At 40.0% G+C, this 72,089-nt stretch overlaps 4 protein-coding genes across 5 annotated transcripts; 2 read left to right on the plus strand and 2 right to left on the minus strand.

Moving 5' to 3' along the window:
• Window positions 1-290: 290 nt before the first annotated feature.
• On the plus strand, window positions 291-14,268 carry LOC134541793 (hydroxymethylglutaryl-CoA lyase, mitochondrial). 2 transcript variants are annotated; one of them, XM_063385473.1, is made up of 5 exons: window positions 291-584; window positions 1,763-2,047; window positions 3,644-3,856; window positions 7,734-7,922; window positions 9,621-10,301. In XM_063385473.1, exons 1-5 carry the CDS (start codon window positions 501-503, stop codon window positions 9,861-9,863), a joined length of 1,014 nt encoding a protein of 337 aa, XP_063241543.1. In that variant the 5' UTR covers window positions 291-500; the 3' UTR covers window positions 9,864-10,301. The 2 variants fall into 2 exon arrangements, with proteins under 2 accessions (XP_063241543.1, XP_063241544.1); XM_063385474.1 differs by having other exon boundaries at window positions 301-572; window positions 9,621-14,268.
• Window positions 14,162-18,672, minus strand: LOC134541792 (UPF0489 protein C5orf22 homolog). The gene is made up of 2 exons (XM_063385472.1): window positions 18,595-18,672; window positions 14,162-15,984 (listed from the first exon to the last, which is right to left on the minus strand). The coding sequence occupies exon 2, from the start codon at window positions 15,981-15,983 to the stop codon at window positions 14,808-14,810; it is 1,176 nt and encodes a 391-aa protein (XP_063241542.1). The 5' UTR covers window position 15,984; window positions 18,595-18,672; the 3' UTR covers window positions 14,162-14,807.
• A 207-nt stretch (window positions 18,673-18,879) lies between these two features.
• On the plus strand, window positions 18,880-30,337 carry LOC134542202 (SPRY domain-containing protein 7). Its single transcript, XM_063386267.1, has 5 exons — window positions 18,880-19,134; window positions 20,336-20,452; window positions 22,367-22,527; window positions 26,136-26,238; window positions 29,628-30,337. Exons 1-5 carry the CDS (start codon window positions 19,020-19,022, stop codon window positions 29,723-29,725), a joined length of 594 nt encoding a protein of 197 aa, XP_063242337.1. The 5' UTR covers window positions 18,880-19,019; the 3' UTR covers window positions 29,726-30,337.
• A 3,720-nt stretch (window positions 30,338-34,057) lies between these two features.
• LOC134542201 (ankyrin repeat and SOCS box protein 3-like) lies at window positions 34,058-49,207 on the minus strand. Its single transcript, XM_063386266.1, has one exon. The coding sequence runs from the start codon at window positions 49,136-49,138 to the stop codon at window positions 47,480-47,482; it is 1,659 nt and encodes a 552-aa protein (XP_063242336.1). The 5' UTR covers window positions 49,139-49,207; the 3' UTR covers window positions 34,058-47,479.
• Between the last annotated feature and the right edge of the window lie 22,882 nt (window positions 49,208-72,089).

The following is a 72,089-nucleotide window of genomic DNA, read 5'->3' on the forward strand; positions in this document are numbered from 1 at the left end:
AAATCCTCTTTTTTATCCCTATGAAATAATAAATACTTATTGTTTTTGTGAGGTTAATATTTAGTATATTTTTCAAGTTCGTTTATTTAAAACAAAATTATTTTCCGGTTAAACAATTTTTTGAACTTTTTTTTTACATATTTAAGTTATTTTTATTCATTTCTGATTTTTTTTAATTAAAAAAGTGTGTCTATTATCTTGGGTTGATGTTTTTAATTAGAGGTTTTTAGTGTAAAACCATCATGGAATCCTACAGTATGTATTGTGTTGGTGTTGGTCATATACATATGGAACTTGACCAAGGTCCAAAGATTATCCACCTACTATGCGAGATAAAACTTTGAATGTTTGTTTTAAATGATAAGGCAAACTTGTGTGCGTTTCACGCTTTTCATGAGAAGTTTGTTTAAAATATTTGGTTTCTGTTTTATATATAATTTGGGATAGTGGTCTTGGCTGAATTGTTAAATGATTTGGACATTTTCGTGTAAAATATAAACATGACTTCACTCGCGCGTTCGTGTTTTAAACTGCGCGGAAGAGTAATACCCTATTTATTTCGACACAGACTAGTGAGTAATATTGTAAGTATAGGGTAGTTGTGAGTGTAGGGACTTTACTAGAAAATAATTAATTTAATTAAATTTCAAATATTGTATATTTATGGCGTCTTTCCCAACTTAAACCGCATTTTATAATTCCAACTCTTCTCTCGTCACTTTTTAGTCGTAAGCCTGCACTTTTCTGCTTCACTGAACGTGTTCTCAATAAGTAAAGGGGGCAAGGGGCACAACCGTCTACTTGCAGAATTTTAACCTCAATTCAAAATTTTCACTAAACAACAGGAAAGAACAAATTTTCTGCACTGTGTCCGAATTCGTTGCCACGAATCATTTTTCACGTCGCTTTTAATTCTTCAATGATAATGACCCCATGTGCCCTTCAGTTTAAAATGTCATTCTTTAATTTGGACAACCTCATATCATGGTTGATTGGTTAGATCACTCGCCTCCCACCGAAGCTGTCCAGGTTCGTATTCCTGTGGAATCTTAACCCGGATTTTTTGCAAGTGGGAAACTTGGATGATGTTGCCTCAAACCAGGGTTTTTTCTCAGTGTATGACTGCTTTCATCACTTTTTTTCATTTTGTCCATGCTCCGTTCTTATCTCATCACGCCTCAGCATCTCAATGAACTCGAGATGTTAAGCCTAATCATTTCTTTAGTTTTTATTATTCAATTTGTAATTTAACAAATATATATTTCACACAAAAAAAGCAAGCATTTTTTTCTCACAGTAGTAACATCTAAAGATTCCTTTAAATTGAAATTGGTTACATAAATTAGTTTAGCTTTCACAAAACATTTTAATGAAACATTATTTTAGAGAAAATATATCAATAATAGACCATTCTGATAAGGTTTTAGAATGCTTGGAACTTTATATGGTAGGCCTACTGTGTACTTACAATTTAATATTATTTACAACTATTATATTTTCACGAACATTAAAAATTGTATGTACTTTCCAATATTCTAAAGCAATAAAGTTACTTTTCAATGCCGTGAAACTACACACTAAGAAATCAAGGACTGTAAGAACTCTGCTGCAAGGAATGGGGATGTCACACCCCCTATTTGCGAACAAACCGGGTTTGCACCATCAATTAATTGAACATTGATCACCTTGATGCGACCACTCGACCACAATGATACAATTAAAAATTGTCTCACTTGACTGAAATATTGATTTGTCTGTGCAGGTGAGAGGTTATGCCACGAAGTACCCCAGCGAGGTGCGCGTTGTCGAGGTGGGTCCACGGGACGGACTGCAGAACGAGTCCCAGTTTGTGCCGACTCCTGTGAAGGTTGAGCTGATAAACATGCTGTCAAGGAGCGGGCTCAGGCAAATCGAGTCCACGGCGTTCGTGTCTCCCAAATGGATACCCCAAATGGCAGACAACCAGCAAGTTATGCGTGGAATCACCAAAAGGCCTGGTGTCACGTATTCTGCTCTCGTGCCGAACTTGAAAGGATTACATTCAGCGGTAAGTATTTTGTTATGTTTGGACAGTGTTTAGCACATCAGCCTTGTATTCTGGGTTTCTTTAATATTACTTTTATTTTACTCCCTGCCTAGGATTTTTAAGATATAAACAAAAATGCCATCCTTCTTGACTATGCATTTTAAAGTATCATGATACTTTGTTTTACTACATTGTGAAATATGTCAGGGGGGCCTGCACATACCTATAGTCTCATTAAGTGATGCATAGTGTGGGCGCCACCATATATTTAAGAGCATACCAACCCAGGAGTGACTTACGTTACAAGGTTGTGATGTTCCCTGTGTGGGGAACGAGATTCGAAAATCCCTAGTTTAAGAGCTACCTCAATCCCTCAAAGACCCAACCTGTTTTGTGCTGTGGACATGCATATTGGTGTACTTACCTTGTGGGCTATTAAGACATCCCACACATCTTACAATCACAGGTCACACAGACTTGTGGTCAATAACTAACTCATAGTCACAGTGTAACACGTTTTATCATACGTTACACATTGATATTAAACTGTTAAAACACCCTACGGCACGGATCATATGTGAGGTTTGGTCATCCTTATAGCTGAACAGAAATCTACGTGTTACTTTCAAAGACCCTAAAAACTAGTTTAAAAAATTATTAACTTAAAACCAATTTGCCAGACTGGTACCGAGAATATTAAGAAAGACATTTTAAGACATTAATGTAGAATAACTAGACTGAAATAGTCAGTGATGATCTATGATGAAGTCCTCGGTTGGGGAAGGTGGCCTGCCTCTGGGAACAATGACTTCAGACTCGGCCGAATATCAGCACTGATAACCGTTATATTACACTGTACTTGTGCCGCATACGTAAAAAAACACACTTCACGTAATTAAAACTGTTTATTAAATTTGCTCAAACCCTTAACAATATAAAGAAGGAAAATTTGTTGCCACTCAGGGGTGCATTATAAATATCGACTTCTGCCTGGTGAGAATAGAATAATTTAAAGATATTTATTTACATGGTTGATGAGTGTAGATGGGACGAAAAAAACCCTTTGGGATAAAATAAACCAGTTGCAGTTATGTGTCAATTTACTTATTTTGGGAATGAGGCTTGGAATCTACATCGCTCTCGCACGTCCTCTGCCGGGAGTGAGTGGCGTGCTATTTGAATTAGCACTCACACCCGGCTTGCTGCACTCTGGGTTTGTTTGGACGTCAAAAAGAAGAGCTGGGGAAGGAAGGTGGAGTTGCATCGGGCTTAAGTGGACAGAGCCCTGAACAATGTCAAAGAAATGAAACTTCTGTACATGTCTGGATCCAAACTAATATTATTATAAGGAAAGAATTTGAGTTTATTTGTAAGTTAGTAAACTCCAACTTTACTGGACCAATTTCGAAAATCCTTGACTGTTACAAAGGTACTTTCCAAGTCTATATAGGCTGTGTTTAGGTTTAAAAAAAAAATGTTTCTGTAGGATATAGCAATATTTATAGCTAAAACAGGAGTAAAACGAGAGAATAAACTTTCAACTCTTCTTTAAATTTAGCAAGGAAAATTTGGGCAGTATTTTTTTTTTTCCCCCATCATTTGTTACAAATTTTTCAGATGGAAGTTGGTGTCCAAGAAGTGGCTATTTTTGGTGCGGCTTCAGAAACATTCAGTCAAAAGAACATCAACTGCTCTATCCAAGAAAGCTTGAAGAGGTTTGAAGAAGTAATGAAAGTTTCAAAGGAGAACAACATTAAAGTGCGTGGATACGTTTCGTGTGTGGTTGGCTGTCCGTACGAAGGTGACATCACACCAGGAGCAGTTTCTGAGGTGAGAAATGTTTCTAAATGACTTGCTGATTGCTGGTAGAATACGGTTGTATACTTACAGCCATGCCTTTAGTGTATGTATGAATGAGTATGAAGCAATTTTTCATTTAGTTGGAGTTTGTTTATAACAGTAACTTATAATGTAGTTTAAATTAACTACTGTGATGGACTGAATGCATAATTTATCTATTAATTGGAATTCTGAAAATGAATCATTAAACGTACTATTCTCTCAACCTAAATGATCAATTTTCTTCATCGGGTGAATTGCTTTATTATATTTAATGTTAATTATTAATAATACATATTTTTTTACAATATTTTATGTTAATAGTTTTTAGTTTTGTATTTTGATGCATTTATTCTACCCATAGCCCTGCCTACACTTATACTTCCTGATTTGACAGTTTGTTCTGTAATTTAAACACTTTTTTTCTGGTCTCATTCAAATGTGATTCAGCATAAATGTTCCTTGTTTAATTTTTTTTTAATTGCGGAAGGTGTATCATGAAGACTATAATAAAAAGCTCTACTTTATATGAATTTCTCACCATTGGCCATATTTTTTAGCTTAAAACTAAGTTTTGAGTTGAGATCATATTTTTTGACGTGACGTCTAATAAATCGATGAACGCCGGCTGCACGCACAAAAAAGTGTCCTGTTACGCACATTGTCCCATTACGCTGTGTCCCGTAACGCTCATTGTACACTTGTGCCGCATCTATCTCTCTTCCACTCGATTGGAACAACCATCGATTTGACTTTTTCGAGGCACATTAATCTTGAAACACTCCCATTCGTTTCCTACTTTTCCTATCATCGTCCTATCCTTAACAGTATAACACATATTGGAAGAAGTTAAATAGCAAACATGTACTTATAAAAGTTATAGTTAAAATAATCTCTTCGTTAAAGTAATAAACATATTTGAATTAATGAGTGCAAATAAATTAAATTGTAGATTTCATTTTACTCCTTCTTTGTATCTATACAAAATAGTGATAATTCAATAAAAATTATTCAATTTTATTCATAAAAGTATGCAATCATTTCATCAATGTTTTGTTATGACGTCACGTTAAACTATCGTCCGTAAACCGACTTTACAGACAACCAATTTTTTTTATTATTTCTTAGTTTGCTTTAATACCTAGATACAGATATTTTGAAACTATGAATGTAGTTGGAAGTTACTACGAATGTGATGAATGTGTGTGTTAGTGTCTCGGGGGTTCATGAAAAGTGTAGTGTATGTGTTAGGAACAAGATTAGGTGATGAATTGCAATAAAACCAAAAACACTGAAAAGGATGTCAATACACTATATAACACTAAAATGAAATTTAATACTTAAAACACTGAAATGCAACTAAAATTAATATGATCAAGATTCTTATCAAAACCTTACTCAAACCACAAAAATTATATTAATTGAATACAATATATTTAGCATAAAGTTTGTACTAAAGTGTATGTACTAAATACGTAGAGTGAACAATTTTCTACTTTTTTTTTTGTTTGTAACTATTAATTGTAACAAAATTTTTACATTATGATGTTGGTACAATTTCGAACACACATTTTCTTGCCAATTTATTACTTCCAAGCAGTGGCGAAGGGTGAATTTCAAAGTGGGGGAACCAAGTATGTTCACTGTCACCCCCTATTAAGGTGGGGGGTCCGGAGGTCCTCCCCCGGAAAAATTTGATTTTAAGGTGCAAATTGGTGCTATTAAGCGGTTTTAACGTATCTCTTTTGTAGGAAATTTTATGCTCTTTAATTTTGTATCAAAAAAAATTTTTTTTTTTTTTTGCTAAAACCCCTAGTTTGGAAAATACTTAAGCAAAAGCGATGAATTGTACCTTTAAACAACCCTCCCACCTTCCATTCACCACCGACCAATGGGTCTATTAGTATGTTTTTCATCTATTTTTCTTTTGTTGCCTCGACTAATAAGGCGACTTCCGCAGCAAAACAATTTTAAGTGTCGATGAAAGCTAGGCCTAAGAGTTTCTCTTCAAAATGTTAAGTCAACATTTCCTATATTATAATAAAATTAAAAAGCTGGTATGACTAAAACTTGAGCAATTGTCATTACACGAAGCAAGATATTTTAATCAGTGAAACAGTGAAAGATACGCTCGGAAACACATCACCAGCATACCTATATCAAAATTCACGAAATTATGATTTTGGTAGTCAATGCAATACATGTTAAAGTCACACATAATTTAATAATCTTAACTCTCACTTTCAAGCATCAGAATATATGGTCATTTTGTTAGGCTATTTCGCTTATTAGATTTGAAGTGTCTTTTGCACTGCACACCGCTTGATTTAGCATTTGTTACATGATATGTCTGGCATGGGTCTACCTTGCAAAATTAAAACTCGTTTTTGTTCGAAACTTGTTTGTTTATTAAGTAAAGTATAATTTGGAAATTCGTCGTCCAAGTTTTTTACTGTTTATTAATGGTATTGTGTGTGTAGACAAAGTTTGAGATTGGAACAGAAACAACGTAAGAAAGTATTTTTTTACAAATGAGAAATATGTATGTTTTTGTTTTTTAGTATCGCATATTTTCACGTTTTTTTTGTTCTTATCTTAAAATAATTATATAATAAAGCAGCTCTAATGAGATTTAATTGTTTCTTGGTTAACAAAAACTGTTAATTATCAAATATTGTTAATTGTAGTATATATTCTATTTATTATTATTATTTACGCAACGTCATACTGTACGCGTACGCAATACGACTCGATCCGTTGCTGCAACATAACATAGCATGTTATGCGGTATCAGAAGTAACGAGTAACGTAACGATTCGATAGTAACGAGTACTAATTGCTATAGTAACGAATACATACGGATACACTTTTTTTCATTACTTTTACACCTCTAAAATTTTCTACCACGCAGTCACAAGCGCGTCTGTTTCCTGCCGCTCCCTCCCCTACTGCGACAGCTTCGTCCCTCCGCACACCCCTTAAAATCCCCTCCATGGCCAGGGCCCGCAGAATAGACTGTTGGTTCCCTTGGCCAAGCCTACCGCAATGAGCGAGTTCAACAATGCTGTAGCTATGTGGCCACTTTTGAATTTGACGAAACTCTTCACCAAAAACTTGGGACGTAATTAAGTATTATAAAGTACGTATTCTTAATGTAGTAAATCTGCTTTCAGGCTGTCAGGCGAGTTATTTTACGCAACGCAAAGCACACAATTTCTCTAGAGAAAATGCCACGCGACACGCGATGGAACCAGCCCTCTGGCTTGGTTCCCCAGGTCGGAAGCCGAAGCCGAGTGCTCACGGAAACACCCGAAGGCGAAGGCGGAGAGATCCGATGAGTCAGCCACCAATGAAGGTGCAGAAAGCAATGGTTTCCCGGGGGGGGGGGGGGGGGGATGTTGGAGCGGGGAAGGCAGAGAGAGAAAGAGAGGCGTGAGAGAGATAAAGCGATAGCTGAAGAGGTTCAACGCGCAAACGCGCCTACACAAAGTGTTAGGGCGAGCTGTTCAAAAAATACGAGTTGAATTATTTACGACAGTAGACAAGTAGTAATATATTTATTTTGTTTATTTGTCAGCAGTAGGGAACCAATGGTTCCCTTGGTTCCATGGAATATTCGCCCCTGCTTCCAAGTAGTTAGGCATGTTTATCACAAGTTATTATGTAGTAAAATTGCATCATGCATCAGTCCCAATGACACTGTTTGGTGAAATAACTTTTATAGGTAAAACATTTAAGTGTTGTATTTATTGAATAATATGCTAACATTTATAGATAAAAAAAATCAATAAAAAAGAAAGAAAAAATAACACAGATTTAGTCAAAAAATAAAACCATTAAAATGTTGTCTGTTGTAATCTATGTGCAGGTGGCCAAGGCGTTGTGCGACATGGGCTGCTACGAAGTTTCCCTGGGGGACACCATCGGTGTCGGGAAGCGTCGCACGATGGTGGCAATGCTGGAGGAGGTGATGCGGCTCGTCCCGGTGGAACGACTGGCCATCCACTGCCACGACACGTACGGGCAGGCGCTCGTCAACACGGTGACGGCTATGGAGGTGAGTTCATTGACTGCGCGCAGGGATATCAGTTATTTTTATAAATTACTTCTATTTCCTTCTTTTTTTTTCTGTCGTAAGGGTGCCAGGTTGCCGTGACGCCTTACTTTTCCTTGCTGGCGACTAACTCCTGCAAAGATACCAAGATTTAACTACATACATATATACAGTGGTTTTGAAAACATCAGCCAACTTTGTTGTTACAAAATGTTTTTGTTCCCAAATTATTGGGTTCGATAAACCAGGATGGTATTTAAACTGTCTAATAAGTCAACTATAATTACTGATACTGTGCCGAGTTTATATGACTACCGTTTAGTACTTTGTTAAAATAAGATCTAAAAGTGTAATTGCTCACACAAGTATGTTATGTTTTTATCGCTTGCTCCTGTATTTTATGCCTGGCTCTTAAAATTTCAGAGATTTTGTAAATGCCTGGTTATAGTAATAGCAATAATAGATAATTGAGTGATGTCATAACTGACTTCAACAAAAGTCCAGAATTGGCCTAACCATGTGGATTGTTATTGATTAAAAACCAAAAAACAGTTCCTTTGATAAATTTCATCTACTTGTTTCTTTGTTCATTTCAGAACTTTACCTCCAGTATAACTAGTTACTAAAATATTATGTACATTCAAATAATATATATCCTATTGCTTGTTCATCTTTTGTCAGTTTATATTTTTCAGAAATTATTATTTTTTCATCTCAGCATAATATATTGTCCCAAACATTCTTCTGGCACTAATAACACACACAATGCTGATACTGAGGTAAATTTTTTGCTGTGTTACATTAAATCCTAGACATAGTGAGTAGGGGTGTGCTATTCACCCATATTTATTTCAGTTCGAGGGTCAAAATCCTGTCAACTTACCTGAAAATTCATTGTATAAATCTCTGACTTTTTTAATGGTAGTAAGAACAAAATATTAAGATCTTTACAAGTAACTATGTACATATAATCTTAATATTTGCTATAAAATTCGTACCTTTATCTAGGTGTATTTTATTATTTTTGAAAACAAATTATTTTTGGCTAACATTATTTAAAAAAATAAAATATGTACTTTCTTTACAATGAATGGGTTTCACTGTTAGAAAATTTTACCAATGCTAGCCTCAAAACATATTTAATTTCACTTGGCAGCTTACATCATTGATTTTTGATGCAAGTGTAAAAATAATAATTGAAAAAAAGTCACCTAAACTCATTCGTAAATCTACATAACTGAGTTGTCGAATGCTGTGTATTGCTTTCACACCTCATAGCATAAATAGTACACTTGATCTTCAACAGGTGTTGGACTACAGTATAGTTTACGTTTATTCTTTAGAATTTGTGTTGTGCATGTGATGTGAGCATCTATGAAGTTCGGTCACTGACGAGCCGACGAGCAGTTTTATTAATTTTTATTTGCATGAGTTTGAATAGTTCTGGATTCAAACCAAAATATATATATATATATGGTACTTTCACATCCCTTAAAATTATGTTTGCTGAAATGGTAATTGTGTTGTGCAGAGATTGGACTTGATGGAACGTAATTTTTTTGGTACTTAATACAGAAAATATAATAATAAAAAAATTTATATGATGTTTAATTGAAGTGACAATATCTGGTTTGTGCTGTGCCGAGCGTAATATGCCGCTACTGGTGTAGTGATGCAAGCGTGTGCTTCCGTCCGTTCCAGTTTGGAATCTCGGTCGTGGATGCGTCTGTGGGCGGCCTGGGGGGTTGTCCGTACGCGCTGAACGCAACTGGCAACCTGGCCACGGAGGACCTGGTCTTCATGTTGCACGGCATGGACGTCAACACAGGGGTGGATCTGAACCATCTGGTCGATGCAGGGGTGTACATCAACCAGTGTCTGGGCAGGAAGACCAAGTCCCGGGTGGGCGAGGCGCACATGTCCAGGCAGAGTTCCGGAGCGTGACGATGCTCCCCCACGGGTGTCACGCTGCGGCAGTCCGAGAAGGTGCTGCCTCGACTGCGTACGTGCCTTCAGTTGGCGAGTTCTGCTGTTTTACTGGTGGAGTTAGGAATCATCAGAAGACGGCATGCTGTGATGTAGTTGATGTCGCTTTTTAACCTCACCATTGCCATATTGTTCAGACTAAAAATTTCCAGAAATGGTGCTTGATAATGTCTGATGATCGTTAGGGACAAGATTACGTGGTGAATCGTGATAAAACCGTAATAACACCGAAAAGCATGTCAAAACACAGCGTAACACGGGAATGCAAGTTATGTCATGGAATTAAGTAGCATTTAATTCAAACTTGATTCAAATCATAAAAAAGTAATCTTTTAATGTTTAAAATTCAAGGAATGTCGTAATTTCCGGACAAAAAATTATACCAAAGTGAATGGATCAGAAAAATTAATCTAATTTTTTTTATTGTTCATCTCTTAGTGAATCACTTTTAAACCACAAATGTTTGCCAATTTATTTTTGTTGTTGTGAATATACCGTATTTAATCGCATAATGTCCGCCATCGCATAATGTCCCCACATTTCTTTTTAAATACTTGAAATGGAATTTTTTAAAATCCGCATAAAGTCCGCACCAGACAAAGCAACCTTGGCCACCCCTGAAAGGCACAGTAACGGGATGTAAAATTACTGACGCTGTCAACAATGCTTTGACCTTGAGTTGTTCATTTCTCTGGAGCGGTCGCTGAGAGGGTTTTGTAGCGTGGTGAAACCGTCCGGACTCAGAAACTCGCACTCCACTGCGCAGCTGCCTGCAACGTCACGCGAGTTGCAAGGGGATGGGCTATATATAGCACAAGCCAGTACACGTCAACTCACACTACGTCACAAATTAGGGGAGGTAGCGGAGAAGTGGTGGGGGTACATGCGCACGGTTTTTTTATACAGACAATGGCAAGGGACAGGGAGGGAGGCTCGCCGGCGCCGGCTAATGCAGACATTAGACATCTGCCCCATGCCGTCAGTGGCCATCTCAATGAAAGATTAAAAAAATATCTTTTCACGCAAAGTGTTTATTTTGTGTAGGCTGGCTGCGGCTTCTGAACGTAAGAGCGCACACGCGAGTGAGAGAAGAAAAAAAAATGAGTGGCGTCTTCCACTAATCGCCGGCACCCAATTATCTCGACACCTGTCACATTTCTCACGTCCGCTGCGTAGGGTCGCCAGTCACCAGCGCTCTGCTAGTATACTAATTATGAGAGAACAATTTTTTTACTCTACACAAAACGTAAAATTTTGAGGAAAAATTTTTTTTTTCAGACTTCACCTCATAATGTCTGCACCCCATTTTTTTTGTCAAAAATGTAGCCAAATTACTGCGGACATTATGCGAGTAAATACGGTATCTATTTTAGACCAATTCATTGAATAGTTATTTCATTGTAAAATGCAGCATATTTATTTTTACCACTATTTTGGTGGAGTGAATATTACAAAATATTTTATAAAAATTAAAAAACAATAACAATGAAATCCTCTATTTTAAAAATGAAATTGGACTAAAAATAAAACCATCAAATCTTGTCTCTAATGATAGTAAGTAAGATTTAGAATCTCCAACATTAAAACAGTCACTTTCATAAGAAAAGTCATGTAGAACTGTTTTTACACTGCAAACGCTGAATTTCAACCAATTTTTTGGGCATGTTACCAACATGTCACAACAATTAGCTGTAGAAAAAAATAGCTTCACACATTTACCATGTTATCATGCAGATGTAGCCACCCCCTGGTTTTATACATGCAGCGGGTATTGGATATTTAATATAGCATGTCTCATCCTTGGATTGCATTGTGCAGTTTTAGGATATTTACTGTTTCTTTTAGTGCACTATATCTGCTATTAACGCTGACCTTGTTTCAATGTGCTCTCTTACCAGATATATCCAAAGAGAACAAAAGTTTTAGACAAAACTTTATATTGGAATGAAAATCTTTTAAATTCTACTTAAAAATATTTAATACATAAATTTTAAATAATTTTGAAAATACAATTTCTTTTTGTATTTCATTAAGAGCATCATCTGGTAATATTCAATCCTTACTTCTAAGGAAATGTGCCATAAATAATGCCATCTTAGTCTTAAATATTTTTTATTCATACATTTTTAATTGGAAAAATTAAATATTTTGGTTCTTGTTGACTATAGGACATAATTAATGGAATGTCTTGTTATTTATAGGACCTACTGCTACAAATACCGTATTTACCGAATATACTGTGACTGAATATAATGTGACACCAAACTTTTGGATTGTGAGTCTAGGAAAAAGAATGTTTATAGAGGAGATCACAGTTAAAACTTACCTAGGCCAATATAAATTTGAGTTTGTCATTACATTAAACAATAGTATTTATATTAACAGCATTTGTTATGATGCTGGTAAGAATAATCATTCACTGTCAGTGTCTGCAATGCTGCTGCTGCTACTTCTGACACTGCCTTTATCTTCATCTTGCCAGCACAGATCGTCTTCAGTGAAATTCATGCCAACATTTTAAAGCGAAGAAACATGTTTGGGTGATCAGTAGGGAGGTGTGAATATCCAAAGTGTGTTTGTTCTGATGCTGGTAAGAATAATCATTCACTGTCAATGTCTGCAATGCTGCTGCTGCTACTTCTGACACTGCCTTTATCTTCATCTTGCCAGCACAGATTGTCTTCAGTGCAATTCATGCCAACATTTCAAAGCGAAGAAACATGTTTGGGTGATCTGTAGGGAGGTGTGAATATCCAAAGTGTGTTTGTTCTGGTCTTAAAAAATTTAAGCACTACATGACAGTTAAGTGCTTCAAAGATAATTCTGCTTAAATTACACATAGCTGCTACCAGTTTTCATTGCTTGTACAGAGTTATAATTAGTCAATTGAAGTGCCTTTTTATGTCTGAAATACTAAATTTACATGTTGATTACTATAATATTTAACTGTGCAGTTTAGTATTGTAATTTCTGCGGTTAGTAGTACCATTGAATATAATAATACTTATAAAAGTTGCCAAGTCATAAAAAAACATTTTTGCAGTTAAAATGTTAGTAGGACTGCCCAACACGAGATGGCATTGTAATCACCTCGTTAAGCTGGTGGTACCGTTGTGCGGTTGGCAGGGGGAGTAATCATCCATTCATAATTCCGTTTTCTTTTTGTCTCGGAAATAACTTTTTCTTGTTTCATGAATGGCTGTGGATAAAACAGGCAACGGAACAAGCTGCCTGCTTTTTACTTGGAATATATGAGGTCATGTATATATATATATAATATATTATATTATAATATATTATATATATATATATATATATATATATATATATATATATATATATATAATAATTTATTCATTCCATCTTGGGGGCTTCCCATCCGAAAATGCTCATGGCTTTACCGCTCAACCGAACATTACAGGCATTTTGGAGTGTGCATGGGGATGCAGAACTTTTAAAGCCCGTGCAGGAACATAAGTGCAGGCTGTTGTACACACATTTCCACTTGTAGCATCTGTATTTACAACTTTCACTTTACCATTCCCTTCTGTCAAGCAGATTTTTTGGGTTCATTTAATTTTTACAGTTTTAATAATTTTCTAGTCCTGATGTTAAATATCACTTTCTATTCCTCATACAATATTTCAGAAGACTACAGAGAAAGTATGGTTAAAATTGTAATTATTATTTTCTGTAATGTAGAAGGCACTATTTCATTTTATTTTACTACCCGCATTAGACAAATAAATAGCAATATTTTGAGGTGATTCACCTGCTCACTGCAAAACGTCACACCAGCTTATCAAGGGAATTACTATGCCATCTCGTGTCAGGCAGCCCTGCTAGCTATCAAAAGGGCAATGAAATTTTATGGCGGCTTGATGACTTCTCTAAGTATATTTATATTCAGTGGTAATACTGAATGATGTTTATTTTTATGAAAAACCCAGAATTATCAGTACTAATAAAATATGAATACAAATGTTTTAATTTTTAGCAAATTGTTCAGTTATGCTTCTAGATAACTTGTATGAAAGTTTTAATTTTTTTTTACTTAGTACAAAATTGAAATTAAACTAAGTTTAATGTAGTCAACAGGCATTCAACTTCAACCAAACTGAAAAAAAAAAACAAGGAACCCATTGTGATCTGTTGTGTAGCTGTATGAAAATGACTGAATGTTTTATAATATAATTAAATAAATGTATATGTAATTTTTATAAATACTATCTTAAACAATAATTGCCAGTGTTTTAAGTCATATATATGTAAAAACAATTTATTTTTGGGACCACTTTAACATGTGTACTGTATAATATTGTTATTGTGTATTTTTTGGTGTCATAAAGCTGTATATTTTTTTAAGTTTCTAGAGTATTTATTTTTACATTTTAAACAATAGAAGTCATTTATTCATGCACATTTATAATTTAATTAGGTGTCATTACGTATTCATTAAATTTTAACCATCAAAATTTGGTTGGGGACTTGATACACGACTACAATGTTGCTATACATATGACACCCAAACCCATTTACAGGATATACTTCAACAGAAAAAAAAAGTTTATCTATGAGTAAAAGTTAACAAATATTTAACTCACTATAAATATAACTCACACAAATATTTAACCTCACTTTTAAAAATTGGTCTCTTTAAAGAATAAATTTTCAGATCCTTTAACATTTTTACATATAGCAACTTTTAATATAAAGTACATTCATTTTTTATTAAGTTCTAGATCTATTGGTTTTTTTCAAGTAAGTTGTAATGAGCTTTCTTGTGTGTAACAAAAAACAATAAATACCCTAGGTCTCCTGATTTGCAGCAGCATTTAACACTTATTTATCAGAATATTTTAATGAACAAAATATGAAAGTTTATTACGTATTTCTTTGGTTTTAAGCCTTATTTATTACAGCTTCACCATACATGAGGTTTACTTTGACAGGAGAAAATCTGTTATCTAAAGCTTTAAGAACAGCTCCTTGGATGAAGTCAACATCTTGTGGGGGACAGTAGTCATCATCACTGGACCGCGACACAGTTATCACTGTGGGTTTCGATGGCAACAGTTCCAGTAAAGTGGTAAACGAGGACTGGACCATTTCAGAGATGTCCTCCCGAGACGACACGTGGTGTGGAAGTTCCGTGTCGTCGCAAGTGCACCCCGCCTCGTGAACCATCTCCCAGTCCACCTCCTCACCTTTGAGTAGCACTTCATTCACCAGTGCATCCACGCTCCTGAAACTACCCACCGTCTTGTCTTCATAGTCTTCTAGGCTGCCATGCTTGTGCAGGTGCTTGAAGAGAGCCTCAAGCTCCGACAATTGCAGTTTTCGTTTATTCACGCAGCATTCTACACACGCCAAACTTTTTTCATTTTCAGGCCTGTGGAATCTATAAAATTCTTTTAATTTGTCGTAGAACCAGAACATTTCTTTGAAAGGATTTTTGGTGCTGAAAAAATCTAAATCAACATCCAGAACATATGAAAAATTTTCATCCTTTAGAAATGTCTCTAAAAGTCCTGCAAGCACATGAAAGTTATCTGGGGCTGGTCTGTCCTCCGAGGTGTTCCGCAGAGTTACGACGGCGAGACTCACAGTCTTGGCCTCCTCCAAGTGCTCGACCGGACAGTACAAGCCCTCGCTCAGGAAGTAGGCCTCGGTGCTGGTGAGCCTGATCTCGCCGGAGCGCGAGCAGCGGCCGATCGCGAAGTGCCGAACGCCGTCGTCCATCTGCCGCGCCCAGGGCGGCTTCACCCACAGCAGGTTGCGGAAGTGGCCGGCGTACACGGCGGGCAGGATCCAGCTCTCGATGCTCAGGCGGCCGAAGAGCTCGTGCTTGTCCCAGACGGTGTCCGCGGGCATGCCCCGGGGCAGCATCATGTCGGGGTGGGAGTCCAGGTGTACCAGGGTGTTGCCTTGCAAAGGCAGGTGCTTCGACCCCATGCAGCGGTAAATGTGCGGCAACACGTCGTTGTGGTCCTCCACCACGTACACGGGAAGTTCCTTGAATGTTTTTATGGAACATCTGCTTGTATTTGCTGAATCCTTAGCAATACTCTTTGCCATACTGAAATTTAAAAACAATTACCTTAGGTATGAAACCAAATACAGTACTGACAAATTATGTCTACAAAAAAAAATAATAATAAAGGTTTACAGCATTTAAAATTTACATCCTTCTCCCTTCACAATTTTGTGAAGCCCAATTAAATCATAACCAATTACATTTTGAAATTAATTTGTTGATCACTTTGAAACTGTTAAAAATAAAAGGTATCAGAGTATAAATGTATTTTATGGTGAGGCAAAGTTTTTATAGATTTAGATATAGAAAAATGACAATGTTGAGAGGGGGAAAAAAGAGACACAGATAGGGAATGGTATTAACCAGCAATGTCACCTTTGCTTTTGAGTCAAAAGTTTTATGATCCAGTGTTAAAAGATCTCAAGAAATTATTTGCGTAAATATGTAGTTGGGCAATATTTGTTAAACAAAATTTTAAAATTCCAAAAATACTTTTATTCTATGCTTTTTAACTTCCTCTTTTCATAAAACCCGGCAGAGATAATAAATTACAAATACTTAGGAGATATCGCCATTCTTATTTTGCAATACAAGACCTGTGCAATCATTCGACCAACGCAATTTTTTATTTTGCCATGTGTTCGTGAATGCCTAATTAATTAAAATGGTCGATTAGGTCAAGTCAGTTACATTATAAATACTTTCAAACTAAGCAGACATTAAAAAGAATATGAATTAATTTTAATGGTTGTTTAGTTTTATGTAACTGACCTGACCTAACAAACCAGGACAAAGGATGAACAGTAGGAACTCACGTAGGTAATTTTTTTTTTACTTATTACTTGCACAAAAATAGCCAAATAACAAATTAAACATTAAAATTTGAAACGTTAAAAACTAAACTAAGTTAGAGGCGTGTAAACAATGGTGAATGCCGCAAGAAAAAAAAAATTCATACTCGTAAACAAGAAACAATGGTAGGCTACACGCTGCATGAATGAACAGGTATTGTGATGAAAATTAAAAATTCAATATCTCCTAAAGTATTTGGAATTTCTTATCTCCGCCAGGTTTAATGAAAAGAGGAAGTTAAAGAGCATAGAATAAAAGTATTTTCGGATTTCATATATATATATTTTAACACATATCACCCAACTACATATTTACCATTATTTGACTTAGCTAAAGCATTTTGTGTGATTTTGCAAAACTGAATACATAAACACCAACTAAACTGAACTCATCACATCCTTAGAACTGAAGGAAGTAGCTAGTAATTTAATAACTGATTACATGTAAAATAAATGTATACCTGAACACCTAGGGTTATGCTTAGGAGGAAATTAATCCCATCAACAAAATTGAAATAATTTGTACGTGAACAGCCAGCAAAGTGTTTCTTCCCCCTTCCTTTTTTTTTCACTAAATAAAGTTAATTATAATTCTGCATATGCTCGTGATGCATAACTTGTACAAAAATGGAACAAACTTTATAAATTTCATAAGCTCAAAAACATTTCTGGCATATCAGCATTTGAATTAAATTGATTGTTACCCTTGCAATTGGGCTTCATACCCCTTCCTTTTTTTTTTTTTTTTTTTTTTTTTTTTTTTTTAAGTTTTTTTAGTTTTCTCCTCAGATCCCTTGCATCTTTCACCCCTAAAATCTCTTCATCCAGCCCTCCCTGTCCTCCCAAGGAAAGTATTCCTACCCTTTTCTGTTCGCTTCCATTCCCTCTGGAGCTTCTACACGTGATCTCTCCGCCCTTTATACCTACCTCTGTGTACCCTAAGTCCCCAGCACAGTCCACATACTCCATCACTGGTCTGACCAATGTAGAGTATGCCTTCTCCCTTACCCTCCACCCTTCAGGGTCCTGCCAAGCAGCCCCAGACCCTCCTACCCTTACTCACCACCTGCTGAAAATGATTTGCCCATCCTAGGTTATTTTGCAAGGGCACCCCCATCATTGCCTGCACCTTCCACATGTACACTTCTCTCGTTACCTTCCTCTTCCTCGTGAATCTAACCACCTTCGTCTTTTCAACATTCATACATGCCCTTCTCCGTCCATCGTTCCAATATGCTCAAGTCACCTTGCAGCCGTACCCCTTCCCCCACCTCATACCGTACGCAATCATCCGCAAATACTCTCATCCTGGCTTCCATCCCCTTTCCGAGATCGTTCATGATTACCGTAAACAATAGGGGCCCCAACACACTCCCCTGCGTAACACCTGACGTTACTTCCCCCTCTTCAACCTTTCCAAACCCACCCTCTCGCCCTCTGCCGTATAACAATTGTTGCCTTCTATACCTCAGGTCTCCACACACACAGCTGGGAATCAGCCCGACCAGTACTAAAGTCGAGGGGGGGAGGAGCTATCCTTCCCATTCCCACCATCTAATGATGACCACCTGGGAAGACAAGAGCCCCTTGACGGGCTGTACCTCCCCCGCGCTGAGGGGCTGCGCCCCAATGATGAACAACCGACCTCAGGTCTCCTACCCAGCTGACCACTTTCTCATCTTCCACCATCTCTACTTTATCCATTTTTTGTTACCTAAATAAATCCTGTAAGAGAATTAAGTCAATGTATAATTATTGACAACTTTAAACCTTTATTTTTAAAATATTAAAACATTCTCACCTTACAAGCTAATTTTAATGTGACTATAGTACTTTGTTTATTTCATGAACATAGGAGATAACCAACTTTGAAGTAAACCACGAACCAGTATTAAGTACAGGTATGATTTGTATTACAAATATTTGCTGAATAATTTGTATTATAATTTTTTTGCGATAACCTTACAATAATTCGTCAAATATTTAATAGTTATATAGCTATTTAATTTTACTTTAACGAAATTCAACTTTTATTGTGGACATATATGTATAACTATTTGAAAGTGTGGTCATACTGTTACACCTGATTTTGTTCTTGTGGCATTATTGTAAAGTTGTAAACATATTTTTTTATTAGCGCAAACCAAACATCTTAAAATGCAATGTTTTTCATGTATTGTAGATTTTGTTGGGATTAGAGAAAATTAATATCATTGATATTCCTAAATGGCTTTAAACATGTTTTGTTGTCTAAAAAACTGCATTAACGGTGTAAGTTTTGCACAGACCCCGGCTCCAAGAAAAGAAATTGGTCAAATTATATTGGATTCAAATTACATGGGTACGTTCAACATTTTAAGTAATCCACTATACCTATCAAGAGAGTTATAACAATAGTGGAAAAGTAGTAAGTTTTTTTTACGATAATGTGTTAGTTATTGTTGGTTGCATTGTGCAAGTACTACCAAGTCAGTAGTTGATATTAAAGTGTAGCCAAGCATTAAGCAATAATAACGTAATTAGTGACAAATATAATGTACTCTTAAACCTCCATATGTTCACTTTGGCAGCTTCCTCCGTCTGTAGGCACTTCTCTGCTACCTATTTCCCAGCTTCCCCCAGCCTCTCACCTAACATACCCTTGCACTATCCCTCGTGTTACTTCCCCCACTTCCACTCTTTCACAGAAAGAGATGGGGGATGATCCCTTAAAATACTGATGGAATATGTGATAAAAGAGTTTAGGAGGCTGTGGGAGGAAGGCAGCTGGGCCTGATGGCATTGACAACTACTAAGTACCTTAAGCTGGCCGACAAGGAGGTATATGCAGGTACCTAAAGTACCTCCTACCTAGTTGATCACCCTGCCTTCCTTCACCATTAGCCACCTGTGTAACACTGTATTAGAGGCCTTCACTGAAGCTATAAGGATGGCCTCCACCTGCCTCTCCCCCCCATCCCCCCTCAATCCACCACTTCTGTCAGGTCCTTTAGTAGCTTAGCGATCTGTGTGTCACAAGAGAAACCCCTCCTAAAACCTTGCTGCCTTTCATCCATTCACCCTGATAAATTTAGTTTTCTCTATCACATATCTGCCTACTTTTACTTTTCCCATATTAGATGTTAGTCTGACTGGCCTGTAGCTTGCCGGGTTTGCCTTGCCTCCCCCTTTGATAATCTTTACTACCACCGCCTCCTTCCACTGCTTCATCACTTGCCCTTCAGCTTGAGGTAGTTATTCTTAAATGCCTTCAGGCCCAGCTACTGTCCTCCCATTCAGCCTCCTAAACTCATTTATCACATCTTCCATCTGTATTTCAAGGGCCCCTCCCCCATCACTTTCTGGTTTTGTTTCTTTCGCTCCGTACCATATTTCACCACCCACAAGATCAGACAGGTGTTTCTCCAGCAGCAATTTTGCCTTCTCCAGGTCACCTACACATTCCAGCCCCTCTCTCCCACTTAGTGCGGGTATCACCTCTCCATGAGTGTCTGCTCAGTCGTCTTGGTGAGTGAAGTGATGTTGGTTGTGACTCCCGCCAGGCCAAGAGGTGGTGATCGTGAAGAATGGTCAGCGCGTGTGCGGAAGTGGAGGCACGCTGGCCAGCGCACCACTTGTGCAGAGCAAAGCGTACTTTGAAGTCAAACTCCTGCAGTCAGGTATGCTACGAGGGAAGCCACGTCGGGACTTTGATTGAGTTTCGTATGTTGGAACCAGGGGCGTAGGAACCGGGGGGTACAGGGGGGGATGTGTCCCCCTGAACTTTTTGGGTGGAGGGGTCTGTCCCCCCCAACTTTCTAGACTGTGATATTTTTATTTTATAATATTATTCTGCCCAACTTTATTTGTAATTTCTTCACTCCCAAATTTTATCTTAAGGAAACAATAAAAATTTTAACATCGATGTATCCAATGGTTAGATACAAAAACTGCTTAAAAAGCGCTATTTTGCACTTATAAAATCAAAATTTTCCGGTGGAGAACCCCCGGACCCCCATCTTAGTAAGAGGGGAATGGGTTTACATGACATCAAAATCATTATTTGTCCCCCCCAACTTTATGAACACAGCTATGCCAATGGTTGGAACACTTGGGAGAGAAACTGTAGTGGGTCACAGGTAAGCCATTCTTGGTAGTAGAGTTCAACCTCTTCAGTGGGGAAGACCCACTGCCATACTGTAATAAACAATAACCAAAGAAAGAACATAATTTACTAAAATATATTTATATTATCAACAGTTTGTAAGGATTGGTTTTAAAATTCCTTAAATACATCTTGCTCCCGGTTTTTCCACTTCAGGGGAGCGGAGCAAGCTCCCCCTCCCCCTTCCTCCTCAATACACCCTTGCCACAACATAGGATCCTAGGCCCTGAAATTCTACGTAATTTCAATTTATTGGTCCTTAAACTCGTTCATTATTTAGATTATTGTTTGCCTTATGCTCACACATAGTAGCATGTTAGTTTCAGCTGGAGAAACATGTAACAGTGTTGTTGAGTACTTTAAATAGATAAGTTAATTTTTTAAAAAAACACTTGTCTCGAACTTTGAAGATGTTTTAGAAAATATTAAAGTTCTGTATGAACTGAAATTGAGATGCAGCCATGCATCTTATTGTCTCTTGCAGAAGGGATTGTGAAGAATGAATGTCAACTGTTGAATGATATATCAGTAGCAATGACTAAGGAGCTTTCTAAACGCTACTTTTACTATGTTAAAGTCTTGGTTTCAGGTGGGGAACTATACTGGCATTAGTTTAATGTTGGGCAATGACATTCTAAGGTACATAAATGTTCACTGACATTTGAAGGATGCCATGGAATGAGATCCTACTCTGGAGCAATGATGGAAGTGTGTAGGTCGGAGAAATGGGAATAAATAAAAAAACTCATTGACCACCAACAAAGTCTGCTGCTTTTCCCAAATGCAAAAAAAAAGTGTTTGTGCAAACCTGGTGTGAGTGTGATTCGAATCACAGTTTAGAGATGCAAAGTTTTCTGGCCACTGTCACGCTTTCTCTCCCTCCTCTCTCTCGCTCTCTCATGCACACACACACAGAGTTTGTGTGTTTGTAGGTTTAACGTCATCAGTAAGCACAGCAGCTTAAGACAGCATTCCTGCAGACGGGAAATCTGGAAAGCAGGGAAAGTTAGGAATTCAAAAAGGTGTCTTAAAAACCTGGAAAAAACAGTTAAATTGACGATATCTTACTTACAAAACAGCTGTCACTAATTTTTTTTTCATATCATGTATAATTTTGTATTAAAACAGGTTTGTTTTTTAATCATAAAACTGTGTAATGTTAATAGTACAATAAAACCCTCTTTTAAAAATTCTACGTTATAAAATTTCCCTGTTAATAAGTCTAAATTTCTAAGTGCCCTGAGTAAATAAGGATTCACTGTAGTTTGTATCTGATTTTTACTGGCTAATTTAATGCGTACATATATACACGGAAGGCGACTGACGTGACGTCCAAGGTTATAGTGGGCCCCGAACTGAGATGCTGGGGTGCCGGGATCAAACTGGTCGCATGGGAACCGTGCCTCCCGGACAGTCGGCGTGCTTGCAGGGGTGTGGGGCGTGGGGCTGGCCACGCGCTCCGCGGACCTGAACGGGGCCCCGGGCGGCCACGACGAGGAGTCCTGGGTGCTGTGCTGGGACGGGGTCGTCAGGCACAACAACAAGGAGCTGTGCCGGCTGCTGCAGGCCCCGCAGGAAGGGGATGTTCTGGTGCGTGTGCACTTGCCTCGTGCCTGTAGGATCTGGATCCGGGAGGTTTGGGATCATGGCAATGCCGGGCAGATCATCAAACGCCAGTATAATTTTAACAGGGATTGGTGCCAAATCACATAAAATGACGTAGTCCTTCAGGAGCTCCTTGCCGTCTGCAATATTTATTGCTCCGTTTTGCAGTAAACACTGTTTCTTTTCATTCTGTAATAGTCTGTAGGGTACGTTTGGGTGTCCGCTTAACATCAGACGTTGGCACAGTGAAAACGTAGAGCCAGCAAAAATGCTGTTCTCTATTTGTAGTATTACAGAAGTATTTGCTCATGTACGGGATCCAAACCATTTGCATTGTTCTGATACAAAATAAATTTGACTCATTTACATTATGAATAAATTCATTACAGTAGAACCCGTTTATAGTGAACCCGCCTATAATGAATTCCCGTTTATTGTGAATTTCCATCTCGGTCCCGGAAAAATGATGTGAGGTTATGTATTAATTTATTGGATATAGCGCACATTTTTTGTCAATGTTGATACGTTTTCCCGCGTACCACGAACAAATTTTGCCGACATAATGCACATTTATCTCAAATATTTTCATATAATTACAAGTGTTTTCATAAAACGTCTATTCTGGATCACATTGAAGTTTTTCTTTCTCCGCAATACGCTACTCGATTGTCCACTGTTCATTTCATAAACAAGTCGTATTCAAGTGGCCTTGGTAGGCTACGTGTAGCCAGAAATGGTGATCAGTTTGGTGAAAATAAAAAATAGTTTTCCCTGCATAGTTAAAGAATGTGCGAACGCTTGTACATTTAATATGTTATCAAAATTAAAAATAAATTACCGCCACACACATACATATGTACATTATAGCAGTAAATTCAATATTTTTACGTCTCATTTTTATCGTTCACGTTTCGGACATTTTGATCGAGTAAGGTTCGTAAGACTACCACTAGATAGAACTCTGTGGACTAAATTTTTCCATAGAAAGTGAGAAAATTTTGTTCCAGCTTTAGCAACTGCGATACTAAATGATACGTAGTGATCTTTGATGCGCCAGACACGTTATTTTTCGTTTATTTACTTTTGACGGTAAAAAGAATTTTGTTTTATTAAGCTGCAAATTTGCTTCAATAAGAAATACGTACATAAAAAAGGGTGAAAAACGCGGTAAAAAACGTAAGGCATTATCTGTGCGAGATAAACTGGACATTATTGAAAAGGTAGACTTAACCCAACTGTCCCGCACGTGTTAATAGCAAAGGAACTGGGAATTACAACATCCACATTAACTACAATATAAAACAAGCTAACAATCTTCTTTCTCAAGCTGCGAATACGTCACAGAGTACCTATTAAACGCCTGAAAAAAAGGAAAATACACCGATGTTGAAAAACCATTAAAAGAAAGTTTGTACATGTATAGTGCATTAAAAATATATCTGCATTTGCTCATAAAACTGTTGCTTTGAGTATTTTCATTCGTTCTTTTCTTGGCTTAGGCCTATGTGTAGTTAAGATTTTGCTTTTGAGTATGTATTGCCAATATAAAAGTTTTCCCAGATATAAAGTTTCCCCTCTATAGTGAACATATAAACTACTCCCTTCAGATTCATTATAACAGGGTTCTACTGTAGTTAGAAAATTTTCAATTTTTTATTAAGTAATTAGAATTTTATTGTTTGACTGACAGTAGCATTTTTCAAATAAAACCCAGAGTGAGAGGAAGATTCCACTGTGTTGGATAGACATTGTGGTCAGGCCTGGGCAGTATTGCATTACAAGTAACACGCTACATGTAACGTGTGACACGTTACTTGTAAAAATTACTTGTTACAGTAACCTTACATTTGAAAACCAGTAACATATAATTTTTGATATAGTAAATTTGGTTACAGTAACACATTATGATCTACATTCATTTGATCATTGATACCATTTACAAAAATTGTGTTTGACACTATGATTTTTGTAAAATGAAGCCTTTACCTATTATTGAACTGATAGGTTTTGAAGACCCAACTGTAACCCAGTATTGTTATTATGAAAATGTAATTTATGCATGTTAAGCATAAACAGAACGTATACAATATGGACTAAAAAAGTGTATGATATAATTACTATGTATGTACTTATATGTGGAGCAGGACTCAGGATGTTGATTTTGCCCCAGTACACTAGGTAAATTATAATAAATAAATGACACTAGTGTGCAGCTGTAATTCAATGTGTGTAATGAAATGTTAGTTAATAAAGTGGAACAGTGTAAAATAATGGTAGCCATTACTATCTATATATATATATATATATATATATATATATATATATATATATATATATATAACTCAAAGGTGACTGACTGACTGACATAGTGATCTATCAACGCACAGCCCAAACCACTGGACGGATCGGGATGAAATTTGGCATGCAGGTAGATGTTATGACGTAGGCATCCGCTAAGAAAGGATTTTGATTAATTCTACCCCCAAGGGGATAAAATACCACTTACTGAATCACTCATCACGAGATCTCTAAAACTATACACCCGATTGACTTGAAATTTAGCATAGTTACTCATTTTGTGATGTAGACGCTTACTAAGAACGGATTCTGCGGAAATCCGATCCCAAGGGGAGTTTTGGGGGCGTAATATATCAAAATTTCCAGTTTTTGGTAGGAAATCACCATGGCAACGGCTGTTGCTTTGTTGATGCTTCATTCGTCTCTATGGCAACGACTATTTCATTGTTAGTGCAGTCCTCACCACCGTTGAAATTTTGGCGGGTACTTTAAATATCAAAGATTGCCCTTTTTTTCAAGTATATATATTTTACAGACTTGAAACTTCATAGTAATGTACCTTATGTTACGCAGGATGACATTTTCCGAAAATTAGATCCCATGGGTGGTTAAAACCAGGCAACAGTGGGTACTTTGTCTGCATGAGAACAGGATTTTGCATTGTTCATGCCTTCTGCGTCTCCATGGCAACTGGCATCGCGCGGCAGTGGCGTACCCACAAGGAGGGGCATGTATACTGAGCGGCGCAAGAGTGATCTGCCTGTAGACTGCCGTAGCGAAGTACGGGTACATCAGTTGTACGTTGCATGCACGAGTCGGGAAACCATCAGTGTTATTCATTTTCTCTCCGGTACATTATACAGCATTGTAATAAATTTTACACTGAATTTTTTTTTTATTTACCATTACTGTAAATGGGAGATGTGGTTTAATTTTTTTCCATTAGTATAGCCATGCGAAGCCGGGTCGGGCAGCTAGTTTATTATATAATTTAGAGTATGTGTGCATGGGTACAGTGAAACCCAATTGTCACTAACTTACCTCTGCCAGTCCCTCAAAGGCTTTTAGCTTGTAAAGCAATTTCCAATATTTATACATGTTAACCTGCTAACCTCTTTATTTTTTAATTATAATTACCATTGCATGCTTATAAATTAAAGCTTTACTTTTTTTAAATTTAGTTTATGATGGAATGAAAGTAAAAGTAAAATTTACGCAATAGGTATATTTAACAAGTATAAGTTTTTTTTTCTTTTCAGCGAGAGAATTATTGCAAATGATTGTATTTGTTTCAGGGTGTAGCATATGATCATGTGGAGCTAAATTTCTTTATTAATGGAAAATCAACAGAAACTCCTGTAATTGGTGTGAGACATACAGTGTACCCTGCACTTTATGGTGAGTTATTGACAAAGTAAGGAATAATCAGAAACTTAGGTCTTATTGAGCAATGATTTCAATTTGTATAATTCAGTTAATAATTTTACTATTTAGCTGGGCTCATTTTTTGCATGTAACTCTGTTATCACTTAATTAAGAGAACTTTTCGATCTTCCTTTCTTAATTTTTTCCCTGTTGTCATTGAGAGTTTGAATAGTACTTTTATTGACTGCTTGCATTAAGTGGGTTGATGGGATGACCCAATGTGTACTGGAGGTGGTGTCCAAAGAACTCCTGCAGGTACCATTAACTCTTCTGGTTGGAGTTTTAAGGTGCTTTTCTAACTGTGCCCCCTTGTTTGCCAAGGAGTGTGTGTTTGTGTAATTTACACTCAGGATTTTTATTAAAAATAACACCAATGCTCCACACATCAAAGACACCTACCTTCAAATTTTTAAACTGACTATAACATTACCAGCTGATGAGAATTAACGTCCCACATGACAACCTGTTGCTGCTCCTGAGTCTAGAAGCCTGTGCCAGAACCGGCTATTTCCTACTACTCTAAATGTTTTCTGAAATTCACTGGAAGATAAACAGTTGTTCAAAAAAATAACTGGTGAATAAATAAAAACTTCTGTAGATTTGGCGATTAACATTTGCCCACAAATGTAATTAATAGGAACTCTGCTATCCTGACATGCTATAACACATTTTCTGGCTACATAATATACAGCGACCTATCAGACCGACCAGATGCATGCCCGCCTTCACCCCTCAACATAGTAAATGCACTGAAAATTTTTGTGAGATGACTCATGCAATAATCTTAATACACCTAACTGATAGAAAAAAGTTGCATCTTATCACAATGAGACAAAAAACCTTGGCTCCTTTTGCACAAGCATGCATGCATTAGAGAAGGAAAAAAAACATATTAAGCTTGCAGGGAGGGGGGGTTCCACCCAACGGCAGCGTGGCACCTCGGCGCTTGTGTACAAGAACCTGACCAAAACTCTAGCGTTCCAAGGTGATACAAGGAAAGTAGTTCTCCTTCAGATAGGAGATCTGCAGGGCTAGTGTGGTGACAAGCAAGCAAAAACAACGCGTACTCAATAATGTTTTATTAAGAACAAGAATCCAGAAGTAACAATCATGGGGAGAGAGGGCACGGCCTCAAACCCAACTAAGGCACAAATCCGAAAACAACATTCCATTAAAACGCCAATACTTAATATATTCATACGAATTAAAGCCTTAACCAGATTACTATAATTCATAGCCCATAATGCACATGAAAACAGATAAATCACAAGTATCATGCCGGTTATTCGATAAGGCAAAATTGCCCGGTTAATTTTAATGGCACAAGATACCAGGAGTCAAACAGGGCATTTCCAGACACATACCCCTGAAAGCATTTTTAATGTCATTAAATTCATACCCATTTACATCGACCTCGGTTATCACTCGCCACATGGCCGAGATCCATTAGGCTAAGGGTAAGGTGCGGCTGCCCCGAACACCGCCGAAAGTTCAGAGCGAGACGAGTCAAAACTATGGTAGGTTAAACTTGATTACACTCCTTATACATGAGCGAGTACATTCACGCAAATACAGAACTTGCGAAAACAAACCACATGACAATAGCTATAAAATACTGATCTGAAACCATCAAGAAACAAGCAAGATGAAAGTTCGCCCGCGCATGGGCATAAATAAGCTCACAAAAATAAATAGAACATCTCTACATTAGCCAAGTTAATTAGTACAAGTTAATTTAATTCTCTCTATTACACATTAAATGCTATACACAACTCTATACACATTAAACCTAACCAAGAAGCACGATAAATACGACACCTCGCTTCTCTTTCGGTCGTGAATCATTAACCTGACAAGAAACCCAGCTACAAAGAAAAATAATTATAGGTCAAAACGGGCGATCAAAAACGAAGGGAACAAGGCACTGGAAAAGCAGACACTGGCATGGTTGGCGGAAACAAGATTAAAATCATTAACCATTGAAATCGTAGAATGCCAAAATGAATTTTGAGGGGAAAGGCCGAGAGGGAAAATCATCACAAAGGCCAGCAAGAAACGCTACGATACAGACGTGTTCAACTGACACACCTCCTACACTCCATCGCAAACAGTTGTTATCATTTGCCAACCCTACCTTTGTCCTGCCTCCGAGCAAACACTCACGGCCAAACCAGACAGAGAAGTGCCGTCAACCCCGCCGAACAGCTACAGCACTCTTCTGGAGGGGAGGCAAGAAGGGGAAAGAGGGGAGGAGCAAGGAGGGGCGGAACAGAGGGGGGAAAGGAGGGGAGGGCCGTCCAGCACGAACAGCACTAGCTGTCCGCAGCAAGTATCTACTATTTGCCAACTCTTAAATCTAAAAAATTAAATCACTTAAATGATTTATGCTATAGGTACTTCGTGATATAGCCGACCTGCAATAGGAACAGATAGAAATGATTTTAACTGTTAAGATGTTTTGATGCTATTGCTCGTTAAACTGTGTGTCATGAGAAACCTTAGTATAGGACAAAAAAAAAATTAATATGCAGACACACAGAAACCAAGCCAAAATCAGCAGATAGCAAAAAAGTTAAAAACATAGACGCAGAAAATTCTGTGGTAGCAACTAGCCAGACAAATATTACAGCACAGACGGCCACAGTGTTTTAATTTCAACAAGAAAGATGCAACAAGAACAGTAAATAAAGACAAGGATCTTGGACAACGCAACAACAGATACAATATGTTTCAAATATAAGATATATAATTTAGCTGATTCATAACTGGGAACATTAGTTGCTAATTCTTAAACCATGCATTTGTAACAGTGGTTTGGTACACTAGTATAAAATATAATTATATTTTAAAAACTAAAAAAAACATGCTTGTATGAAGTAAATAAAAAGTAAAAAAATATTATTTAATTTTAAGTAATTTGTTCAAAAGTGAAAAAGAATAAACTACAGCTCTGTATAAAATATTTTTTTTTAATAAGCTTAAAATAAGAATCAAGTGTAATAAACAAAACACTTAACTTTAATGAAAAAAATTTGCTCTCTTCTTTCATTTTCATAGTGACTCTGTCATAAAGAGCAGCAGTTTGTGGTATAAAATTTAAGACATCTGATACAAAGCATGCATTGCTATCTTTTTTTTTTTTTTCATTTTCTTAATGACTTAGCCTAACAAATTGACGTTAGTGTTAAAAAAAATTCAAGACATTTGATATTGTGCACCCCATGGTTTTTTTTTATTGAGAGAGTGAGAAGGGGGGGGGGGAAGGGTTGACATATCAATGTCCCACTTTGTAATACTTCTCGAAATGCAGTACAAAATCAATTTTCAGAGTCCCGAAAATTGATTTCTCCCTCTGGTTTCAGTGCAAGACGGTGCTGTCCTGGACATAGTCCTGGACAACTTCAGCTACCCGCCGCCCCAGGGCTTCGACAAGATAATGATCGAGCAGTCCCTCCTCTAGCACCGCGGCGCCGTGCCGAGCACGCCCCAGGCGCCACTCGTGTTTGTATTTCTCATGACCGCGCGCACGGGTCGCCCGGCTCCTGCTCTCGTGTCCGAGAGAATCAGCGCTGGCATCCCGGGCGAAGGAAGTGTGCCGCATGCAGCTACTCCAGTGTTTTATGTCCATTTTTAAGCATGAAACAAACAGGTGGTAGTTGGATGTATTCATGTAAAAGAACTTCACAAACACGTTCACGTTTCACGTTCACAATGGTCGGCACTGCGTATAGCACAGTGATTACTAAAATAATTAGATAAGTATATCAGCAATTGTAAAAAATTTCTCCTTACAAATCAGTGCTCTCTTAATCTTGCATCCTTTGGTTCAGCTCATTCTACAATGGAGCACCAATCGTGCCACTCGTGTTTGGATTTTTTTTTTTGTTGGGGTGGATTCAGGCATTTTTTTGACCTTATCACTTTTTTTGCATCATTGTGCTGCCCGTGTTTTTAGATTACTGAGTTTTTTTTTTGTTACCATAGAGCTGATAAATATAACTTTTTTTAATATGGTTGTACATATGTATTAATTGTTCTTGGTTTTCCCATTAAAAATTATTTTGATGTTTGATAATCTGACAAAATCGCTAACCTGGCACAGCCATGGTCCTAAATGTGCCCGAATAAATAACATTACTCTCTATTGCTGGTTAGTTTGCAAAACAGAGGAATATAACTTTAAAAATTCAGGCTATTCTTTTAATTATTTATTTCCTCTGGTGTGGAACTGTGGGTGTGATACTTCCACCGCTTTTATGAATATTTTTTTGGCTAAAATCTGAGAAAACTTTGTCAGACTCTTAGAGACAATGACTGAGGTTAAATAAGGATTAAGGACTCCATTAAGAAGTGATGACAAGCGATGCCTCTAAGTCACAGACCAAAGACGCTTCAGCGTCTCAGGCAAAGTTGATAGTTCATTCCCTCAGTATTGCTGTATTTTTTTTTTTTTTTCCACTGTGTCTGACTTTTCAGGATATCGACAAAAGCAGCTATCTTTCTGGCGCCATTACTGAACAGGCTTCAACTTATCCCTTCCCGGATAAATACAAATGCAAGGTTATAATTATTGGCTGCGAAAACGTACTGCATTATATCACTTTGGCTGGCTATAAATCTCAACACCAGACTGTGTGACAGGAAAAACCATCTTAGGGTGCACGCAGGGGGAGATAGGGATGGATATATATGTGTGTGTGTGTGTGTGTGTGTGTGTGTATATATATATATATATATATATTTATTTATTTATTTATTTATTTATTTCCCCTTCCCTAATTTCTAAGCACCCCTTAAAAAAATCTATCATGCTCACCAATGAAAAGGAAGAATTTATTTTTAAGGAAACAGCAAGCAAAGAGGTTATATCCCCTTACCCTTTCCCAAAATGAAATTATGCATACGCTCCTGAACTATTTGGATTGCTGATCTTAGGACTGAATGCTTATCAATATTCTTTATTGATAATAAAATATAAAATTTTCAACTTTTATTTGGTTATTGTTAGTGTTCGCTCATAATTAGACAGTGCATGAAAGAAATAGGCTACTGCCGTTGGGTCAAAGTTGTAACTTGTGCATACCACAGAATTTACTCTTTCTTAAAAATTAAGGTTTTTCTCATGAAAGTTATTTTAAAATGTATTTTGGCTGCAGTTGTTGACCTAGCCTTGCACAGCGATGACCAAAGCTTGTTGACTATGTTACATGCTGTATTGATAATAGCAACAGCGATTCCCTCGAATATCAAGCCATCTGCATTTAGGTGATAAGGTCTGTTGTCACAGACTGTGTGCCCATTGCAATAATGCACAGCAGCCACTACCGCCTCTTCATTCCTTTTCAAAAATAAACCTATATTTTGGCATAAACAGGTGTGAGTGGTGACTTTGGTATCAGATAGCTGTTTTAAGCACCAAAATAATTTAGCAGATACAAGTTATAAAACAATTTTAAGTTTTAAGATGATTGAAGCATCCTGTATCTGAAAGTCAAGAATACCAAGTACAGAAAAAATGAAACCTAGGGTCCTTTAAACCTTACTACTAGAGCTACTAAAAATATCAGTTGCTATTAAATTATGAAGTATGGAAAAAATTTTGTTTCGATTACAAAGACTAATATTCTTTGTAAAATTTTCTTAAGGAAGCTTGGTACTGTCAAAACTATACATCAATTACAATTGTTTTATGGCTTTGTTAGCAAAATACATAATTTTCATTTCGTGTATGTGTTGGTATTTTCTTGTACATTTTCATTTTTCTATCATAAATCAAACATTAGATATTGTGATGAAAAGAACAAAAAAGGTTGAGGTTAGGTGGGATCAAAATCTTTTCAAGGCTAACCATATTCAAGTGTACAGTGTCTTTCTCATATGAACATTCATTGTTTCCCAATAATCAGAGATAATGTATTGGCTGGCTGTTATGTACAAGTTAGCAACTACTACTTTTTTATTAAAGCTTTCTTTTCTTATGTATTCTGCACGTGCACTTCACTTGCATTATAACTACAACACAAACAAAACCAAAAGTGTTTTCATGCAGTGAAAATTCCAAATAGCATAAGTTACTACTATTAGAAAAGCTTTATGAACCCATTTAATTAGGTGTTCGTAAAACTTTGGTTCGTGTGCTGTATTACAAAAGCTTCTTTTCAGGATGACTAAAGGCAGCATCCTCAGTTTTATGTCCTACCCCCTTTTACCGTGTCACATTCTATTGGTGAAGTTTCAGGGCAGTTGTGTGGTCAATATTGGTTGTAAGATAACTCCAAGAAGGTACTGGGTGCCTACTTCACGTGTGTAATATATTACGTGGTGGAATGACTCATTTGTCATAAAATAATTTATTCTTTGTGAAAGGAATGTTGATAATAAATAGCCACCTGAAGCAGTGCTTTTCAGTGTGTTTGCATCAATCGGTATAATAAATTTAACTTACGATGTTAGTAAAAATATGAACCTCCCAACCTATATATATATAATGAAAAACAGCTTTGTTATAATATAAGGCTGCTTGTGGATTTTGTGATGCATTTTATTTACATTAGACATGACAGTAATCTCTTCATATGCAGGTTACAACTAATACAATATGAAGAGTTGTTTCTGCATGCTTTTCTAAGCAGTAGAATCTGTTTGGCAATTGTCAGCAATGTCATTAATTATGTTCAATAATATGGATGCTTGCGATATGTAACTTTACACGTGACACTTAAGAATGAAAAAAAGTTGTGAATATATGTGTTACACAATCATTTTAATTTTGGTGTTGATTTGAATGAAAATGGTACAACAGAGTCTTAATTTAGTCCAACATATATTCATTTTATACATTCTAAGTGTTTTAATATTAATAATTTTGGAAAAAGTCATGTATTTGTGTAGTGTGGTGGTAATGTTAGTGTTTACAAAATTGCCCTTTTTTATACCTCATTTACTTATACTTTTTTTTTTACAATTCATTAATAAAAACGATTTTTGTTTGATCTAAAACAGTTGAAATTCATTTTGGGAAAAGTCAACAGAAATTTGAATGCAGCCATCCATGCAGGTTTATTTGGTGATGTTGGTTAAATTTGTTTCATTAAGCCATCCTGTAATAAATTCAAACATTTCATTCAGTAGTTTTCTGAATTTATTTTTTAAAAATACTGGTGCAGAAATACTACAACTAAATTATTTAAAAATTGTCTTATAAATATTTGAAAAAAATATAATTAATAAATTGTTGTATTAAATATAATAATATTTACCCACTCAGATAAGTTAACAGACATCAGAAAAATAAAATATAAACATCATGTTGCATAATTGTGTAGGCAAGTCTGTGCCTTCGTTAACAATGCTGATGTTTATCTTTAAGCTATAGCTAGGTCTTAGCATGGTTTCCTTTAGACTTGACATCAGAGAAATTTCAATCCTTAAAATTGTATGAAATCTCATTTATTTTCTTTGCTTCTTCATTAAGTACCTGTACCAATAACCTATAGTATTCCCAATAGCGTTAAACAATCGCAACATGAAGAATACAGTGTGTCAACCATACAGCAAATTAAAATAAAAGATGGGATTTAATGTTTCTTCCTTTACATTTGCACCTCTTACATGAAAGCCATCAAAGTTTACAAGTTGATGTTTTTTGTTTGAGAAAAATTTGTTTAATCCTTAATTTAATATTTATTATATTTGGAAAAATGATTCAAAAAATTACACAAACAAATTTAGTAAACAAAACCTCAAAAATATGCTAAATACAATTGTATTACCAATGCAGTAGTTTAATTATTATTCAGAAACATAATTCATGCTCGTTTCAGTAACATTGTATCCGTGTATTTTGTAACGCCAATTTTACAAATGTGTAAAATGTTTTACAAATATTTTATTTGCTTCGCATCAATCATTTCGTGCCTGTCAGGCTTTTATGATTCCAGCATTTTTTTTTTTTTTTTTGTGCTAATGGCCAACAAATAAACTAATTGAGTAGCCATGCACTAAACTCAAAAGTATAATTTAAAATGAGGATACGTCATTTTATAATTTAGAAACAATATAGAATCATAAAGTTGTGTAAATGTGCGAGTGTAATAGATCATGTAGTTGTCCTACGATCTTTTTTGAGTAAATCCACAGTGAACAAAGGAAAATAATTAGTCAGTAAACAACCACAATGAAAAAATTACTGAGCAAATCAATGAACTTGATTAGGTATTTTAATTGCTCCAATAGTGTTGAAGTTAAGTGGTAGGAAGTGCAAAAATAAGTTCTTAGTGTTAGTTGCATTGTTACTTTTTTTGATATAAACAATCACACTGACATACCATTACCCTACACAATTTTTAAGATGTGCCTGCATAGCTACTTAATGAAAGTGTGTATTAATATTAGTTTTATTTGTCAGTATTGATTTTGAAGTGTGTTATTTTGTGTACGATATACTAAAGAACTGGTACCCATCCACCCAAGACTTCTGTTTTTAAGTTTTAGGAAATGTTGATAGATAATGCCAGTTTATCCCATCATACTTAAATGTAGATTTTTTTTATTTATTTTTTTTTAACCTAAAATGTGGTTACATGTTGGGACATAATAAGCAAATGTCACCAGTTATGATTAACTTAGACAGTCTTCTTCTTCTTCTTCTATACAAGTGGGTGCCATTCAGTTATTTTAAAATAAGTATGATAATCAACTCTGGTAAACAGTAAATTTAACTTTTTTCCTTAAAAACTTTTTCTTCTTCTTTTTTCCCTAATATTTAAATTCTGATACCCGTATATTCTCAATTGCACAGTTGAACAATGTATGTTTTATGGTGGATTCATTTCGGTTATATTTTCCTTCACGTCTTACGCCAGACTTATAATGACCAGACAACACTGATTTAACTAGCCATATGTATTCCACTCTTAATTTTAATGCTAGAATAGCTCAAATAATAATATTATTGTATTGTCTGTGAGAAACATGTGTTAAGAATTGTGATTTTCATTATTTGTTTAGTACAGACAATATCTATTATAGATTAAATGTATGAAAATGCAGAAAATTTAAAATTTACTTAAATGGCTGACATGGCAGCTTTGTGGTGATGTTTAGGTTTGATGTTTCGAATTAATATAATACAGTCAAGATTTGTGTTACAAAATAAAATTATTTTCCTGTACCAATTTTTTTTGTACAGTGAAAAACTTGCAATATTGAATATCACCATTTTCATTCTTCAAAATTATTTATGTAATCTTGTTTACATGTCTGGGTGGAATGGGTTCAAGTTGTTTAAATTGTGGTTTGTGTTATATTTTACCTTTTATTTATGATATTTTTGACTTCAGAATAATGTATAGTTAACCCTTTTCTTGGCAAAACTATAAAATGCAATTTAAAATTTTTTTTTTTTCAATTTTTGTTTACAAATGGCCATTAATATGGGATTTTCATTAAAAACACAAATTAATTACACATTTGGTAAGAATTTAATAAGTTGTATCTTTTGAGATACATTGCCACATACCGCACAGTCACCTAAAACACTTCAAATGATAAAACTGTTAGTTATTTTATCAGTTATGTCACCCATGTCTGGTTCAAAAATATGACAATAACATGTAACATTTATAAGAAATAAGTATACAACAAGAAAATTTACATAAGCTGATTTTACCAAGCATAACCTAGTTACATAAAACATTTTTGATACACACAAAAACTAAATACCTAATTTTTTTATATGTAACACCCATACTTGTAAAATCTTACATCCCGTAGTCAAAAGTTACACTGACATGGGAGCACATCATTCTGTATGGTATGACAGAAAACAATTCCTCTTCTCAGTAAAATACAATCTGAGATTACACTTTGTACAGAAAACTGTAGACTGGCCTTTTGTACAGTATCTGCATCTACCCTTCAAATCATGTATAGGAAAGTGACCTACTCCATCATAACGTACTTCATCAATTGGTCTGGGAACTACAGGTCTATGAATCTGCTTGCTAAGTTTTACAAGTTCTTCTGAAGGACGGCCCCGTTTCTTTGTTTTGTGTTGAAGGCCTTGAATTATTGATAACCTAAATTCCTTCAGAGAGAGTGCCTTGGTTTTGTTTCCCCCATCTGTGAGAGCTAATTCCCTTCTGTACAAAAGCCACCCATTATTGACACATATATCTAATAGCTGAGAGAATATAGCCGTGTACCAGCGATGTGTTCTGAACCCTGTTCTATACAGAGCAACCAACATGTCAGAGAGATCAACACCACCCATGTGCATGTTGTAATCTTTTACAATTTTAGGGCAACTTACGTCTATTTTCCGACCCAGTTATTTACTATAACGTTTTACACTTCCCACTGGATGAGCATCAGTGTATGAACTGCCTAATATGACACTCCTATTATCACACCATTTCACAAGAACTAACCGGTGTTCATCATCCACTAGCTGTTGAAAACTCCCTTTACCATCTTTTTTCAAAGCTTTGTCATTCCTCATCACACACCCTCTTAGTCTGTTGGTACGCAGTGTCCCAAGACTAAGAATCCCAAACTCTTCACGAAGATATGTAATCAGTTCAAGGGATGAAAAAAAGTTGTCAAAGTATACAACTATGCATTGGGGATTTGGTATTGACTTGCAGAGTGCAATAACTACCTTGGCTCCAAAACCAAGACACTCTTCAATGTTTGTAAAGGAAATCCCCTGAAATGTGTCAAGACCAGCATAAATACAAAAATCATAAACAATACATGAAACACCAGATCTAACAAACATTTTCAATCCCCACATTTTGGTTTTTGATTTCATGTACTGGCACCTAGACCCTGCCCTAGTTCCCTTATACTGTACCATCATTTCATCAACAGAACATCTACGTTCTTGTTCAACAGATGAACAATTTTTTCTAATATTTTCTAACAGTGGTCTTATTTTGAAATACCTGTCTTCATTCATAGCATCCTTATTCACAAAATGTAGGTACCTTTTGAGAGTTTGATACTGCTTCAATGGCATGACACAAGCTACCTGTTCAATTCTCGTTGACTGTGCCCAGTAATCAGTATATGCAGGCAATTGAATTACACCCATCATCAACTCAATAGAAAGAAAATCACAAATTTCACTACAATTTGTGTTTACACTTTTACCTGACTGTTGCGTTGAATATAAGTTCGTATTCAAAACTATAAGGTCTACTGTTTCGTCATCAAAAAATGTCTTAAAATACTCCAGTGGGGATCGTAATGTTGCCGGATTTGAGAAATGGTCATCTTCCACTTCCACTTTGTATTAAAAAGTTTCATCCTTCCATCTGTAATATAATGGAAAAGTAATGAATGCAAATGAATACCAATACCTGTATAATTATTACTGAACACTCAAAACAAATAGCTCCTAAGCATTCTACAATAACAACTTATATTTGTTATACAACACACTCATTTTGTAGGTAAGAGTAATATCACAGTCTTACTTACGTAAAAGGAAATCTCAGCGTGGCTTGCCGAGTGTGACTGCAGACATTCCTACGTTGGTGTTCTTGACCTGCCAAAGTTATTGCAGAAGTAGTAGCCTGTCGATGTGTTCCACCAGGTGAATGTGGTAAGTTTTCTGTTGTATCATCCGATATAACTTGCACTTCATTTGAAGCAGAAGGAATACTTTGATCAATAAAACCAATATTTTGATCATTATCAGTGGAGCCATGAACAAAAGCTTCTAAAACGTCGACTTGGGGTAAAGTATCATCCATTACAAAATCAAAATTTCGGAGTGGAATTACATCTATATCTGCATGGTATTTACAACACAACCTTCAATGTGAAAAAATGTACTTCACTTTAATTGCTCTCTGGTAATATAAAAATTTCACCCTGCCTTGATGGCTAACATTTGGTAATATGTTCAACCAATAGGCAGCCAAACTATATATAACATCTTAATTCATAAAATATTTTTTTAGATAACAAAGTTTGAAAGAATAATGTTATTATCACTTGTGCAGTTCTCTGCAATGTGTATATTAGTGCACATCTAATTTATGACAAAACCATATTTACTGTTAACTTTTCATGGCAATGTATCTCCAGAGATACATAAAAAAATAAATCAAATAATTATTATAATACTTCAAGAACTGTTACTAACTATGCAGACATCAAGAACTTTTCTTTACAAAACATCCCTGTTAACAAAAACACTTATTATATGATAGGAATATATCCCTACACTGCATGATATTTTTTTTTTTAGTCAAAGTTCTTGTTCTGTGTAGAAAACAGCCTATAAAAACACAGAAAAGTGTTAAAAATATATATATTTGACAAATATTTTTTAAATAAAATTGATAAACACTATTTGTAACCTATATGATACATCATGCATTTACACACAAAGCAAAACATAAACATTGTGACTTTAAATCTACTTCACCACCATCTATATACATGTCCATTTGATTTATTTTCAATCATTATGGAATGAGAAGAAACAAATTTTGTCTATGTTAAAGCATAAGAACACACTACCTTTGGAACACTTCACAAATGTAAGTCCTTTGCATGTAGGGACTCTGCATCGATTCCGTGACTGATCCCATGTTGGCCAGTGACTTGTCTGGTCAGTCCTCACATCTTTGCTGGGAACATGTGTACCTCTATCAACTTTGCTTCTTAAACAGATTTTTTTCAAGATCTGATGGTCGACCTCTTTTTGGGGTTGTCGTTTTGCCCAATTGGCAAAGCGTCCTTGCTACATCTTCTCTAAATGCAGATATAGTGACAGATTTCTTGTCTGGGTTCTTTGCCTGGTTGACTCTGCGATATAATAGCCATGAATTTGTAAGAGCCAGATCTATCAAATGGTAGAACAGTCGAAGATACCATTTTTTGGTTCGCATGGATATTTTGTGTCACACCAGAATACTGTCTAGTAAATCGACACCACCCATGTGGTGGTTGTAATGTTTGATTATGTTTGGGCAGTCAATTTCAATTACCTTCTTATTCTTTTTGTTGAAGCGCTCCAGTTATGAAATTGGCTCTACTCCCACAAAAGTGGAGGCCAAATTCACCACTTTGTTGTCTAACCAAGCTGTTACCACTACATCATCAACAGTGGCTACTCTTCCAATACAATACCCCCTGTGTTTCATTTGTGTGTCCTCTGGGTAAGCTGGTTTGGGGATGCGGTTTTTTCTTACAGTTCCAAGGCTGTGTATTCCCCATTTTTCTAACTGCACAAGCAACAGCAATGTTGTGTAAAAGTTGTCAAAGTACACTTTGTGGTGTACATTGTGTGGCAAAACTCTGCACAGTCTAACTACCACATTTGCACATGCACCAAGATCTTGTTCAGATTGTGGCCGAACTGCTGTATTTTCTTGGCCTGTGTAGATTTCGATGTTGTAGGCAAACCCTGAAACACCAGACAAGACAAACAGTTTGTAGCCCCACTTGTGTGGCTTTATGGGTAAGTACTGTTTCAGGTAATGTCGGGCCTTGGTTGCACATAACTGCTCATCTACTGGCAGCGATTCCTCAGCTGGGATTTTTTGAAAGTTCTGTACAAACCTGTCAAACACAGGGCGAAGTTTGTGGAGTCTGTCATGTCCCAGATCCTCTTTCGGTAGCATTGTATCATTGTTGTTTATGTGCAATAACTGCCTAATTTTTTCAAAATGATTGACAGACATCGTTTCTTGGACCATTTTATTGCCCAGTTCATTGTTCCAATATGTTCTTGCATTTGGCAAATGAACAATGGACATCACTATGCATATCTTACCAATATATTTAATTATCTCATCCTCTATGATATTGAAAGGCTTGTTGGGGTTCACTTGTACACTATATCGGACTGTTTCTTCAACAATTTTGTCAACAATATTGTCTGTGAAGAAATATCAAAAAAACTGGTACGGTGTTTTGAGCTCCATGACATCTTCTGGCAAATGAGTCTGTCCTGTGAACATAATATCGGGTTTTGCAAAAGATTCCTCTTTCCAAGGGGTTGATGGCAAACTAGAACACTTAGATGCCGCAACTGGCTGCTTCTTGTTGCTGGCTTTGCTCTTTTGTTTATCTACCGGTACAGATGTGGAAGATGAAAGCTGTTGTTCTGGTTCACTGATAACATCTACAATTTCAGATGGTTCAGGAGCGTCACAGACATCATCATAAAAAAATTCCATGTGTGTAAAAGTGTCATTATGTTTCTACCATTCAAGAGTTCGTCATCTGAAGTTTCTTCGAGTTCATCCTCACTGCCAAATGGTATTCCAAGTGAAGAAATCACTTCGTTGCTATCCCTAATACTAGATTACATCAACACAAATACTTTAGAAGAAAAAGTAAACAAATCAAAAGGAATATTTTCACAAATGTACAAACATCACTTCACTGCATGGTGTATCATATATGATACAAAGGGAAATAACAAATTATAAAATAAATTGCTTTTACTACACTGATGAGACAGTTATAGGCATAAACTCCAAATTTACATTCAATGCAACAATGTTTTCTAATTACAACAGACCACTGCTGGATGCATAGATAAAAATATCAAATATGTACCAGTTGCCATAGAGATATAGAACCATTTAAATACCGAACAACAACCACCAATTTATAATCTTTTGTGCCATCTACTAATGTTCCAATGAACTGTAACACTTCCATATTGTATCTTATTTGATACACCATGCACATAACCACAACCTGTGACATGGAAAAAAAATTAGAACGGTTTTTACTAATTGTCTCAGATGTGATACAATATGCAGTGTAGGGATACATTAAATTTAAAAACACTAAAAACGCTTGCTCTGTTCATGTGGACAGACATTTTGTCCACTTGACTGTTTTGAAGAAGGTTCACGTAGTTGCAACATGACACTACAGATGGCAGCACCGTGTAGATTCAACTTCTAATGTGTATCCTGACACATACAACGCCAAGAGTTGCGTTACATAGATTATTTATATGAATAATAAAATAATAATACGTATCTTATAGTACATTTTGCCAAGAAAAGGGTTAATTACAATGATTTTATATATTAAATATTTTATTTTAATGGCATTATTTTATGTGTTATATATATATATTTAATTTTAATATAATTTATTTTATTTTTTTATTCTATTTTGAAAAACAAACTATGTTAGATACTTTTAAGGGATAGTCGACAGAATAGCCAACATCATCATTAGATATTTTTGTTTTACACTATGTAGTTTCTATTTGTATTTTATAAAATAAAACCTCTTCACCCTGAACATAAACTTCCAATTAGGTAAGTCACCTTTCTTGTGTTTGTATATGCATTTCAGAGATAATAGGGTGAAAATTCTATGTTGTAACAAAATTGTGAGGGAATATTGCAGAAGTTATATCCATCAAAGTATAAGTATTACAAATATAATTATTATTTTTTTTATTACTAACAAGAGATTCCACAAAACCACTCAGAATGTCTCAAAAGTGTATTGTTGAAATACAGTACAAACTCTCTTGGTAAATCCTACTCAGGGTTGGGGGAAAAAACCAAACAACCTGAGTTTTTTTTTTTTTTAAGCCAGGTTTTTTATTACATTAGTTATTTTGGTTCTCACCATGTTCAAATGAAAGCCATACAACATCCTGCTTTTTGCCACTCATGTTGAACCAGAAAAGTTGTAACATCAAAGAACTGAAGTCCAGCAAATCTGCACATCTGACTGGGACTTAACCACAGAAAGGGTATTTCCTCACAGGAGGATTCTCCATAGAATTTATGTCTCACAGAATGGGTATTTACAGTACATTTGGGGATTTCCCAAATAATAGAAATCAACTGTTTATAATTTTTAATTCTAGAGTAGTATTTAGCTGGGTATGATTTACAGCTTATTTAGATAATTTAAATTATGTCTTGATTAGTATATAATTTTTTGTTCCTGTAAATCACAAGAAATATTAATGAGCAAACTTTTATTAGAGATGAATTAGGCCTTTCATTTAAAAAATTAAGATATTCTATTTAAAAATACATTATTAAAAAAAGTTTGGTTTTTCATAAAAAAAACCACTTGGTTTAAACCAGCCAACTCTGATTTTACTTAAATTTCCTGCATAAGTTTTAAAAAAATTAGCACATGACCTATACATAAATACAATTTCCCTGTTAATAAGTGTTAATTTCCAAGTACCTGGAAAAACATCTTTACAGGGATTTACTTATTATATTATGCACTTAAAATACTGTGAATTGATTCATAATTGTATTGGTTCACAACATTTTTTTTTTTTTTTTTTTTTTTACAATTTTCTGCAGGAAAAAATAAAAATTTGACAAATAAAGTTTATTTCACCTTATTGTTTGATGGTTAAATGGATATATATTACAGCCTGGACCAAGGTAAAAGCCATTGGCTACTTTCGGGTTTACATAGAGTACCTGCTGTTGGCAGTCTCCAATTTGCACCTAATTTGTTATAGCAATCTGCAATATTTTACGTGTGAAGCAATACTTGATATGAAACTGGATGTCTTACATATTAATGCAAAAGAGCAGGTGAGCAGGCCTTAATGCGCATAAATCTGCAAAATAGTAGAATAAATATTAACTAACCAATTTTCAGTGGTGTTTTCAATGTTCAGTTCATTTTCTTTACATCAAACACAAAGGAAGAAACAAATAAGCTCTGTGAAGGCTAGAAAAAAAGCTGCTCTTTAAGTTTTTGAAGTCATACTTCTTTTTGGCATTGAAGCTTAAATTTTAGTAAGTAAAGGAAATGCAATTAAGTGGGAGAAGTCAGGGCAGCAACTAGAGTCTCTGGCACCCGGGGCATGAATGGATTCATGCGCCCCCCCCCCCCCCTCTTTTTTTGCACATACCACACCAATAAAGCGGGGGTCTGGGGGCCCTCCCACGGAAAAATGGTGCTATTTAAGCATTTTTGGTACCTACATGTAACAGTTTCTGTGCTACTGTAACTTCCATGCATGAACCCACTAGTAGGAATTACAATGCAAGCGATTTCGGCGCCCCCACAGCTTTGCGCCCGGGGCTTATGCCCCGCTTGCCCCCCCCCCCCCCCCCTAGTTGCGGCCCTGGGAGAAGTTGTCTAAATAGCTGACCAAGTTTGGCAGCATTAACCTACATATGTTCGCTTAAGTGAACATCGGGGGGGGACACAAAGCATATAGGTGTGAGAAATAAATCTATGTGGTAGCAAAACAATTCTTGAATAAATTTTATAAACTTTAAAAATTAATTACCACATATTTTCCAAACTTTGTTATTCTTTCCCGTTTCAGTGGTTGTGTGTCTTCGGACTCAAAATTTTCGGGATTGAATGCTGTCCGTAGAGAATAATTTTTGGTTTTACTTTTTGACGTGACGTCTAATAAATGGAACGCCGGCTGCACGCACGAAAAAATGTCCCACTACGGATGTCCCACTACGGATGTGCCCTGTTTGCTCATTGTACGCATGCATGGCATCTCTCTTCATGCTCATTGTACGCATGCGCGGCATCTCCCACTTGATTGTAACAACCATCGATTTGACTTTTCAATTATATTTTCGTCATTTGAATTATTAATATTATGTAATTTAACGATCGTCCACCGATTTTCAGCACAATTGGTACGGTTATTTAAAAGTAATGTTGAATATTCAAATACGTTTTGAACCAACAATGGAGTTTTACAGTTACACATAATAATTCAAATTACACCCGGGATCTTTTGCACAATGTTTTAAAAAATATTGTAACACATTATAAATAAGTTTGGTGTATTTGGGATGTGTATTTGTTATCAAATCGTGTTATAAAAACGAAATAATATTATTCCCCTACCATGAAAAAAAGTTTATAAATATATATATCATTTGAAACAATTAGATTTCATGTATAGCCCTGTGGTCTTGCGGTCAGCGTCACAAACTTTCAATCCAAAGGTTGTCGGTTCGGATCCTGGCAGATGTACAATTTTTTTTGTTCTAAAAATAAATAGGGGTGCACGCAACATTTCAATAGTAATAAATATATTCGAATTAATGAATGAATGCAACTAAAAGTAAATTTATTAATTAAATTGTACATTTCATTTCACTCCTTTGTATCCATACAAAATAGTGATAATTCAATAAATATGATTCAAATAAAAAAAAATAATCTTTCTCAAAGAATATAATATTTTTAATGCCTAAATGGTTTGGTTGCAGAAGCCTATTACGGCTCAGTCTCAGGCCGAATATGATATTTCCTTTTCTTCTGAATCAATCATTTCATCAATGGTTGGTTATGACGTCACGTTAAACTATCGTCCGTAAACCGACTTTACAGACAACCAATTTTTCTTATATAACGTATTTCATTTTAACACTATAGTTAAAGAAATTATATTATTACTTAATTGTTAAACTAATTGTGATAGTAACTTTAAATACATACCTCAGTTCATTGGTTTTGGTTATTTTACACCAGGTAGTAATACATCATTAATTTTTTTACTTATAATAAAAATAAATCATACTAACACCGTCAAAGTGATAGATTATGGATATTCGTGAATATATGTACATATATCCATACTCACAAAGAATAACTTGTTTGATTTTTTTTTTATACAATTCTAAAGTTTTATTTCAAACTTGGCACAATTGACATTAAAAATGAGAAGAATATTACAGGTTCCTGCTTTAGAAAAAAGAGGAAGATGATTATGAACATATTTTGCAAAAGCCACCCCATCCCTTTTTTTCGCCCCATACAGAACATTGGTACTTCTGGATAGAATTTTACCCAACTGAAAGATAAATTAAAATGAAAATTACTGTATACAGCTGTTTCGGAAAAAAAAGTAAGATCATTGTTCGCATAAGATTACTGAAAACCACCCCATCTACCTTTCCCACACCTTATAGCTGAAATTTGGTACTTGAAATTTTCTATGATTGACATTCAAAATAAGCGGTTAATTCTAATTGTTGTCTACATCTGATTTTGAAGGAAAAAAAGTACTACTCCCTCCATCTAACAGTAGTTTCAATTTTTGAAATAAAACATTACATTTTAAATTCAGATTACTTCCTTAAAAAAAAAAAATCTACTTAACATAAAGCCTAAGCAATACTGGATACTTCAACCCAAAGGTGTAGATATACATACCAGCTGAAGTACCCAGCATTGCCCGGGCTAAACACATAGTATAAGGAACATCACTACTGAGTCTGTCTGGAGGGTATACAGTTGATAAACAGGAAATATTGATTTTAAAGTTTGACCAATTGCATCAAGGAATGCCAATCTTTAGCTTCATTCTGAGGGAAGGCAGGTGACCCCTAGGCAAGATGTGACAGACACTGATGGACATGGACATGTGATCACTGATGATGGAAACAGAGCACCCTGTACATAACTTAAGGCCAGGTGGTGCAGATTAGTGTTTGGATTTCATCCTTTAAATTATGCATCACAAGAAACATTGTAAGTTGGAGTAGCCACATTCTCATTTGAAGCAAGGTCATCGCAAACATTTTTATTCTCAAATCATTTTCATTTGGGTTGTGGATGTTAAAGCTGTTATACTTTCCAAACAGATTTGAATTACTCAATATGTAAAAATTGTTGGAAAAACATAATAGGGCCTAGGACAATTTAAAGTATATATATAATTTTTTTTATTTAAACAATCACTAACTTATAAAAAAAAAGGGAGGATACTATAGGTCTAAATATTATTTAAACTGAATGACTCAGATTAAATTTATTAATTTATTTGTTTTAAAGTTTGTCCTCAAGAAGTGAAGGAAAAAAAAATTTAACATTAATGATCTTCAAATTCTTGAGAGTGAAATGCAACATGTGTAACCACCTAATTACATCCAGCACTCGAGATACATATGCGCTAGAAGACTGTCGAGTACCTGGCTATGGGGCAACATGCAGTAAAGGAAATAAAGATTGAGAAAAATGTATTATTTCCCACCTACATCTGTAAATGTGACATATTCCATTAACTTCAAAAATAATCTGAACTTACATGGTGAGTTCAACCAGAGGTGTTAAATTAGCAAGTAAAAAAATTAATGTTTGAGTGAGAGCACAGCATGATAATAAATAAGGACATCTCAAAAGCTGGCTCATTGCCTGACCTAAGGATGTAAGAGACTGTAAGCACTAGTACGGCATAGTTGTACCTTGCATTGTGCAAATGCCAGTTTGTGAATTTTGGCTCTTTAAATTAATTAAGAATCTGACTCTCACAGTTCTATGACTATTGTAAAGTCAGTGTCACATTACAATGTCACTTAAGAAACAACTGAAAATTAGTCTTTAGCTTTTCTGTTGAAACGTCACCATTTATTGTCTTTTCAGTTTTCACTACGTGAATTCCTCGAAAATCCAACAATGTGCTGCTATGGTCAGTTTTCTAACATTGGCTATCATTCAGTTCTAGCATTACACACAATGTTATTAGGTACACTCTCCTGAAAAATTTGCTTTTGGTCACATGGGGGAAGTTGTTTCTTAAGCAACGACAAGATCTTTTAGTTGTCTGGTTTCGAGAGTTTGTGGAGTTCTCACATTTCCTTTGTGATAAAAATCTTCCCATTACTCATTCTCCCTTAATATTGTCAGCTGATTCCAATTAATGTTTCCCTCACGTCTGCTTCAACATACTGTCGGGTAATTTATATAAAAATTGTCGGGAGACACAGTTCTGTTTGGTTAGCAAGCAGCTCTCCTACCAAGGTGATGCAGAAGATTCTTCTAGTAGCCAAATTTCACAAGTGAACTTTTTTAGGGTTTTATAGTTTCCCCCATTACCTGTTGTTGATAAACTCAAAGCATAATATGCTGCAAGTAGACAGGTTCCCACTAAAGGGGAGAAAATATTTAAAAAAAAAAAAAAAAAATCCTCTTGGAAACCCTTTAATTTTTTTTAAAGACCTAATGACCCACTGATTTAATTGAACTAGTAAAATTCTTGATTTTTTTTTAAATTCAGATGAATGTTTTGTTTCATGTTTTCACTCAAATTGCTGGTTAACTATAAAATAATAATTTGTATTACGACTGTATTATGTACTTCTGTTTTGTTGCTAGGTAGTCACTAAAAATTTTGCCTCTAAATATTTTACTTAGCACTGTACAAAAAATCCTAAGTATCCATTATCAACTTACAAATTAAAACATAAGAAACATCATATTACAACTTGGGGAATTCACAGTTCTCATATTTCAAATAAGAAACCAACAGTTTTGGAATGCGAAGCCTCTGGCAGATGTCTGTGATGTTACAGTTTCTGTATTTTCGGAAGAAGTACTTCCTGAGAGCCGTCCTGCACAAAGTCTGCAAGGAGCAGACCCTGGGCGTGAACAGCTGAAGGGCGTTACACGCCGGAGAGTCCACTGCTGAAACAGGCTCAAACACAGAAGGTGAGGCTCCTCCCAGGACCTCAACCAGTGGAATCACTTTATTAGCTCGGCAAGAGCCTCTTATAGCTAAACTAACAATATCGTCCAGTGTCGCGAAGCTGGACAGTTTAAGAATGTGCAAAATAACTTCAGCGTCGCTATGCTTAAGGGCACTTATAAGTATATCAGGACACGCACTGTCACTGGAGCAATAATCAACATTGACACCATGCCTAGCAAGAGTGCTAATGCAATACAAAGCTACTTCGCTACTTGGTAAGTGAACTGCCGCAAGTATAGGTGGGTAACACTTTTTATCCTCCACAGCTACGGGGCAACCACATTTGAGTATGTATTCCAACATTTCGCTAAAGGAATCTGATGTGTAAAATCTGCATACAAAATAGGCTAGAAAACTCACTGTGGTAAACTTTGCATTCATCACTACCTCACAGCACTCGAAATTGAACAATCCATCATCGTGAACACGAAGGTAGTCGGATATCCAAATTGGCTGAAATGTTACCTCTGGTTGTTGTTTACTGCCTAATAAAATGTTTAGGTACGACACTGTACTATTTTCAAGAGCAAGAAACTCGAGGGAATAGCCAGGAATTTTCTTGATGTTTGCAGAGATAGCATTTTTGTCAGTGACTTCAAGCAAACGTTTGACAGCAGGTTCATGGTCACTTACACCGAGAGCCAAGTGTATAGCCATCAGATTATCATTTGCTTCTATATTTGGGTCAGCCCCATATTCCAGTAATAAATCCAAGTGTTCCAGGATACCTCTCTGAGCAGCCATCATAAAAGGCGTAACTCCATCATACGCTGGTTTGTTAACATCAACGCCTGCCATCAGTAATGATTTAATGACAGTCACATCTGCATACTGAACAGCTAAAAATATAGGTGTTCTACCAAAAATGTCTTGCAGCGACGGATCTGCACCATGGGTAATCAAACAAGTCACGAAGTCAAAGTTGTTTTCCACAGCTGTATGAAGAGGTGTAAATTCATTCATATCTTTAGCATTAACATCTGCGTCTAATTCCACCAAGGCTTGTGCAACCGCCACGCGTGCCAGTCCGCAGGCAATATGCAGGGGTGTCACTCCCTCGTTATTTCCAATATCTACATTAGCTCCAGCCGTTACTAAGGCTCGTACCAAAGAAACACTGTTATGAAACTTACACGCTAGAAAGAGTGGTGTCTCGCCTTCGTAACTTCGACAATTCACGCTGCCTTTATTACCAAATTTCAAAAGTGTATTTACGAAATCCTCTCTGCCATATTCTGCAGCTTCGTGCAAAGGAATTCTTCCGCGATTATCCTTAACTTTTAGTCCCTTCCGTAATTTTACTAACCTATTAAATACATTTGCATCACCAGTAGCTATTGCTATGCTTAAACGTGGATACTCTTTTTTATATATTTCATTAAATTCCATTGTTTATTGCTATCAAAAAAACATTCAAAGAAAGTAGTTTTAAAATCCGAGGACCAAAAACCAAATATTGTATTAGAACCATGGATTTAATAAGTTAGAGAGTGGTTGTTCAATGAGTACAAGAATAAAGGAAAGTCGTCAAAAAAAAGGACACACATTATGCAGCGCAACCTATCAGCAGGGCCTGATTATACTCCATCAAGAAAAATGTGATACGGGTATTTTGGCCATTTAAAATATACGTTTTTTCCACGTTTTCTCCGATTGTGGTTATTTATTATGGCTGTAAAAGTTCCTGAAAATTTTGGTTGCAACAATTACAATGTTTTTAAATGGTCGAAGTCGTTTTTTAAGTTAAAATTACTTATGAGAGTTGGTGCCGAAGTAGTCTGTGTATTGTAGGATTAGCCTACATATAATCCTTTAAATGAACACCGGGGAACGTATTAAGCATATCGGTGTGAAAGCAAAAAGGTTCTGGAATAAATTTTATAAACTTTTAAGTCTCACACAAATAAATAGTCCCAACTTTAAAAATACAGTTTTAACATTAGCACTACATATTAGTTACACAAAATTTCTCCAAATTTCTGATTAGATGTATTTAGCGAAATATAATTATACGTGATTGAGGTACGAAAATACTGACGTCGTCCGACCGAAGGCCACCCTAAAGCCCGACCTGCAACCGCCAGTATCCGACCCCGCTAATGGAACGCGCCCCTAGCCATGGCCCACTCGAGTCAGATGAGCGCCGCGGGACTTAGGTATTATCAACGCCCTTAACGTAATCGGCAAGACAAACCGAGTCATGTACACAGTAAATTCACTAAACTTTAATGAACCCGCCACTTTGAATTAACAACACAAGTGCGACGTAGGAGTGCCCGGGCCACTCACTTGTAGTTTTTTTTACTAAAACAGCTGTGAGTGCACCCCTTGCGGCCTTCAGCCTGAATTGAATAGTGTAATATGTAGGGACCGGAAAAATTCGCGAATTCATTTAGTGATAGGCTAAAATACAAATAGTTATACCTCAGTCGTGCTTCTACTATTGGCTCACTACTCACCTGGATGACTCTGGCCAATGAGAAACACCAAAGCAAAGCTTTATCGAATCACAGGCTGCTACGTTGGGACGTCTCACAAGACAGCAGCCAATGAGTGGGTGACATTTGACCGAGTGTACGTAGAACTGTGGAGTTAATCCTGGAGGTCATTGAACCCGCGAAATTTTCCTGTCTCTAGTAATATGCGATGTAACTCAAACCGCCCCAAATTAGCATTTATCATTCGCCACTGGAGTAGTTATCAAGCAACAAACAGTCTGCAGTGTGACTCTAATAATTCAAACTTATTTTATACAAATTTATTAAATGTCATTTCTAAAACATATATATTAAGTTAATCATTAAGTTTTATTGTGTGAATTGAGAGCCACTTGCTTTTTGTTATTAATATAATTTTTTACGAATAACGGAACTATAATGACTCTGGCGCGACAGGGAGCTCACCCCTCCCCTCACACAGGGCCAGACGCCAGTACAGCGCGACTCGCGGACCGGGATGGACGCACGTCCCACGGAGAGCCATCATCTCTTTGTCTTCATTGAACTTCCATCTGGTAACTATAGTCAGACCCCGAAACCTTGTTTAACTACTTCCCGTGTGCGCCCGGTCCTTTTCCGGTGTAGGGCCTAACCCAGCCGCGTCAACTTAACACGCCCCACACAACACATTACGTGGGGCCGTGCAATATACGGTACGGGCAGACTCCCGCCACCACAGACTTTTAATTAATCGCCAAGTGCACAGGCACTGGCTACAGCTAATAGTAGATGTTTCTTAATTTAATAGCGAGCCGTGGTCCACACAGGTGGGCCCGCGCGTCGCCGTTCACCAATTACGGGATTAGCCGACTCTAATCAAACACTCTCCCTCAACTGCGACTGGCGTGAGGACGTAAGGTTAGTGACGGCGCGTCAGAGCGCCTAGTGTATAATTGACAGTGTACTTTATGTAGGGAAATCGTGTGAATGTAATTGCAAGTGTAATTTGCCAACGTAATTAAAAGTCCACTCTGCACACTCCGTGCGCGACGTGTGAATGACAGTGCAAAGCCATGTACGTTATTTCTGAACCTCACCAATCCAGTTAGGGATCAGCGTCCTATGCTGTGTAGGGCCAGTGGGGCAACAGGCATTAGGGATCCCTAACATCATCACCACCACCACCGTTCCTAGTGGGCCACGCAGGGGCTTTCGGACCTCACGACCCACCTCGTGGCTAACCACCACGTTAGCCTGGCGCCCTCCCGGACACGTTTCCCAGCAAGAGAACAGCCTTCCCGCTAGGAACACCGCCGAGTCTCGAACACGAGAACCCGGGTGACGGCAATACTTCGGGGCCAAACTCAATTGTTTAAACTAATGTATTTACAATTTCTAACATAACTCATTATTACAGTTTAAAACCATACCGTAGTTAAAGAAAATTACTTGTTATTGTTTAATTAAATGTAGTCCAGCTTTTTAACTTGAAATACGGTTCCATCCATTAGAAAGCTTGAAACTTGGCATGCATGTAGCTTATATATATGTTCTTTAATGTAGAAGTAGAAACACGTCGGGAACTGAATTCTTCCTCCCTTCCCCCCTTTATTGAGACAACAATCGTGATTTTTTTCAATATTTAATGAAAATGGTTAAAGCTACAATAAATTTTCCCAAAACCAATATGTTCTACATTAAATTATTTAAAGAAAAGTTCTTGGATGTATGTTGATAGGATTTATGATTTTCAAAATATGACTGCATTTGTTCCAATTTTTTTGCAACAATGCACACCATTGCCTTAATAAGACGAAAATATACGCAACTGTAAGTAAATGGCCGCGCATGCAAAGAATATAGTAGCTTATATATATGTTCTTTAATGTAGAAGTATTAATACGTCGAGAACTGATTCCCCCGCCCCAAAATCACACACTGTGTCCTCAAACAAGGGTTTTAAATATTAAATTAAAATGGTTAAAGCTACGATACAACTGTCAAAGATCAATATGTTCTGCTCTAAATTATCTACAGGGCAGTCTTTGGATGTATGTTAATAGGACGTATGGTTTTAAAAATACGATCAAATTGATCCAATCAATTTATTAAAACTCCCAGTCAAGTCCAAGAAAATATTAATTATTTTAATTCATACCGCAGGAATCTCCTCCGCACTTACAGAGGCCAGTGCAGGGAAGCCCTGACTTCTTGCATAGACATCGACCTGTAATGCAGCTGCTACAGGAACACTTCGTCAACACTTTCACAGATGATGTTTCTTTTTTCGTACTCCATAATGGAGTCCAAACACCGTCTTCTTTCCTCCATCTCCAATCCTCAAAGTTAGGATATTCAGGGTTTGCTATCAAGCTCTGACCCCAGATCAGTCCCGCTTGCAAACAAACTCGTTTTGTGTGCTGTAGAAGAGCACCAAATGTTGGTGACAGCCTATCCATAGCCCGTCCCCTGATAAATAAGAACTTTCTTGCTTGATCGATGTCTTCTGCGTCGCTTGTGTTATCACATGTAAGGATAACATATCTGGCCAAAAGATCCAACTGATGGGGTTCAATTGCATTTACAGGCTGTGACAATTCCTGAAATACTTTATAGACTTCAGGGAAGGAATTCCATGTTTTCCAGAACGACTTCTTTCCCTTTCCACTGAATCCCGATACAGTATCACAGCCTGTAAATGCATGGAAGAACAACATGCCACTGCATCTGTCTGGACCAAGTGTATTTACGAGTTGGTGGACAGCAATAACACGGGAAGCTTTTCCAACACCGAACGATGTCCAAAGTTCCTTTAACTTCGATTTTTGAAGCACACCGTATAGGGAAACTGCAATAATGACTACATCTGTATCCACAGTTCTGATTATAATGCTAGTGTGACCATGCTGCACAGCATGTAAGACATGGAGGAAGAGTCTGGAATCAGCTTCTTCTTGTATCGACTTCAGAAAAGACATATCTGTGGCACCATTACTTAAAACTTCCTCCCCTTTGGTAGCAACAATCATTTTCTCATGTTGCACCTGCTGGAGTCTGTCATCTAAGAAGTTGAATAGTTCAACTTTGTTCTCCGATGAACGAAGAAATTTTTGCCAGTTTTTTGGAAGTTTATCTGCTGATGTGACCCTTTGAGAAACTCCTGTTCCTCGCTTCTCTCGTGTAATATTCTTGAGACTGTCGTCAAGATAGGCATAAAAAAACTACATCTACTCGATTTCTCTTCTGGTTCGTAATGTACCTAATAAAAGATTTGCGGTAATCTTCAAATGTAATGTTTGTGCCCGGTCTTATCATTTGAACGACAGCAGACCCATCCAGAAATGATGCAGTGCATCTATGGGTTCTTGGCTATCTGTCTCGTTTATACAACTTTCATGTTCATCTTTTTCACCTTCATTTTTGTCTTCTAAACATTTTATAAGTTCAGATTTCGCCACAAGTCTTATATGTCCTGTCTCCGAGAGGGACGGAGGAAATGGTTGGTTTTCATGTTTAAAAAAATCATCCATATCCCCTTGCCTATGCTGACAGGTGATATATAGTTTGGAAAATATGGCAGCGTCACTTTTTGCCATTGCAAGTTTTGTGGTCTGTTTTGACTTACAAGAAGCTATACCGTCAAATATGTTGACATTGTTTTTCTTGATAGGATTGAAGATAGAAACATCCCTTAAAATGATTCGGTGCTCTACAAATTCAGTGTATTGGGTATTTCCAAGATTTGTTAATGATCGCACACGTTCTTCAGCAACTTCTGCAACAATTATGTGAGTATCTACAGATTGTAATTCATCATCCAACAGTGAGTTATGCATCTCCAAGTTTGTAGAGACAAGAGCTTTAACATTTTTCTGAAATCTTTTTTGGTGGCTCTCTGATTCTTTCGTGGTGGTCTTTTTCAATGTTCCCTTATTTTCAAGAGAATTTTCGTGTGATATCTCGTATTCTCGCAGTATGGAAGTTATCTCAGGCCCAGCAATCATCCAGCACCTCAACGCAGCTGCATCTTCTGTTAGTCCTACTGCTCCTCCTGTGCTATTCACTAATTTGTTCTCATGTTCATGGCCCTGGTCGAGTGCAATCGAGTAAAAACGCGCATTGGTTTTAGTGGCAGTGAATTTTCCAGAACAGAATGCAAAGTGCACTTCAGGAGCAACAGTTAATATCGCGAATGTGCACTGATATCCATCGGGCATGATTTGTATGATTAACAGCAAAAAACCACAGAGCCATCAACTTTAAGGCCTGAACGTATTGGTCAAAGTTTGACGTGCGGATAGAGCGCACAAACATAGCTCTCGTCACTTCTAAACTGAGAATCATATTCCAGTAGTAGAATGCGGCTGAAATTTCGGATAATTGTTGTTTCTATCCTTCGAAGTCAAGGTGTGTATATGGTTTTTTGGCTTTATATGTATCATACGCGTTCATTGATAGAATATGCAAGGCAGTTGCGAGAACTTCATGAATGTATCGGGCACGTCTTGGATGCGAGGCTTTCAAAAATGATTGAGCCTTTCCCTCGCCACACACTTCAGCATGTGCCAAAGCTGAAACTACTCCAGATTTCTCTAATAAATCCCCAATCAACATCATAAAAATCATCACTATGTGGAAAGCACCCATCATGAGAACAAGCTTGTTTTCTCCGAACTGATCATGAGTATTCCACTGGAAGATCTTTCCGAGAACATAAAGAGGTTGATCCACAGTGATGACTGTTGCTTGATTTGGATTAAAAGATTTAATGGTTTTTTGCACATTACAAATAATAAGCTTGACAACAGCTATTGAATGCGAAGGATCTGGAAGAAGAGGCAAAATAACTGACATTGAAACTCCATTCGCTTCGTTCGGCTGTTGACATGAGTGGTAGGCAGCTCATGAAATTGATGTAGGATTATCTTGTTCTGTTGTGTTTACAATATCTCGAACTCGCTCAAGCCATGCATCCTCGATCTTTTTCTCAGCCTGAAGATCTACTGTGAAATTAATCGAACCGTTCTCAGGAAAGGGGTGAATCCTAGGTTCATTTTCTTTCAGTCTATATGGAACAACAGTTGCGTAAAAAGAAGTAAACTTTTTACACGAAGTGATGAGGAAGGACTGGATTCTGATATTGGGAGCTTACGACGATGTATTCTTTTTTAGGCTTGATCAAAATGCTGAACAATACTGATTGATGTTCCACGAAGGGCACCTTCTGCTGTCACAGACGATAGATTGTAATCAATATTGTCAAATGCAGCTTTACAGAAAACATCTAACTGTAAAGCTGGTGGGGAAACAACCCCTTCATCTTCGTAAATTTGACATGCAGCATCAGAGACTTGTTTTGAACATTGTAAGACTCGATTGTATGATACTGAGAGACCATGATGAGCTAATATGTCAATTAATTTTCTCTGTCTAGTGTGTGTGTGAACAAGAAGTTCAACATACAGTGGCAATGTGGGCTCTCGTTTTGTGGTATGACGGTTTGGATGGGCACATATACGCGGATGTTTTGTCGCATTGATCATAATTAGCTGAGCTATTGAATCCACAGCAACTGGTCTTACTTCTTCACTTTGATCTATGATACTTGGTCCATGAAGAAGCATTCTGATAAGTGTTGACAGAGACAGTGGAATCTCTGGCACTTTTTGGGTAAGGCTTCCTCTAAATGCAGTGTTCTTCAAACTAAACATTTCTACTCGACAAGTATTAGCTACTTTTGCCATGTCAATGAAATGGTCGTGAGCTTCCTGGTATGCTGCAGCACGAACATTTCTACCAATATCTTTCTGAAAAGCAAGAATTGTTGGTTTAGGTGGATCTGATTGAGATTGAAGGCCAGGAAAGTATTTTAATAACTTATCTTGTAGGCGATGAGATGAAATGTTTATTACTTTCTCCCCCTGAAGTTGTTGTAGTCTATCTTTGATCATCTTTCTTAATTCCGACAACTTGAAAACTTCTTCAGAGGTTGATGCCATGTACATCACAAGCTCAGTGAATGCAAGGTTTACGAAATCTGGTTCACTTTCAGATTCTTTCGATTTCCTCTCACAGGATCTAACTTGGGTGTAAAAATTTGTTAGACAATTCTTGTGATATGATGCTTCCTGAGCCACCAAGTCTCCTGTTGCCATTTTGACTAACAAATCCTGTCATTCAAGAATGTCTGCTCCATATCGAATACGGTTTTCAATCTCTAGAGTTTCGACAGCATGCAGGGTTTCTTGATCAGTCGCAGGCTTAGTGCAGAAAAAACTTTAATGGTTGCAGAGCCTGTAGCCCTTGGTGGACGGCTTGCGCTACTTGACGTATCGCCCAATAATTTATTTCCCACTTTAGAACTGGTTCTCCTGATCCGGTCGATTATAGTTTTGTTATACTTAGAACGACATCTTTTGTGAAATTTTGCTTGTTTGGATTGCAGTGTTTCCAAAAATGATCCACCTTCCTTCAGTCTTTTCACAACATCATCAGGTATCTTCCCAAGCTAATTCAGCATGGAAGCATTTTCAGCCAGACTTACATAGCCAGCTCCTACTACTGTCCTTTTAGACAATGCAGGGCAACCAAGCAGATCACCTGTGTCTAGTTGACAGTACAAGTATTTGTTCCAGTCTGTTTGTTCCTCCGAACTTGCCATTGTGAGTTCTAATGGAGTATACTAACTTGCAAATGAAAAAATTAATTAATATATTATATTGGTACTTAAATTTTAGGCTCCGATCCCACATATATAGTTGTCCGTTCCTTCCATTCTCAGTTCTTTACATTTAATTACACACAAATACTATTCTGCATTCTCTTCGCTACCAGGAACGCATCACAAGGGTATTTTATTTCAATAATATAAAACAATATATGTCACTCGATAGTATATAGTGCATAATATAATATTATATAGTGTAGTATTATAGTTCATTTACACCACTTTCTCAAAAGAATAGAACTTAGAAAGAACGCATGTTCTCTTTGACCACCAGTTCTCTGTGCATTATGTTCAAAAACATACCATTGTTTCAATAGAACCGATCGGAGAACAGTCTCTGTGGGATTGGTGCCTTACACTTGAAATAAACTTATAGTTTAAAAAACTAAGAAAAAAAGTTTTTATCACTGAATGAACTAAAAATAAAAAAAAATAGTTTATGTTTTTTGTCAACAGTCATATAATGCCTCACAACTCCGTATAACTAAAAGCGTATGGTGCTCTGTTCTTTCGAACCCCCCCCCCCCCCTCAAACAATTGAGGGGCCAGTTGACTTTGGGCAAATTTACCACCATGCCCTAGACTCATGGATATACAAAAAGCATGGTTATAACCTATAGCAAAAAAAGTAGGGTTTTTGCCCTTATGCCCCTCTCCCCCCTTTTCCTTTTCGGATCCTAATCATAAAATTGTATTGTCATCAGGGATTCATATACTTGCAAAATTTCAAATCAATGCGACAATTAGAAGTATGTTAAAATCGACTTACAATGTCGTAGTCACGGATATCACCCCCTGTGATGATGGTTGCACCCTTTTCTCGGGTCGGGGTTCAAGCCTCTAGGCGGGGGGAAATTTTCACTATCCGTACTAAAATAACAGTTCGTCAGTTTGGATGCAAGTATTTAATTAGCGCCTCACACAGACTCTTTACATGGGCTGTCCGCGGCACAACACCCATCCCTCCGCGGAGTGAAGCTCGGCTGCACGTGTTTGGATGGGCAGGCGCCAAGTGCGGGCGGCCCCCCCCCCCTTCCAGTGGTCTCGTGGTACTTACGTTAAAGAACTTTCTATGGCCCCTTCTAAATGATAGCGGTGAAAAAAAGTAAGTTTGAATGCAGGTGCCTGAGACACAGAGCCCGTCTCTCTAAGGTAAGAACGTGCCCGCTGATACGTACAAGAGAAAAACCTTATATACAATTATAAACTATTTACAATGATGACTTGCGGCGTAACACACGTGGTCGCGAAATCTCCAATCCCCAGACTCGATCTCAACCGTCATTGCTCTGCGACACAGGTCTCCGCGTGCGTCTGCCTCGTCCGGCCACCAGGTGCCTACTGCCTCTCACCCGTCGTTGCCCTGCGACACTCGTCTCTGCACACGCCTGCCTCGTCCGGCCGCCAGACTCCTACTCTCCCTTCTCCTGCCACGCGTCGCGCCTCTCCGCCCGTCCTACCGCCACTCCGCGATACGTGCAGCACTCGGAGAGATTCCGGGTGTTGGCCTCGGCTTCGTCACCCGGTGAACAAAGTTACATTATTATATAACATGGTTTTTTAGAAAAACATATAATCATTACTAATACAAAATATTATGTAAAAAATATAAATCATTACACATTAAACATATCAGTATGTTCTTAATACTCAATTACACAGTATCACACTGCACGGGGCAGGGGTGGCATAACGGCCTGAAGCAGCTGGGGAGACACTTGGGTCGACGTCAACAAGATTTTATTACATATTTAGTTACAAGTGAAGCTAATAAAAGTGTTTTAAAAATGTACTTAGAAAGTAATTATGCCTGGTTTCACTTGCCAGTTTAGTAACACTGCTGCACTTGTAAAAATACTTCAATAATTGAAAATCACCACTTGGATATGCAACAAGCTGGAGTAAAACGTGCAGCAGAGGCGACGCGATGGCACGAACACGTGAGTCAAGCGCGGACGCAGAAAGACGACTAGTAGCGCTGGCGTAGGGCGAGGCGGGAGAGGGCGAGGGACTGATCGGTACATCACACACCATTCCTCCCCTCCTCCCCCTGTCACACATGATAACACTTCACAACCTCCACCCCCAATTCCTCCGCCACCATCGGATCCGCTGCTGTATCTCCGCGAAAGATAATGATATTCTTTGCATGCATGGCCATTTACTTACAGTTGCGTATATTTTGCTCTTATTAAGGAAATGGTGTGCATTGTTGCAAAACAATTGGAACAAAAGCAGTCATAGTAGTATATAATAGGGTATACTGGGACTGGCTTCTGGCTGTGGATTGTGTGGATTGAGATTGTTGGTCCGCCATATTGGATTGTGACATCATGGTGGCCATCTTGGACGAGTGTGAACTTGACCTTTGACCTTAACCTTGACCTTGGTGGCCATTTTGGATCCGCCATGTTGTTTTATGACATCATCGCCGCCATGTTGTTTTACGATCGTAGCCATTTTGTATTCTGGAACATTCCGCCATTTTTAAATTTAAGCGTTGCACGTTTTTGTTACGGTTGCCATATTTAAATCTTTTATTTATTATCCAATTTTAATGAAAAATTTTTTAAATTTATAGAACAATTAAATTAACATAATATTGATAAAAATTTATAAAAAAACAAACATTTACGACATGGAGCTCGGAGTCCTCGGTTCGAACCCGGTGAAGGCAAAAAAATTAAAATGGCGACTGATCCTACCCTCACTGTGACTACTGGCAGACTGATCCCTACCACTTTTTTTTATAGCATATAATTCATCAGGTAGTATGATGTCATGTCCGCCATCTTGAAAATCCGTAATTTTTATGTTAGAAAAACGGGAACATTTTTAAAATCATTTAAAAAAGAATCAATCAAATTTAATAATAAAAATCTAATAAAATATTACTTAAAAACCACTGTTGCACTTATTGTTACGGTCAAAATCTTGGATTATATAAATATTGCATGTTTCGATACGTCCCACCATCTTGGTTGAGTACGATACCATCATTACACTTTATGTTATGACCGATATATTGGATCCTATTAATGTTGCAATTATCGTTATGGTTGCCATCTTTAAAATCTTTATTTATTATCCTATTTTAATGAAAAGAGTTCAAAATTCACCAAAAAAATCACTTATTAGAAAATTGATTGATTAGATTGATTCCTGTCCTTGGTTCGAAACCGGTAAGAGCAAAAAATAAAAAACGACAGATCCATCCTCCACAGAAGCCACCTACAGACTGACCTACCACCACCAATACCAAGTTATATATCAGCTGGCATGATGCCATGTCCACCATCTTGTCTTCGTCTGCTGGAGACCACCATCTTGTTTTCGTCTGCTAGTGTGTGCTAATGGCATGTAAGTATAATTTTCTGTTCACCATACCTTTGAACTTTGACCTTGAACTTTGACCTTGACCTTTGACTTTGACCTTGACCTTAAAATTTGACCTTGACCTTGAAATTTGACCTTAGAATTCTAACTTGACCTTGAAATTTGACCTTGGCCTTGAAATTTGACCTTGACCTTGAATTTTCGATGTTGACCTTGAAATTTGACTTTGACCTTGACGACCATCATGGATCCGACATTTTGTGTTCAGTACATGCTACCAGGAGCTAGCACCTGCTAGAGGTCATTGCCACCATCTTGTTTTCGTCTGCTGGAGGACACCATCTTGTGTGTACTCGTCTTATAGGGTACATTACCGTCATACTTGTTTTATTCTAAACCACTAGAGTGCAGTAACCATTATTACTAAGGTGCCCGACATCTTGGAATTTGGGCACCATATTGAAATCATGTAATTATTTAGCTATAGATTCGGGAAAAAATCCAAAATTCATTAAATAAATCACTCATTAATTTACATATTGAATTGATGGATTTCTGTCCTCGGTTCGATTCTTGACCAGTGACAGGTGTAACTAAATATTAAATATATTTAATATTTTCTTTTCCATTTCCTTTCGTGGAATTTACTAAGCCGGCAGCTTGGTCCTCTGCATTGTGAGGGTGAGTCCCGTAGTGTGGTGTTCTACAGGGCTTGCAGGCTCGCTGGAAGTTGCATTCTGTCTCGCGTGCTTCCTGAATGTATTCTGCTACACCGCCAGTGTGGCAGCGATGCAGAAAAGGCTGCAGCTCATTCCTCACTAAGCCCGTGATGATGGGCAGTGCCCCGGACAGGGGGGTGCCGGCCTAGATGCGGTGGAACAATTGGAGTTTCGTGGCGATGAACGCCTCCACTGCCTTGCTGTCCTTCTGCCGAGCCCCATAGAAATGGGTGGAACACTCGACGAGGGGCGATCCTGTGTCGAACCGGTGTCGGAACGTGTTGGTCAGTGGCTAGGCGTGAGGTTTACATGAGGGGAAGCAACAACTCCGTTCACATCAAAACATGAGGGGGGGTGGAGGGGGTGGGGTCCGGGGGCCCTACCCCGGGAAAATATGGATTTCAAGGTACAAAATTGTGCTATTTAAGTAGTTTTCTTAACTGAACATTGACTATTCCACAGGTAGAAAAATTGACATTTTTTTAAAATAAATTATTTTTAAAAAATAATGTTTGACTTACATTATTCTGATAGTAAAATACCTACTCTACATAACTTATATACTAAGTGGGAGTATAGTATCATCGATATCTGGTACAAAATATATAAACAAACAACACATGTCAAAGTACTTAAAATAAAGAGAAGAACCAACCTCATAAAAATGCACTAGAATAGCAAAAATTAAATCTTGGTATTTTTCATACCAACACAAAAGAAATTATCTTCATACGTGATCATAAACTCTGTTAACTGGTATGTGTACCAAGAAACTGGCACGTCAATCATTCCTGAAACGAAACGATTTTTTTTACTAGCCTAAATTATTCTAAGTGTGTAAGGGTAGGGTCCAGGTTAGGGGAGGACCTATTCTACCATGCGGGTTTTTAACCATGCGGGACAAGGGCGCGTGCATTGTGTGCTATTGGGGTTTACAGGCCAGCCATGGCTGCGATTGGCGCCATGACTGACGCCCCATTGGTCGCCTAGCTTAAAAGCTAGCTAATGTGACCCAGATAAAACCTGCATAGACACAGGGAAAACCCTGGGCCAGGTAATGCGGGGATCAATTAACATGCATTAAGCAAGCAGGTAACTACTGGACAAGAGGGAAGAAGGGTCCAGGTAAGAAGAGTTGGAGGGGCTGAAAAATCAACCATGCTGGAGTTGGGTGATTGGGCCTTGCGGCCCACATTTAAAGGTTGGGAACTCCTGGGTTATTATTAACCAGGGGCGCATGCGCCCCCAGGGGCGGGCGACTTCACTCGTCAGCCCAGCCCAGCCCAGCTGCCCAGGCAGCCACAGTTAAACCAGATGTGGGCAGACGAGCCAGTAAACTGGCTCGAACTACGGGCGTACGGGGCGAAAGGCAGCCTGACATTGCGCCATCTTAATCTTCCTTCTTCCAGTCAACAGCCAACAACCTTTCAAGCCAGGGTGGGGGTAAGTAGTTCAGGCGAATTAAGTATCTTGCGAGTCGGACCCTCTTGTCCTCCAAAATCCCGGGACGGTTGAAGGTCGCGCCGCCCAGGCTACCACTGGCTCCAACAGGGCCCCAACTTAAAGGTGCCGCCATCTCTTCCTTCAGAGTTACGATGCTGTTCAGTTCCGTTGAGCGCGCGGCAGTTCACAGCTCCGCAATTTCCAGCCCGCAGTTCGTCTACACTTCACATCTAGGGCACATCGAGCTCCCCTGCGGTGCCTTTGCCGACGGAACTGCTTTCTGCCACGCGCCGAGCTGCATTCAGGCTACCTTTCACCCCGATAGCCGTAATAACGACTCCACAGGCCGGCCATTGGTCCGCGGACTGCTATTGGTTATTCACAGTCACCCCAGTGAGATTGCAACTCTCGAGCTGGGATCCCGTATCCGCCAACCGCGGGATGCGTACGCCCACAAATCCCCCACGCACTGCCAGCCAACAGCCCGCGGGAGAGATGCGCGCGCCCCGAGAGACGACCGCCGACTGAAACGCGACCTCGCCACCTGCCCTGCCGAACTGTGGCGGACATAGCCGAAGCAGTCGGTGGAAAAATTCCACCGTCTGCTTCGGCCATGTTCGCAAGAAAGCGCTACCTTCGTAGCTTCTACCACGTGTTTTTACAGCCAATCCCCTCCCTGAACCTTTGTACCATGCCACCCCCCCTTCCGAAAGGAAACTACTGCGGCAGCCTTCCTGCTGAAAGCGGTCCTACCAGCGCTTCTAAACCTAGCAACGCTTCTAAAACAGCATGTTTTGTGTGTCAACGAGTTCTTTTCTTATAGCGCACAGCGCACAGTACTGGGTCCCAAGAAGATAGTGTAAAAAATACATACACCTAATGCCACGAGCCAAAGTAAAATACTATTCTGAATAAAATATTTATTTAAAAAATACAATGTCTGGAAACTGCCTGGGCAAGCACTGATTGCCTTGCTTGCCCTGACGAGACACCACTGGTGTTGGTGAACTCGCCCCATGGCATGGCAAACCGGCCCCACATGCCCCACCAGCTCCGAGCGGTCCCTCGCAGCTGCTCGCTGACCCGCTCCGTCCACTCCGATTGGTGCGTCCGGCACCCGGTTTAGGTGCGCCTCGCACTGCGTCAAGAATTCCCCTGGGTACTCGTGCGGGGCTCTGGCGAACTCTGGCAGAGTCGCTCTGCGGGGCGGCAGGGCTCATGCCAGGTCTTCCAGGCTTGGCCACACTCACTTGGCCTCGATGATGTCCGGCGCGTGCGTCACGCGGCCGGTGTGAGAGCTCCAGTCACTGGCATGGGGTTGAAGGGGCGGTTATGGCCGGGGTGGTACAGACCGGTAGGGGTGTGTGGTCCACCGGTGGTGTTCGCGCCTGGGATTCTGTCTCTGTGCTATCGTGCCACAGTTTTATGGGCGCTTCGACCTTGATTGCCAGCACGTTGTTATCCGGTGCATATTTTCAGTGTTTGCAGAGGGTTCGCTTTCCCCGTCAACAGATCCCTGCCCTGTGGCCAGTAGCAGACTCGACAGGTGTTAATTTTGTTTCTGTCTGCCATTGCGTCGCGCGGCGCGTCGGCATTGATAGCCGCTTCATGCGCACACGTGGCTCTGTTTACAAACAGGCTCCTGGACGAGGGTGAAGAAGGAGGGGAGGTAGGGGGTCGGCGCGCGGCCAGATGTGCGTGGCCGGGAGGGGAGCGGTGGTGATGGGGGGTGGGGGTGAAAACCCCCCGGACGGCCGCACAAAGAGGAACTTGAAGGATTAGGGAGAGGAGCGGTGAAGATGGTGGGTGGGGGCGCGGCACGGGTGAGGATGCTCGTTGTGGGTGAGGAGAAGAGTTGGTGCGGGTGTGACGTGCTCTTCTGGGTGGTCCCTTTGTCGCTGCTCCTATGTGCGACAAATTTCGCCGCGCGCATCTAAAATGGCCATCCTCCATCCCCTTTGTCTGATCTTGGTGCGTTTTTCGTAATTTTTGGCTGTAGTTATGCCCAATGCAAGGGCGCCATTTGCCGTCACCCGACCTTTGTGAAAGGCCCAGGAGGTACCTGACGAGCGCTACGGGCATCGCGATGCTGTTGTTGTCCGGAGGGGCGCCAGGCTAGCGGGCTGCTAGGCCGTTGATGTCGAGTCGTGGGTACTCTGCCCCCGCATGCCCCGCCAGGTACATGGCTTGAAATCTAACCTGAATGGTTTTCCCTTGGCTGTGAAGGCCGCTCGGTCGTGTGGAGGACGGAAGACTTCGGAAATGATTGTAACACAAGTTGGTAAGAATTACGTTTAATTTAAGAGCTTCACCGGGGTCCGCATGGGTACACAGGACGCTCTACACGTTCGCTCCGCGGTTCAGTCCCGCTACAAAAACTCTCATTAACACTTGGCAACATCTACCGGTTACACAGTTACACTTACAAAATGATCAAAAAACAAAAAAAAAACACTACGTGACACTGAAATGATTACCGCGGCAGTCTCGCGGGACGTGGGTAAATGCTCGCTGGAGACGGCCAGCGCCGAAAGTGAACCGGTGCAGGGGGGGCTCGATGAGCGGGCTCTTAAGTTCGGAGTAACACTTACGCGATAGTGCATCTGGCAGGCATATGCACGGCGTCCTTAAATAAAATGCTCTTGCTGGAGTCAGCCAGAACCGTAAGTTTCGTGATCCGATACACAGCACGGTATCACATTGAAGACGGTCGGGATGGCCTGGTTCCGAAAATACGCGCCGAGTCGACGTGGGCAGCGGTGAATTAATAAAAGAATTTAGTTATGAAGGTATAGTGCAGAATAAAAATAATCAGTTAAACTAACTTGATTGCTGCCCACGGACACACGTCTGTTACCGGCGCGGAGTGATTGAAGACTGCCGAAAGATGGCCGCTTCACCTCCTTTGTGAGTCGGTGACAAAAACTTATAATAACCTAATTTGTTATACTATGAGTAAAAAACATGTTCCAGGTGCTTGATTAAAACTTTGCACCTGGTAAATAGTTGCATAAGTCTTAACAGTTGTTTTAAATTATTTAATAATTTAAAAAGCGGCATTAAGTTTGACGTCGTCTGGCCGACGACCACCCCAGAGCCCGACCTGCACCCGCCAGTATACGCTCCCGCTAACGGAACACACCCCTGGCCATGGCCCACCCGAGTCAGGCGACCCGAACAGCAATCAAAGACAAAGCCGCGGAAACCTGAGTAGACAAGAGAAGAACCGTACCCATTCCTCCTAAAACATTAAATTAGGATTTTAGCGACAATAAAATCTCTTCCAGACACACCCGTTTGGAGTCTAGCGTAATGAGGTCACGCCTGGCGCGAGAGAGGCCGAGCCTCCCTCGGACGCCATGCCAGTTCGGCAGTTCAGCGCAGCTCATGGACCGGGGCGGACCTACGTCCCACGGAGAGGCAACATCCTTTGTCTACATCGAAAGTAACGTCCGGTAAATATAGTCACTAATTAACAGAACCCCTTTTATTACTTAACCTCTCCGTGAGTACCCGGTCCCTTTTTTCGGTCCAGGACCTAATCCGGCCGCATCAATTTAAAGACACCCCGCACCACACTTGGTCAGCGGGGCTGCTCTTCAGTATACGGCACGGGCCGCCTCCCGCAACTTACAGAACTTTATTTAAGGTCACGCGCACGGCGCTGACCACAAACCCGCAAGGGAACTTGGACAAACTTAATTGCGGTGCGTGTTTTACCACAGTGGGCACAACACCCGCGCCGAGACATTTGCATACGGGATTGGCCGTCTCCAATCGTCCACCCCCTTAATTCAGTGTATTTTTGTATCCCGTATTTTGTATTGCTAACTTACGTTACCCGAGTAACGAGTGCCACGTAACTTGTGCGCGCCCCCTTAATTCAGTGTATTTTTGTGTCCCGTACTTTGTATTGCTAACTTACGTTACCCGAGTAACGAGTGCCACGTAATTTGTGCGCGCCCCCTTAATTCAGTGTATTTTTGTGTCCCGTACTTTGTATTGCTAACTTACGTTACCCGAGTAACGAGTGCAACGTAACTTGTGCGCACCCCCTTAATTCAGTGTATTTTGTGTCCCGCCTTTGTGTTACGAAATTACGTTACCTGTGTAACCAGTGAGACGTATGAGACGTAACAGCGTCCGAGGCCACGTAACGCGGAACACAAACCATACGGCGCCACGGAATAACGAGTAAACCCCCCCCGGGGACCTCTGTAGAGTGTTGTATTGTGTACGACTCGTTCCTATGAATAAAAGGTACGACACCACCACCTCAACTCCACGCCTCTTATTTAAAATCATCTCACGCAACACCGCCGCCGGCCCTAGTGGGCCACGCAGGGGCACATACATCCACGACCCCCAAACTCACGACTAGAACCGAGCTAGTCTGGCGCCCACCCGGACAATACGTAGCAAGAACCGCCTTTTCCCACTAGGAGCCACACCGGGACTCGAGCCCGAGACCCCGGACGACGGCATTTGGCGCCCGCTGCGTGGGGCAGAAAATAACGTGAAAAATTTTTTTTTCTCACTTCTGGACATTTTCGAAATAAATTCACCAACAGGCGACAGCGGAGACACGAAACGGCCATTTTGGACACAGGAAGGGTCGAAGGCCAGACAGACCGGCGCGACGAGGCGAGCGGACAAAGGACATTCCAACCACCCCCACCCCCGCACGTCATCACGGCGAGGCGAGCAACGGAGCGACGTCACCACCCCCACTCCGCGCGGACCGTTTTCGCCTCCTCTTTGTGCGGCTGTCCGGGCACCTACCCCCACCTCGTCACTCCGCTCCACGCTCTCCGCTTCGGGCAACCATCCCGATACCCCCACTCCGCGCGGACCGTTTTCGCCTCCTCTTTGTGCGGCTGTCCGGGCACCTGCCCGCCGCCGATCTAAAACCCGCGCGCTACAACACGCGCCCAGACTACGAACAGCCCGTCACAGACGGCGAACTTGAACGTACAACATACAGCTCAACATGCAGGCACCACCTACAGACCTCGTGTGCACGCGTTGCCTATTACCAAGGGAAATAGACCTATTGACGGGATCACTGCCGTGGTACAGGACATGCCAATGCGCGAACACCCGGGACAACGTCACCGAACAGACCTGGGGCAAGCCCTGGAGCGAGACGTTACTCGGCGAGCCGCACACCCAATTACCGTGGTCATGGGCACCGCTTAAGACGGAGGCACAAGCTAACGTCACACTGGGAGGCATACTACCGACTATGGGCCTCACGAGTGCCCGGACCAATCTGGCACCCAAATACATCCCACCACCAAGCGCAATCACCGGACCAAACATGGGGATGCATACACGCAACCCGTGCTACACAGGGAAGTTAGCACTACCCGAGTTCAGCGGAATAGGGCACGAAGTACCCAGAGACTTCCTAACACACTGCGAGGTTAGACTGGCACGGTCCGGAATACCGACCGATGAATGGTCGGGGCGAGCGAGCGAACAGCTGAAGGGGACCGCCCGCCAATGGTGGAACATCTGGGGACGCTTCGGCATGCCCTGGGAGGAGTTTGCCACGTCATTCAACCGCCGATTTGACACGGAACACGCACTGGTCCAATGCACGACACAGTTCTATGGCGAACGCCAACGCGACGGCGAACCCGTCGAGCAGTTTCTGGCCAAGAAAATGCAACTGTTCAATCGAGTAGCACCCGGCGCCGCGCCAGCCACCGCGCTCGCAACCATTACCACCCTCCTACACAATGAACTGCAACCGTTCATGCGGTGTCACCGCGCAGAGGAAGTCGAGGATTACGTCCGACAAGCCATAGACACGGAACGGAACATCCGGGGACTGCGACACTACGACCCCCCGAACACCGACCGGGACCTGGCCAGACGCCCAATGGGTCAGAGAATAGCCAGCGTCCAGAACAGGGAAGCAGGGGGCTACCCACCCGACCGCCCGCGACGAGCCATCGAGGACGCACCACCACCTGGTAGGCCCGATGGGTCATCGACACAGCAGGAACCCCCACTACCGCGATGCCAGTTGGGCTGCCCCGCAGGTACCCGCCACTGGCATGTCGACTGCCCACGCCGGCAAACACCACCCTTCACCAACACGTCGGGAAACGCCCATCCGGGGGCACGGCGGTAAAACCCGCGCCTCCGAGTAACCCGAGCCAACCCACACCCGCCGCGGAAGCAGCCACACCGCAGATAAACCAGCTAGTCCGCCCTCGCGACGGCCTACTCCGTATCCCAGTGGAAGTCAACGGGCAACCCACGGCGGCCCTGGTAGACACGGGCGCGAGCCACGTGTTCGTGGCCCCCCACCTGGTACCCCCCGGCGCGCTGCAGCCCCACCAAGCCGAGTTACGGTTAGCAACCAGCACGCAACCGGGAAGGACAGTGGGGCAAGCCGAACTCGAGGTACGCATTCGGGACGACGTCACCACGGTAACCGCCCTAGTGGTGGAGGACTTACACGAAGGGATAGTACTAGGCCAACCATGGTTAGCGAGACAAGATGCGGTGATCGAAATGAAACCCAGACGAGTTTACATTGGCACCCGCGAGCGGCTCACGGTGTACGCCATAGGCACTACCCCCGAGAGTCAGGGGGAGAAAGTAACCTTAGACCAGTTCCGCCACAACGTCCCCCACGAGTACCGAGCAGCAGTGGAACGCGTGTTGGCAGAAAGGCAGGACGTCTTCGCGGTAGCCGACCCACTGAAACGCACCACCATCACCGAACACCACATCCCGACCACCCACGACAACCCAGTACACGAGGCCCCGAGAGGCTACGGGTTCCGGGAGCAGAGGGCCATCCGGGAGCAAGTGGCGGACATGCTTCGCGACGGGGTAGTCGAGCCGTCCAACAGTCATTACAATGCTTGCGTCGTATTAGCCCCAAAGAAAGACGGTTCGCTACGCTTCTGCGTCGATTTTCGGCCGCTAAACGCGATCACGATTAGCTCACCCCCACCTCAAATCAGCGTCGACGCCGCCGTAGCCGGACTCGGCCGCGCGAAAGTCTTCAGTACGCTCGACCTGAAGGCTGGGTACTGGCAAGTGCCCATACGGGCGGAAGACAGGGGGAAAACCGCGTTCACGATACCAGACGGGCGGAAGTTTCAATTTCGCGCCATGCCTTTTGGGCTAAAGTGCGCACCGGCCACGTTCCAGGGAATGATGACCCGAGTGTTGGAGGGGTACCTGGGCCGGTTTGCGATCGCGTACCTCGACGACGTGATCGTCTTCTCCGAGACGTGGGAGGACCACGCCAGACACCTGGCGCTGGTCCTAGAACGCTTGGCCACACACCATCTCACGGCCGCACACCACAAGTGTCATATCGGGACCCAGGAGGTCGAATTCCTGGGCCACCTAGTAAGCGCGGCTGGCAACCGACCCCAACCCGTTCACTTGCGCAAGATCGCTGAAGCGGCACAACCGCGGACGAGGAAGCAACTCCAACTGTTTATCGGCCTGGTGAACTGGCTCAGGGGGTACATCCCCGACTTCTCCCGTACCATCGCACCACTGACCGACCTCCTGTCACCACGGGCACGGTACCATTGGGGCGAACCCGCGCAACGCGCCTTCGAAGAAATAAAAGCCGCCTTCACTCGCTGTCACACCCTCACACGAGTAGACCCCGGACGCCGCCTCTACCTTCAGACCGACGCCAGCGCACTCGGTGTGGGCGCGGTGCTTTTTCACACGGACCCGAACGGGGTCCGCGAGGTCATCGACTACGCTAGCGCGAAGCTCGGACCAGCCGAACGCCGGTATCACAGCAACGAGCAAGAGTGCCTAGCCGTAGTCTGGGCCATGAAAAAGTACCGGCCCCACCTGGAGGGGAAGTGCTTCACACTGAGGACGGACAACAGCTGCCTCACCTGGCTGCGTACGATGCAGGGGCGGAAAGGCAAACTCATACGATGGGCGCTATTCCTCCAGTCGTTCGACTTCGACGTCGAGCACGTTCCCGGCACGGAGAACCAGCTCCCCGACTTACTGTCGCGGGAACCCGACGACCGAACAGAGCTGACGGACGAGGACGACTGGGAGGAGATTCTACCCCCGGACACACCACACGGACACGCATCGCACGACTCAGCATGCACACGAATCACGGCCGACGCGGACGGGGACGAAGACCCACCCAACACCGTGGCCGACGTCCAGGACCGGGTACGTCGAGCACAGGAAACGTCAATAGACGCGGCAAGACGCCGCCAGCAAGCGACCGCCGGACACGAGGCGTGGCGCATGCAAGACGGCCTGATTCAGACTCACACACCCGGACACCAGGAAGACTGGAGGACCTACGTCCCGACGGAAGCCCGAGAAGCGGTCCTTCGGTTCTTCCACGACCACGACCTCGCTGGACACCCGGGGACCGATCAGACACGACGAGAAGTCACCCGGCACTACCACTGGCCCCGCGTCACGTACGACGTACGTACGTACGTGCGCGAATGCGAGGTCTGTCAGGCGAGGAAGGCGAGGCGGCGTGACGGCGAGGAGCAACAGCGACCCAGGGAACCCACCACCGCCTTCCAAACGATAGCCTTAGATGTAATGGGCCCCTATCCCCGCACGCCGCGTGGCAAACGCTTCCTCCTCGTCGTGACGGACCTCTTCACGCGGTGGACGGAGGCGTATCCATGCGGGAACGTGCGCACACCTACCATCATCAGCCTGCTGACCAGGGAATTCCTGTCCCGTTGGGGATACCCCCAGTCGGTGTTGACGGACAACGCCAGTCAGTTCCTGGGGCGACATTGGAAGGGCTGGTGCGACGAACACCAGATCGAGCACCACACGACGCCCGCCTACCACCCGAGAGCGAACCCGACAGAGCGCCGGAACCAGGAACTGAAGGCACAGCTCCGGATCCGGCTGGGGGCAGACCACACGCAGTGGGACCTGCACGTGGCTGACGCCCTCTTCTGTGTACGACGCCGCACCAACGCCGCAACCGGCCGCACACCGGCCGAAATGATACAGGGCCACAACCTGCCCTTACCGGGAGAATGGGCCACACACGGCACTCCACACCCCGACGAGACGACGGAGGAACGCGACGAACGACGGGTGACTCTGCACGACGAGGCAAGACGTAGGCAGGAGAGGTACGCCAACCGGATCACCCCAATCACAGATCATCCTCCACCCGCCGTGCAGGTCGGCGATCAGGTGTTCGCGCGACTACACCCACTTTCAGCCGCACCCCGCAACTATTGCGCGGGCCTGGCCCCGCGCTGGGGCGGGCCATACACGGTACGGCGACGACTAGGCAGGACGACGTACTTAGTCCGCACGGAGGGACAGCGCCTGAAAAAGGTGCACAGGGACGACATCCGGCTCACCGCCCTGCCTGGGGAGAGGAACCCAGACGGGGACGCAGGACCCCCCACTCCGGACGACAACGGACGCCGTACGCCGGAGAGCGACGCCGTCCAGGAAGAGGACAACTCGCCAGAAGCGACCCCCGCTAGGAGCCGACCCGAACCGCGCCCATACCGCACCCTAGTGTTCACGAACACCACGTCCAACAGGCCCCGCGACGAACTTGCATACACGCCCGGGACATCACCCGCAGAGGCCGCGTCAGACGACGAGGCGAGGCCACGACCACGGCGGTGGCGGCGCCCGCCCACGTACCTCGACGATTATGC

The sequence above is a fragment of the Bacillus rossius genome (assembly GCF_032445375.1).
Source record: "Bacillus rossius redtenbacheri isolate Brsri chromosome 4 unlocalized genomic scaffold, Brsri_v3 Brsri_v3_scf4_2, whole genome shotgun sequence".
NCBI lineage: Eukaryota > Metazoa > Arthropoda > Insecta > Phasmatodea > Bacillidae > Bacillus > Bacillus rossius.

Coding starts and splice junctions, on each gene's coding strand:
- LOC134541792 (XM_063385472.1), bottom strand. CDS start 15,983: ATGGCAAAGAGTATTGCTAAGGATTCAGCAAATACAAGCAGATGTTCC.
- LOC134542201 (XM_063386266.1), bottom strand. CDS start 49,138: ATGGAATTTAATGAAATATATAAAAAAGAGTATCCACGTTTAAGCATA.
- LOC134542202 (XM_063386267.1), top strand. CDS start 19,020: ATGGCTTTAAACATGTTTTGTTGTCTAAAAAACTGCATTAACGGTGTA. Junction 20,453..22,366: donor AGTCAAACTCCTGCAGTCAG/GTATGCTACGAG, acceptor GCGTGCTTGCAG/GGGTGTGGGGCGTGGGGCTG. Junction 22,528..26,135: donor CGCAGGAAGGGGATGTTCTG/GTGCGTGTGCAC, acceptor TATTTGTTTCAG/GGTGTAGCATATGATCATGT.
- LOC134541793 (XM_063385473.1), top strand. CDS start 501: ATGACTTCACTCGCGCGTTCGTGTTTTAAACTGCGCGGAAGAGTAATA. Junction 3,857..7,733: donor CACCAGGAGCAGTTTCTGAG/GTGAGAAATGTT, acceptor ATCTATGTGCAG/GTGGCCAAGGCGTTGTGCGA. Junction 7,923..9,620: donor ACACGGTGACGGCTATGGAG/GTGAGTTCATTG, acceptor CGTCCGTTCCAG/TTTGGAATCTCGGTCGTGGA.